This window comes from Lontra canadensis, unplaced genomic scaffold (assembly GCF_010015895.1).
Source record: "Lontra canadensis isolate GAN:19392208 unplaced genomic scaffold, GSC_riverotter_1.0 scaffold245, whole genome shotgun sequence".
In the NCBI taxonomy this organism is placed as follows: Eukaryota; Metazoa; Chordata; class Mammalia; order Carnivora; family Mustelidae; genus Lontra; species Lontra canadensis.
Genome location: NW_022631239.1, coordinates 31,203 through 103,291, shown reverse-complemented (window position 1 = coordinate 103,291; position 72,089 = coordinate 31,203). Strand labels below are relative to the sequence as shown.

At 41.0% G+C, this 72,089-nt stretch overlaps 2 protein-coding genes across 4 annotated transcripts in view; one reads left to right on the top strand and one right to left on the bottom strand.

Moving 5' to 3' along the window:
* The first annotated feature begins 23,021 nt into the window (after nucleotides 1–23,021).
* PLP1 (proteolipid protein 1) lies at nucleotides 23,022–38,734 on the top strand. Of its 2 annotated transcripts, none has more exons than XM_032849740.1 (7): nucleotides 23,022–23,167; nucleotides 31,777–31,963; nucleotides 32,601–32,757; nucleotides 33,940–34,108; nucleotides 34,567–34,640; nucleotides 35,444–35,509; nucleotides 36,625–38,734. In XM_032849740.1, exons 1-7 carry the CDS (start codon nucleotides 23,164–23,166, stop codon nucleotides 36,694–36,696), a joined length of 729 nt encoding a protein of 242 aa, XP_032705631.1. In that variant the 5' UTR covers nucleotides 23,022–23,163; the 3' UTR covers nucleotides 36,697–38,734. The 2 variants fall into 2 exon arrangements, with proteins under 2 accessions (XP_032705631.1, XP_032705630.1); XM_032849739.1 differs by having other exon boundaries at nucleotides 32,601–32,862.
* A 30,935-nt stretch (nucleotides 38,735–69,669) lies between these two features.
* Nucleotides 69,670–72,089, bottom strand: part of RAB9B (RAB9B, member RAS oncogene family) — an 11,125-nt gene continuing 8,705 nt past the window's right edge. For both annotated transcript variants that reach the window (XR_004381636.1, XR_004381637.1), the window contains exon 4: nucleotides 69,670–70,950. The gene's annotated coding sequence lies outside the window, so the exon portion shown is untranslated. The remainder of the gene's footprint in view (nucleotides 70,951–72,089) is intronic.

The following is a 72,089-nucleotide window of genomic DNA, read 5'->3' as shown; positions in this document are numbered from 1 at the left end:
CACAAAGTTTTGCTTACAGATCCTTTAATAAGCCAGTCCTGTAAGACAGCCCTTGTGTTTGCCCTTGCTAGGAGTGCTCTCTGAGCCCCAGGAGCACGGCATGTTCCCCAGTCCTCTGGCCTCTTTCAAAGGCAGAGCTGGAGGGCATGTTTGCCAAGCTCCTTAACTAACAAGCTATCTCTTTGGCAGCCCTGTTCTGCCCTTCTGCTGGAATAATTGAGCACAGAAGTATGTGCATGTGAGAGAGAGAGAGAGAGAGAGAGAGAGAGAGAGTATGTGTGTGTGTTGTGTGTAAGGGGAGCTGGGGGAGTAGTTGTATTGCCTGTGGAGGGGATTCTTTCCCATTTTCCAGTTATTTTACTAGCTACCTCCTTCTCCAGATATCCAGTTTAGCTAAGCTTCCTTTCTTTTCTTTGGCCTTTCTCAGAGTCCTAAGAGGGGCTCCCTGCTCTGTGCCCTAAGGCCACACCAGCCCAGGACCTTACTAAAGCAATACACTAAGATTTTTTTTCTGTGGCCCCAGGCATGGGGAACCAGATCCTGAGTGGAGAAGGACTAAATCAGGAGGTAGAGGGCAGGGGAGCTGACTTATCTACATACACATAAGCGCACTAGCCAGGCAGTGTGCATAGTGTTTAGGAACATGGGATTTGGAGGCAGATCGTTTAGGTTCAAACCATGGTTTTTTATCATACCAGCTGTATAACAGTGTCTCTGTTGCCTTGCCTGTACAAAGAGGATAATAATAATACCTTCCTTATAGGGCTGTTTTTTTTTAAAGATTTTATTTATTTATTTGACAGACAGAGATCACAAGTAGGCAGAGAGGCAGGCGGAGAGAGAGAGAGAGAGAGAGAGAGAGAGAGAGAGGAGGAAGCAGGCTCCCTTCAGAGCAGAGAGCCCGATGTGGGGCTCGATCCCAGGACCCTGGGATCATGACCTGAGCCGAAGGCAGAGGCTTTAACCCAATGAGTCACCCAGGAGCCCCTTATAGGGGTATTTTATAGATTCAATGCATTATTGTCTATAAAGCAGTTAGAATAGTGCTGAGCACATACTAAACACTCAGTAACTATTAGCTGTAGTTGCTTTCCCTTCTCCTTCCTCCACGCATTGTCAAGGCAGGATGAGGTGGATCATGGCCCCTTGCTTGACCAGTCTTGCCCTTCCAGTGTTGGGGCTTGTCTGACCTTTGAGAATGTGTTATTCCTTACCCACCCCCACTCCAATACAATTGCTATTGATGTTGTTTCAGTTTGTCTTGTAGGAATAGACTCAGGAGGATTTGTTTCCAACTCCCAGGCCACCAGGGATTCTTACTAGATACTTGCACTGATGAGGTGCCATGGCACCTTCTAAAGGTTTCTTTCCAGGGATCCTTGGCTCAGCCTCAGCCCAGTGTAATCAGCTATCAAGCCTTAAACACCTCTAGAAGTGCTGTCTGTGTGAGTTCCAACATTGTCATTCCTTGAGGTGTAAGGACCAGTGATCTACCTCACACGGAGGACAGGATGGTCTAGATCAGGACTGGTAGTACATGCCCCAAGCCTCCTTAGTTAAGAAGAGCAGGAAATGCCAGAGGGAGCTGAGAAGGAGGTCATGGCCTATAGGAGCAAAGAGAAGGCCATCCATACCCCTAGCAAGAACATGCTCTTCACTGGCACCTACCAGTGCAACCCTCCAAAGAGGTTACCTCAGGAACTTGATGAGCCTAAGGGAATAAGAGAGTCTCAAATCAATGAAAATTCCAGCACAGAGCAAAGAGGAAAAACGGTTGAGAGAGCCAGGCCAACTTTGAAGAAGCAGAGAATTATAAATAGCTGAGCTTTTCAGTTTTTTTTTTTCCTTTTGGTGGGGGGAGGTGAGAATTAAGAAGGTGCCAAAGCTGGACAGGATGCAAGAAACATTTGTTTTGCCTGCTCTAGGGAGAGGTGAGTGCTTGTGAATTCAATTTTCTGGATCAATGTCTAGAGTGGTCACATATCACCACAGATCAAGGATCACCTTGGTGTTAGAATTCTCTTTTGCAGCAGGAAAGCAGCAGGAACACCCTGCCTGCCTCACCACCCGCACCCCCCACAAGTGCTATTACTTCTAATCTTCCCGGGGCCTTGGCATGACCCTTCACAGGATTTGTTGGCACCATGGTGGCAGACACTTGAATTTACATTTGCTCCATACACACTGAAGGAAGGTTTAGATTGAACACTGGGAGGAGGGTGGCAGCACAGCCCTGCCCTTTGCCCCCAGCTACTGAAGTCAACTTAGAGGACTCAAGAGGATGTTGGAGCTGAGGACTTGAGTCTGAAAGAAAAACATTATTCATCCCACAGAGTCCTTTAAAGAGGCAGGTCCTCAGTAGAGAGTCATTTCACTTGGGGCTTTGGTGTTTGGGGTAGGATGAAGCTGCAGCATGGTCCTGCTCCTGAGAGTTAGGTAAGAGGGTCCTGCTAAGAAGACACTGGTTAGGAGGGAGCTGGTAGGGTAGAAATCTAGACAAGGTGCTTGTCAAGTCAAGCCAGCCCTTAGGATATGGGGATGTGGAAGGAATTAAAGAAAGAGAACTGTTATTTATTAGGTCTCTATGATTATGTGTCAGGCAGAGTGCCAGGACTTTCCTACAATGATAATAGTTGCCTTTTAATAAACACCTATTTTGTGTCACACATTTCCTGTACATGATTTCACTTAATTTTCACAACTGTTCTCTGAGTTTGGCATTATTATCTTCACTTTTAAGTTAGGCAACAGGAGCTCAGAAAAATTAAGTGACTTGCCCGAAGTTGCACGACATGTACAGAACTGAGAATTGACTCTACTTCTGACTGACTTTGAAGCTGGTGTTCATTATATTACACAGGCATTCCTCAATGTAAAATCCTCAGAATCTTTGTCCCAGGAAATGCTCTAGAAAAAAAAGAATTTCTTTATTATATTAGGATGGGATTGGATAAATATTGTAATGAATAGCCCCCCAAAATCAGTGGTTTAATGCACTCACCAAATATTTTTATCCAAGTTACAGTCCAGTGTTGCTTGGAGAGAGTGATGAAGGGCTGGGCTGGTGGGCACTGATCTACATAGTCATTCAGGGACCCAAGCGCTTTTCATAGTATGGCTTGGCCACCTTTATGTTCCTGAAGCACTTTACTGGATCTTCTGAATTCTGCCAACAAGTGAGGGAAAAGAGGGAAGGTAGAGGAAGCACACACATTCTTAACTGCCACCTCCTGGAGGGGACACACATCATTTCTGCTCATATTCAAAGTAAGGATGACCGCCTCATTCCAAGGAATCCTGGGAAATGTAACTTGGTGGTGGGCCCTGTAAGAAGAGGAAATCAGTTCAGTGAGATCTGAGTCTCTCACACACTGATCCGATACTCTAGTGCAATCCCCTGAAGTACCAGCTGTGCTGATTACTAGCTTGTGACCTTGGACCTTTCTCTGCCTCAGTTTCCTCATTTACAGCATTAAGAGAACAGTAGTATCTATTATGTGATGAAGATTACATAAGGATTAATACATGAAAAGCACTTCTCTCAGAGCCTAGTGCATAGCAAATGCTTAATAAATGGCTTCTAGCTGCAAACTTCATTCTCTTCATCTTTTGGAAACCATGTATGCATATTACTGTATTGGAGATTCTGAGGAATCTTGAAGTAGAAACACTATTTTCAACTTTGGTTAACCCGGCCTTTCCCCAAGCTGTGACTCATACCCACAGAGCGTTGCAGAGCTCCCCTCCCCCTTTTTTTTAAACATTACACCTTGCAATATCCAGTGGAACTAACTGGCATCCTTGAGAACATGTTTTGGGAAACTGCACTCTCCTTCCACCAGGAGACACCAATAAAATGTGTCAGGGCTTTGGAGATGTTTTCATTTGATGTTATTGATACATTTTTTCCTATTCATCATCTCCTCTTTGGAGGGGGGATGAGAGGTGGTTCTTTTTTAAAAATGCCTTCCTGTATCAGCTGGGCTGCTGGGGACAGGGAAAGAGGCAGGGTGTCTTTGTTTGGGTTGGGGCTTTCTAAGAGGAGAAGCAGAAATTCACCGAGTGGCTTTGGTGACCGTAGGATAAACAAGAGGACGGAAGTCCAGATGGACCAAGTCAGCCCTCCATTCTACCCTTCCAGATCAAAGCTTGGAGATTCAAATCTCAAGAATGCCATGGATTATTCCATTGTTCCTAGTCCCCGCTTAAATCTATGAGGGAAGACGGGAAAAAGTTCTCTGATATTTAATGAAGACCAGCCATGAATAAGGCAACATACTAGGCCTAGGGCTTTGTGGGGAGAGGATAGCTAGTCCCTAGAGCCTTAGGTGGGCTATATGCAGCACACACTCTGCCCCTACTAGCCACAGTGCCTTTATGGAAAGGCCCTGAACATGGGCTTGGTTAGTTCATAAGCAGCTATTGTCCTAGCCGATTCTCAGGAAGGACCCACTGTTATTTGAAATAGTTTGCTTCTACTGCCCCTTTCTCAAGATGCCAGACCCGCCTCCTTGGTCCCATCTCTCTGGCTTCCTCTGTTGCCTGTGGCCCAGAGAAGGAGCCCCTCTCATCACACCTGAAACCAGGGATGGCTGACAGCAGCTTTAGCCCTATTCTTCCTGCTGCAGACAGCCACCTGCTCACTAAGACACCCCAAATGAGTATAATCCAAATAAAATACTGTTAGTCAGATAAAATACTTTAAAATAAATAATGCTTTAAAATAAAATAATAAAATACCTTTAGTCAGCCTCCAGGTAAACTTCCCTGTTCTCCTAACACACAATTAGAGATTGCGGTCCCTAAATGGCAACTTACATAAAACCGGCAGGAACTCTGTTCTTCGTCTCCCTCCTTTTCTTTCTCCTCACCACCTCTTGAGACATTCTTGATTGGTAGTTATCCTAGGGCAGACATGCCTAGGTCAATAAATGCTCACACTTCTTCATCTGAGGGCTCTCACAGTTGTGATTCATACCCACATCCACCAGCACATCTGCCCCATCCTCCCAAGAGTGCTTCCGTTAGCATCTCAACACATGGCACCATATGGGAGGAAGAGAAGAGGAGGCAGGAGGTAGTGTCATTTGGGGGAGGCTAAAGTAAGCTCTCCAGTGTGGAGGACTTATCTTATGCCCTTTCTGAACCCCTCCTCCACCACTCCTCCAGCACAAGGTGGGCAGGAGGCTGACAGCAGTGAGAATTCACTTCATCCTTGGTGTGTGACTGAAAGCCAATTCTCTGTTGGCAGCACTAGTCAGAGGCTCCGTAGTAGAAGCTCTGGCTCCTCCCTTTATGCTCCCTTGCAACCCCTGCGCTGAGCTAGCAACCCCACTGGGCTGGCTCTGCTGGCCTGTGAGCTGCTCAGTTCCGCAGCTTCTCAGCCTGGAAGGGGACTGAAGAAAGAGGTTTGCCTGGCTTTGTTCTGTGTCGATATGTTTGGGTGATTCAAGTAATCAGGCGCAGGCCCTGGGACATATCACAGAACACATCAACATACATCACCACCCACCCACCCACAACACACATATACACACACGGTGTGATGAGCAACTACTGTGTGCAAGCGTAACGAGAGCATTTGAAGTGGCTGGGAGCAATCATGGAGGGGAAGATATATCAATATGTCAACTAAGAGTAAAATGCAACTTATTGACAAATGGATTTCTTCTTAAGAACAATTGCTAGGAACCTAGCAGAATCTCCCTTGAAACACTCTTAAAAGCCTCATGACATAATGCAAAGAACAAGCCCTGGGTTCTTGTGGGGGTTTCTCTGCTTACTAACTGGCTCATCTTGGAAAAGTTATTTAAATTCTCAGAGTCTCTGGATACCTGGGTGACTCAGTCGGTTAAATGTCTGCCTTTGGCTCAGGACATGATCCCAGGTTCCTGGCATCGAGTCCTGCATGGGGCTTCCTGCTCAGTGGGGAGCCTGCTTCTCCCTCTCCTCTGCCTGCTGCCCCCCGCCCGCTTGTGACTGCTCTGTCTCTCTCTCTGACAAAAAATTAAACTATTAAAAAAATGATCAGAGTCTCAGTTTCATTATCTGCAAAATGGTGATGATAATAATTTCTTCTTTGTGGTATAAAAGTGGGATAATATATGTATTACTCATTATAGCAAGAGAGAATGCATTCTGTGGGGAATTCATGGGGTGTTTCAGGATTTGGACATAAGTGATTTGGGAGAGGGTTTGAAGAAGTAGGGTTTACTCTGATTTGTATATTGTCGGGAAGCAGAAGTAATTCTATAATTGTTTATCTCAAAGAATGTTATCTAAAAAGAAGGGAGATTAGAGTTAGATGAAGATGTAATTTAAGAAGTATGAGTCATTCATATTAGCCAGAATTGGAAGAAGTTTGGCCATGTCTGTGGCTTAGATAATGTTCATATTCTGTCTGTGTTCAAATTTGATGACGCAGCGGTTTTTCCATTCCAGTCCTTTCCCACCTGACCTATTTCAGCCCCTGCAGTGGTCTTTTTTGGTCTTGATCCATCATGGCCACAGCATGGCCTGTTTGATGTCGATGTTCTATGACATTGTCAAGAGAATATTAAGGCCCATCTGATACTACCAGACCAGGTCCTTATTGTCAGGAGCTACCTGTTTCTTTCTTGGTGACTCCTTTATAGCCAAGGGCAAATGAAGTCGGGCTGTAAGAAAATTAATCAGTGATATCCCAATTTCCACCATTACCAAGATTTTGCTGACCAGGAGGTTGCTTAGAGAATGTAGTCTGTGGTAACACTAGGGTTAATCTCTTCTCCTCCTTAGGCTGCACGGTGAGTTGTTGAATCCTGTAATGTGACAATGGTTGTGCAGTAGCATTTGAATCTCTGAATAGGGTATATCAGCCAACTGTAAATACTGACAATTATCAGAAACAAAATGATACTTAGTCAAGGAAACAAATGGCTTTCCCCCTGCTCCCTGGTTATTTTATTATCTTACGGTATAGAGGCATAGTAAAAAGTATGTACTATGACGTAAAATTCCTCTTGACTAGTTAAGAGGAAATAAAAGGTGATTTGATGTCCATAATAGCCCTGACTACTGAATGTAGAATAGTTTGTTGGGCTTTCGGAGTAGAGGTTATGTTATTTATGACTTTTTCTAGAGTCAGAAATAAATTCTGGACCATCTTTTCTAGTTGTATTATTCCTAATGTGGGAACTACAGCTTGAATAGTATCCATGAAGAGGCAGTTATCCCTTATAGGGAATTCTCTAGAGTATCTTCTAGAGAAATTTAGAGAAACCTAATTGTTCTTATTGCCCTTTCTTTTATAAGGTGAATCGGCATATCTTTGTGTTATTTAATGGCCATCCTAGAAGCTAGCTTGTGTGTGCCTCATTTTGGAGGTAACTGGGTAATTTGGGGGTGATTTAAAAATTATTTCTAGAGAAACACTATCCTATAAAAAAGTGGTAAATTTAAACATCTGAAGGTCTCTCAGAATTATCCTGAATACACTGTATAAGTTAGTGTGATGTCTGATATCCACATATGAAGTTGTACCTTAGTGGGGCATAGACTATATTGGGAGCAAAAGTATCATTTATGAAAACAACAGTGAGCCTGTTTTTATGTCCTTCTAAGTCAACAGAGTTTTTTGAGTCAAGTTGAACAGTTCTTGCAAAGCAGGCCGAAGGGTCTCTGAAGGTCTGTGTAGGATGTGGAGAATTCTCTAAGAGAAGTAAGCAGAAAGTTGTTCTTTCTTTAAGTAAATGAAGAAGCGTAATTGGGTTTTGAGTGTCATAGCAGCCTACAGTGTGAAGGGGAAAGCAATATTTCCTAGGAGCTCAGGCCACCAGCTGAAAATTGGCAAATGTTTTTTGTCCATAAAAGAGTTTGCATAGCATAGGGAACCACTGGGTTTAGTGGAGATCTAGAACTAAGCTAATTGAAGTTTTTATGTTTTGCTATTATTGTTATAGCTCTTGGACAAGGTGCTTTGTCTCAGCTACTGGACCCAATGAAGGACTGAAATAAGCAATATACCTTTGACAGTTCCCATGTAATTAAGTTAGTACCCCAGTGCCTATCTAGAAACTTTATAACAAAAAGGAAAAGAGACGTTGTAGATCTAAAATCCTGGAAAAATCTATTTCCAGGTATTATAAAGGTATTATATCAGTCTTTGTGCTTAAATATGAGTATTTCTTTTAACTTGAAAATGATTAAACACAGAAAGATATCTGTATTTGCATGTTTTACTTATATCTGGAAGATAAACTCCATTTTTCATATGTCAGATTACTTTAATACTGTTTGGTAAATAAAGTTCTTACGACAGTTTGACCTAAAAGTTGGAGAAATTTAGAGAAACCTAATTGTTCTTATTGCCCTTTCTTTTATGAGGTGAATAGGCATATCTTTGTGTTATTTAATGGCCATTTTAGAAAACGCAAAGATTGCTTAGGCATATAAGTCATCTTAATAGTTTTGTTATTCTGCATTTGGGAAAGGCAAAATTAAGAATATTTGTTAGGGGCACCTGGGTGGCTTGGTGGGTGGACTGGCCATCTGACTCCTGATTTTGGCTGGGGTCATGATCTCCTGGGTTGTGGGGTGGAGCACCAAATTGGGCGGGGAGTCTATTTGAGAATTTTCTCTTGCCCCTCCCTCCACTAGAGTGCATGTACACACCTCTCTCTCAAATACAGAAATACATCTTTAAAAAAAAAGAATAGCTGTTAGTTGGACAAGGTAAATCATACATATCTAAAGGAAGAAATAGGTATCGTTATTACTGTAAAATTACCTAGCAATAAACAACATCTATTAGGAAATCAACTTTTTTTTTTAAAGCAAGGAATAGTTTAAAACACAATTTCAGAATATGTCACAAAGCTCTGAGAGTTAACAATAATTTGGTGACAAAAAGGAACCTCTACCAATCTGATCATAAACTTAGTTGTTCTACATAAAAAAGACCTATATTCTAATTTTACTCCTTTGGGACATTTTTCATATATTAATTTGTGGTAAAGGATTTATTAATGTATCTTTATATATGTATTTATGCATATACAGATATATAAATATGAAAATAGGTAATAATCTCAAGCTTTTAATTATATTTTAAATATAACTAACTTGGGGCACCTGGGTGTCTCAGTGGGTTAAGCCTCTGCCTTCAGCTCAGGTCATGATCTCAGGGTCCTGGGATGGAGCCCCGCATCGGGCTGTCTGCTCAGTGGGGAGCCTGCTTCCCCCCTCTCTTTCTCTGTGCCTGCCTCTCTGCCCACTTGTGATCTCTCTGTCATAAATAAAATCTTAAAAAAATAACATACCAGTGTATTAAATGAAATATATATTTAATAACTGTGGTGACTTTTTAATGGTCAAAATGAATATAATATCCATTATTTTATATACATTTTCTATTTTCTGTAATTATTGTACCAAGTACAACTAACTATTTATATTAATTCTTATCTCTAATCAAAAGAACCAACTTTTCTTTCTTTATACATAAGAGAAAACTAAAAGAACAGAAAGTAAAGAATTATTTTGCTACTTTTTCTCTATGAATAATTATTTCTTATCATTTTAACAGTTTCAAGAAGCAAAATATATATAAAATATCATCCAAAAGTGTTTGCATATTCTGTTAGTTGATTGCCATTAAAAAAACAAGAATAAATATGCTTATATCTGGATTGTTTTTTCTTCTTGGATGTATCCAGACATCCAAAGATTATTTGTAATTAACTTCCCAGGTCTCGGATCTTAAAGTTTTTTAATGATTTTTTAAAAGTTATTTGAGAGGGAGAGAGAGGGATAGCACAGAGGGACAAGACTCCCCGCTGAGCAGAGAGCCAGACACAGGGCCCCATCCCAGGACCCTGAGATCATGACCTGAGCCAAAGGCAGACACTTAACCGACTTAGGCACCCAGGTGCCCTAAGATCTTAACATCATCTAAGAATCTGGAAATTATAATTAAGCTAGCACAGTGAATTCTTATGATTTATAGCATCTTAAGAATGTCATATTAACTATGGTGAGTGCTGTGAAGTGTGTAAACCTGGCGATTCACAGACCTGTACCCCTGGGGATGAAAATATATTATATGTTTATAGAAAATAAAATTAAAAAAAAGAATGTCATATTAAACTTTTGAAAAGATACCATTATTACTATTCTATTTAGTTGAATACAATTTTCTACACCTAATTTCAATTTAAACACATTTTGGAAACAGTGGTGATGTAGTTTTGGAATGTTGGTGAGGCCTGGAGCTGACAGCCAAGAAAGAGTTCTTGAGAGGTCTCTGGTGCAAAAAAAAAAAAAAAAAAAAGGTGATTTTATTAAAGCACAGAGACAGATGGGGCAGAAAGTGCTGCTGCACTGTGGTAGTGAGGAATAGCTGATTATATACTTGGGTGTTGGGGAAGGTAAGGGAAATGGGAGGTGTCCAAAAGGACTTTCACAGGCTAAAAATTACCCTCAGCATACTGGAGGCCTTGCTGTTGTGAAGCTAAGGTTGTTTTTCCATCTAGCAAAGCATTAACTTTAAGACAGTTGGGAGTTTCCTGGAGCAATGTCACACTTATCCCACCTTGGAGGGGGCGGGGGGGGGGGGGGGGGGCAGGGGGGGACAGGGGGTGGTGTGCAGGATCAGCTTGTGCTTTGACCTCAGCTTGCCTTCTGCTCCCACATCAGTGGTAAATTATTTAATTCATAAAAGCAATGTATGAGGGGTGCCTGAGTAGCTCAGTGGGTTAAGCCTCTGCCTTCTGCTCAGGTCATAATCTCAGGGTCCTGGGATTGAGCCCCAGTTGGCTCTCTGCTCAGCAGGGAGCCTGCTTCTCCCTCCCTCTCTCTGCCTGCCTCTCTGCCTACTTGTGATCTCTGTCTGTCAAATAAATAAACTCTTTAAAAAACAACAACCACCAAACCAGTGTAGGAAATTTAGGAAGTTTGAATTACAAACAATTTAAATCTAGTCTTAAATAAACCAAAATAGTATATTAAAGATATTGAATCAAAGCAAAATTCTTTCTCTTACCTCTTCTCCTCCCCCTCCTCCTTCTCCCCCTCCCCCTCCTCCACACCGCTGCCACCAGCTGCAGCCGTCACAGCCCAAGTGCCCCCTTAATTCTTCCTTTATCCTGAAACTAAAGCCTCTTCTTATTTTTTTACAGCTATAGTAACAAGCCTATTACGTAAATATACTTCTCAGTGCACACAAAAAGTAACGTGGTTTAGTAATCTTTAAAATTTTCTTTTAGACAAATTTGACTTTATTTGAACTAGATATTCCTAGGGTGTATGCAAGACACCTAAATTATTTTTTGAAGAGTTAATATTTAAAGTTTTACAAGAGAGGAAAAAGAAAGTAGAATAGAACAAAATGAAAAGGAAAGAGAGCCAGCTACAGTCAAATATGTAATTATCACAAAAAGGGGTCATTATGTTTCCTCTACAGGGTAAAGAAAGAAAATAAACTTGTAGAAATATAGATTTTGAGGTATGCACACACAAAAAAGAGTGGCATATAGTTGGTTTTGATATAAAATGGACCCTTGACAAGTTTGCCAAGCTGTATAGTTAAAAAAGCAGCATTTATTAATCTCCCAAATATAGAGACCAAGGAGATGCTATCTCCTAACTTAAAAAAAAACTGATCTCTCTTTTAGACAAAAAAGATAATCTCTTCATGAGGGTTTCTTTTGCTTTTTGTTCTAAAGTATCTCTCGTTCATGTCCAAAGCTCCTCAAAGGGTACACTGCAATTTTAAAATATCCCTCATGAAACTGTGCCAGTTGGAGGGATAAGCATATAACTTAGCATCATAGGGAGCAAACATGAGGGAAGCAGGTGTTTAGCCTGGAAGAGGTGCATTTTTAGACTGAGAACATCCTGTGAGAACTCAACAATTTTTTAAAAAGGTGGTGGTGAACTTTGCCTTCAGAGTTTGGTCAAAGGCAAATCGCCACCAATCCAAGGCCAGACAAAACCCTGTGATTCTGGATAGATGAAGCTAAAGAAAGCAGGTCTCAGGGACACAAAGACAAGATTGAGAAGTCATTATCAGATTTTGAAATGATAAACTAAGCTAAAGTTTGTCTAAACGACACTAGTCTGAGGGACCTTCTGAGTGTCTCAGTGCCAGCGGCCAGTGCAAGGAAATGTTCATTAAATCTATGTCATCCTGTAGACTTTTCCTCTTATAGGCAACATTAAAGACACTGCACAGACAGACTATAAGAGCATGTGTAAGAAGGCTAGAAGACAATTTCATCAAGGAACAATACAAATCTGATCAGATAATCAAAAACACCACCAAGGGATCTCATTTCTAAAAAAGCAAAATAAACCCAACGCTGAAGAACTTGTATGAAATAGCAGAGCTCAATTCAGCGTGAATCTACCTCCCAGATATGGGCAGGTTGGCACCTCAAATGGGTAGACCCAAGAAGTCTTAAGATGTGGTCACTGTTACTAAGTGGAAAAGCTGGGTCCAAGGCAGTGAGTGTTTCAAGTAAATCTCAGTGACCCTTTATTTCTGTCAATGCCCTCCAGCCCAAGACCGCAAGGAGCACACCTGGGGTGAAACAAGTTGAGCTTACTGCTTTGTGCCATGAAGGCAAACACAAGGGAGATAGTGGGGATGTTGAGGTGCCTCTCTTTGTTGCAATGAACAATAATCCCAATTTGATCAACCCCTGGCATGTCCTGGTGGTCTTTGGCTGAAGGACATTGACAGTGCCTGAAGTCAGAGAGTCTACCTTTTAGCGTCTGCCATTTACTAATGGTGCGCCCTTAGGCAAATCACTTAAGTTCTCTGATACTCTGTTTGCTTATCTGCAAATTGTACCTAGAAGAGCGTCTGTGTTTTTTTTTGTTTGTTTGTTTTGTTTTGTTTTGGGTTTTTTTTGGCTGTTGTCAGACCTAGATGTAAAATTTGAAAGTGATAGCTAGGTAGATTCTCAATTGGTACCTAAAGGAAATGGCTCAGGAATCCAGTGGCCTCCTAAATCTGAGTATCTGTGATTTTGCTGAGGAATACTGCTCCACTGGCTCTGGAGTTGGCCTCAGAGAGAGGCTTGTAGCCTGCAGTATGCACTAATTCCCCGGTTAGGGAACCCTTCACCTGAGACCAAATTTCTCCAAGCCTTATTTTGGACATATTTGTTCTCTAATGTAGTGTACTGGGTAGTGGGAAGAAGACTAGACTCAGAGTGAGAAAAACTGGGTTTCAATCCTAACTCTTCCAGTGCTAGCTCTGGGCTTCAGAGGCCTCAGTTTACTTGTGTGTAAAATGGGTATAACAACCTTACTTTATGTGTTGTACAATTAATAGAGATTATGTTTGTGCAAGAGGAGAGGGGTGATAAAATAATTCTTTCATTAGTTGACATCAGGGTTTCTGTTAAGAAGAGGACACTCTTTTTTTAAGGAAAATACTCTGATATGCCAATTGCGAGGAAGAAGGAGAAGCTCTGATGGAAAGGACTGGACGATAACACATATGTAGCTAAATTGCCCTTCATAAGAAACAAACATGAATTTGGGACTGGACAAAGAAGGAAAAAAGGAATGGCAGAAGGGAGAAAGAAGAAGAGGGGATGGCAGGAGAATGGTTTGCAGAGAAGTCCCAAGTAGTAATGTAACCTAGGATTTTTAAATGCAGGAATGTTTAGCGATCAATTTTAATTGTTTGTATTGCTATAACATATGCCCCTTCATCTACTCAAACTTTGATAAATTCTTTTACTTGCATAAATGCTTCATGTGAGAGGTTTTCACGGAAATCCAGGAAGGAAAGCAGCATTCCCCATCTGGTGTGACGAAAAATAGAAGAGAGTGTCCGTGGAGATAAACTGAATGTGAATCAGAAGCTCATTAGGAGCCTAAAATCAGAACCACATCGGCCATGGGATTCTGAGCTTCCTCAGAATTCTCAAAAACCTTTTATCTGCCTGCGAAAGGACAGTTGCCCCTCTGCTGATGCCAGGCTTACATGTGCACTTTTAGGGCTGGCCAAGCACAGGTAGGTGTTCCATGCTAACTGAATCTCCATTTGGTTAATGTCTCTAATACGTTTTCCAGATGTGGTTGTAGGTTCCCTCAGTCTAGGTGTGTGTCCAGAAATCCTCCCATTTTTTTGGTATCCCCCTCAAAGCCTGGTAAAGTACTGGATACAGAATAAGAACAGAAGAGAGAAGACAAACAGGGAGAAGGTCAGGCCCTAAGTATTAACAACTTAACCAACACTTACTGTGTGCTATGACCTAGACTGGGGTGGGACATGAACCCAGTTTGGCTTGCTACAAAACCCAAACTCTTAACCATTGCATTATGCAACCTGCCCCAGGGCTTATCTCAACTTGCCTGGCCTCAATCTTACCTAAAGCTAGGTGTGGCTGACCTCCCCTCCCCTCCCAAGACTCCTCTGGCCCCTAAGGCTCACAAAATGAAGGAATTTGGGGATCCAAAATGCAGAGAACAATGTGTGTCTATAAGGAACCATGATTTCTTGTTTGCAGTTTCTCTAGCAACCCTCCCACTCCCAACCCCAGAAACCAGTTTGGCTGGCCACAGAAACTGTCTTTGTTGGTAGGGTTGCCAGAATTAGCAAATAAAAATACAGGATGCCCAGTTAAATTTACCTTTCAGATAAACAGTAAATACTTTTATAGTGTAAGTATATCCCATACAGTATTAGTGACATACTCATCCCAAACAATTATTTGTTGTTTATCCGAAAGTCAGATTTAATTGGGCATTGTGTATTTTATCTGGCAAGCATATTTGCCTGGGCACGGTATTTCAGAGAGTGGAGAAATAGGGGGTTTTGGAATTTCCTGTTCAGTGGCTTCAGCAAGGAACCTAACACCTGCTATTTTGGGCAGCCCTTAAGGAAACTGCTTAAAGCTCAGTGCTTATGACCAGCTTGAGTGCTGGGGTAGGCTGACCAACTTGTCCTGGCTTTCCTGAGACTCTCCCAGTTTGAGCAGTGAAATCCTACATCTCAGGAAATCTTTTCGTTTTTGGCAAACCTAGATTTTTTTTTTTTTACCTTAATGAGGGACATACCTAGAGGAGCTGGTGATGTTGGAAGATAACACATTTGGCTAAACTGCCAGGCAAGATTCAGAAAATCTCAATACCACTTCTAAGCACATTTCCTCAAGTCCATTTGAAAGATGGACAGATTCTGGGGAAGGCTAAGAATCCTAGGTCTGAAAGGTGTTAGTTCTAGAGATCATTAAATTTCAACCTCTGCTTGTTAAATGTTTATTAAACACTTCCAGAGATACTCTGTCACCTCACCTGGTTGTTATTATTGTTATTGTACCTCAGTATAGACACTGTGCTAAATATTTTATGTTGTCATCTCAATAACCTTGTGAGGTTACTACTATTATTATAATTTTCTAGGAATTAAAATAATAGAGACCTACAGAGTTTGAATTTGTCCAAAGTCACAGAGCTGCTCTTTGGTAGAGCTGGTATTCAAGCCCAGGGGTATCTGACTTCAGAGTCTGTTCTTTTTTTTTAAAGATTTTATTTATTTGTCAGAGAGAGAGGGAGAGAGAGCGAGCACAGGCAGACAGAATGGCAGGCAGAGGCAGAGGGAGAAGCAGGCTCCCTGCCGAGCAAGGAGCCCGATGTGGAACTCGATCCCAGGATGCTGGGATCATGACCTGAGCCGAAGGCAGCTGCTTAACCAACTGAGCCACCCAGGCATCCCCAGAGTCTGTTCTTAATAAAAACTTTTTTTTGAGAGAGAGAGCACGCACATGAGTGCGTGAACATTGAGGCAAAATGTGGAGAGGCAGAAGGAGAGGGAGAGAAAATCCCAAGTAGGCTCCACACCCAGCATGGAGGCTGATGCAGGGCTCAATATCATGACCCTGAGATCAAGACCTGAGCTGAAATCAAGAGTTGGTTGCTGAACCAACTGAGCCATCCAGACAACCCTGGACTCTATTTTTCTTAATCACCATATTCCATTACTCATAGAAAGCCCTGGTCATCTGGAAGGCCTATCTAATATCTAGCTAAAATCCTTCATGCTCCATGTCTAATAACTTCCTTCTTGCTTAGTTATCAACAGAGAGAAGATGGCTACTCCCAGGAAACCCAGGACTAGCTACGATATCCAAACCAACTTTAATTGGGATAGCCAGCCCCACCCCAGCATCCACGAGGCACTCTCATGTCCCCCTTTTTGAGGAAATCTGAGGACAGCTGGGCAGCTCATGCCCAGAATGGAGATTCCTATTGGCTCTTTAAGCTTGTAGTTTAGGCTCAGCAGCTCTGTCTAAGGCCAGGTCCTTGGAGGAGCTCTCAGTAGGCTGAGACTTGAATAGATCTTCTTTGGCTGGGCAACCCAGGTATAGCCAGGTATTTGTTTCTCTTTCTGAAGGCCCCTGCTGTGGAGAGGGAGCAGAGGCTAAGGGGAGCTGCTGCCACTCTCCCCTTTGAAACCCTTCCAAGAACTGCTGGATTCAGCCTGCGGAAATAATTGCAATGCTTTAGAAATTTTGAAGGACTTTTCAAGGATAACCCAAGGAGCATATAAAACCTTCTTTGGAGGGTCCTCTGGGGGATTCACTTCTTAGACTTTATGATTTGGAACTAATTGTGCTTAAAAAGAGAACCCATTTTCCTCTGGGGCCAAGGTATCTACTGCCTAGGAAGGGGCAGGCCAGGATGGAGGAGTGCATTAACCTCTCCTTGCTTTAGGGGCTGAGGTAGGCAGCAGCTCCAGAATCTGCCCACAGTCTTAGCTCCAGGGCTCAGTGTCTCTCATACCCTCCTGGCTATCACAGAGAAAGTCCCATAGGAATGGAGTTCCCAGGGATAGAATAGTTGGAGAGGAGGAATAGTTGGAGGGTAGGGGTGCCTGCCTCATCTTACTAGGTGGCAAGAGGAGCGCATACTCGTAGGAGAGTAGCTGCCCAGGCCTCCTCCTGGACTTGGCCAGGGTGGGGGAAAAGGAGGGGGAAATCAGGCCACAGAGCCCTAAGAGGCTAGGGCAGGGCTGTCTCCCTGTGTGGGTCATTTGTTCTAATCTCTCGCACCATGATCTTAGTATCATGTGCTTACCTGGAGTGCCCCACCCACAGCAGGGAGAACTGAGAATCATTTTCTTCTCCATCCTGGCTGCTGGCACAGTTTCCCAAGAAAGGCACTCCAGTCCCAAGGGAAAGCAATCTGTCCCATAGGGGATGTCATCCATAGCCCAGAGTGACTTTTACCTGGACAAGCAACCAGAGCTGACGGGCTTGGCCTGACTTCTCTGAAAGGGACAGCCCACTTACAAATATTATATAATAATATTGTTATTATATATGTATATAAAATAATAATTACTACTTTTGGAGAGGGTAGAATCATATCTCTAAAAAGGCATTCCTGGGCAGCACCGCTGAAAGAAAGAGGTCTGAACAATTGCTTGCAAGTTTGTTGGTCGTAGCCCTCATTGTTTGTGGGGCCAACAGAGGGGCAAGAGAGGGCCCTTGTTTCCCTGGAAGGCAGAGGGAGTAGGCTGAAAACCTTTCTTGCTTTCAAGGGCTTATGTTTTCTCCTCCCATGGGTAGCAGGGCAAGAGGGACCCCTCTTGCCCATCCAGCTGTGCCTTGGGAGGGGTTCCTCAGAGTCCTTTCCTATCACTGGGGGCAGCCCTTGTTTGGGAAGGACACACTTTGTGTTCAGAGACACAAGCAAAGAAGGGTATGGGCAGTGTTGGTGATGTGGGGGGAGTGGCGACTGGCCAACCTGCCACAGTGAGGGCTTCACTTTCAACATTGTCCTGCTACTGTGGAGCAGATTCAAGGGGCCTGCACACTGCTGTCCCTCAATCTGCCTGAAAGACTTTTCAAATGAGATTTCTCAATAGAAGAAGTAATTAATGCATGTAATTACAAATTCCCACCATACTAAAAGGCATAGATAAAGTGAAAAGTCTCCCTCCCACTCCATGCCCCCATCCCTTCCCCAGAAACCACCACTCTTACCAGGCTATGTGCCTCTTCCCAGAAAGATCAGAGATTTCCCTTGAAAATGTTCTGTTTTTCTTTTGGATTAGCTTGAATCTTAACTTTAATGACTCTTCTTTTCCTCATCTCAAGTTTAACCATACACAAAGTAGAGAAAATAGTATAATGGGCCTCCATGTACCCACCAAGCAGCTTCAATAATTTTCAACATTTGGCCAATGTTATTTCATCTAACCTTTTCGTTATAATTTTCTGTAGGAGGAAAAATCCGAGGCATCATGACATTTCACTTATAAATATTTCTCATGCATCTTTGATAAAGACCTTTTTTAAAAAAAGATTTTATATATTCATTTGAAGGGGGGAAAGCACAGGGGTAGAGTGAGAGAGAGAAGCAGACTTCCAGCTGAGCAGAGAGCCTGACATGGGGCTTGATCCCAGGACCCGTGACCTGAGCTGATGGCAGATGCTTAACTGACTGAGCCACCCCGGTGCCTCTAAAGACCATTTGAAAAAACATAATCACCATGCTATTATCACACATAACAAATCCAACAAAGTTCTTAGTATCATCTAATCCCCACTGGCTTATTTTGAATCCCACTGATCTACAAACTGAGTGCAATTTGCCCTGCCTAGATTTCTACCATGGACATCTGGGTTAGTCTGAGAAGTACAGAGGGTTGGAGACTTGGGCCACAACAGCCTAAAGCCTGTCCATCCTCCCCCTGGCTGTTCTTGTTGTTTGAACATTCTTTTGGAACAAAGCAATATTCTGGGCAACTTCCAAGAAATGAGAGTCTGGAGAGAAGCATTCTCTAGAGCTGGCTCTGTCTTTTACTTACTGAGTGGCATTGGGAAAGGTGTCTCTGTTCCCCATAAGTAACAGGGAACAAATAACATTGGTTCTCGGGAATTAGGTGAGTATTTGACAGCCAAGGATAGTATTAGTATTTTTATTTTATTTTATTTATTTTATTTTATTTTATTTTGTGGTTTTTTTTTTTCAGTGTTCCAACATTCATTGTTTATGCACCACACCTGGTGCTCCATGCAATACATGCCCTCCATAATACCCACCACCAGGCTCACCCAACCCCCTACCCCCCTCCAAAACCCTCAGTTTGTTTCTCAGAGTCCACAGTCTCTCATGGTTTGTCTCCCCCTCTGATTTCCTCTAACTCACTTCTCCCCTCCATCTCCCAATGTTTTCTGTGTTATTCCTTATTCTCCACAAGTAAGTGAAACCATATGATAATTGACTCTCTCTGCTTAGTATTTTTGCTGTGCTTAGAGATCATATCAAACATGCAGCCTCTTTGCAGGCACCACTGTGCCAAGGCTGGCTGAGTTTTCATGTTGGTGGAGGTGGGTTATGTGGACAATTGATTTCTCCATTTGCTAGTAGCTATTTGGCACCCCCAGACACTCCCAAGTTTATTCATCTGATTATTTTGGCTTCCAAGTTACTGTTCACTCGATCCCCAAGCCATGGGCATCTTCACAATCCACACTCCACATTCAATACATCCCCTGCTCCCGTTCATTCTTGCACTGCTCCCTGAATCTTTGGGAGGGGAAAAAGAGTACTCTTCTTTCCCCTCCACCCTATGCCAGCCCAAAGTATGTGACATCTCTGGCCCTCAGCCCTCAGTTCTGTTGGCCAGAAAGGCATTGCCAAGCCAATCAGCATGAAGTAGGGTGTAGAAAGTTCTAGTCACAAGTACATAGGACATAATATATTGCCTACCAACCAGCCAGACTTCTGTGCAGGGCTAGAAAAGCTGTAAGAAGCAGCCACTTGGCATTCTTCAGTTTGGTCTGGAAAGACATTATCTTGGGGAGGAGAATCAGAGCCTCAGTTCCAGAAGCCTAAATGCTAGCAAGTGATCCCAGGTTTTCACTGGAATCATGCCTTCTCTGTTCAACTTTACAGTCTTCTCTGTGGACATGGTGGGAGATATGGACTGCCAGATTGGGCACTTGAGCCCTTGCTTAGTTTCCTGGAAGAAATTCACTGGACTTTGCTTTCACTAGAATGTTTTTCAGCATTCAGTTTATATGATGTATCAAAGAGAACCCACTTGCCCAGTGGCCTTCAGGAATCTGGTACTATGGATCACACCACAAAGAGTGGAAGTAGTATCAAATTGTTTTGGAATTATTTGCAAGAAAGCTGCACAACCAAAGCAACTTATGATAGAGGGGGCCCAGATCCTCTGAGGTACCATAAGAATTTCATGAAGCAAACTGTTTACTAATTTCACACAATCCTGCATTGTTCCCACAAGCACCCAGTGCAGATAGCAGGCTGCCACCCAGAAGGCTGGCAGTGCCCTCTTGAGGAGTCCCTGGGCACTGCTGGGGACCCAGCTAGACTTTGGAGAACTTTTGCCGAGGGCACCCAGCAGAACCATTAGAAGTAGAATTGCAGCAGCAATAGGTGAGGGGAACTTGGGGTCCTGGAAAGAAACCCCTATCCTGTGGGGAAGGTTCAAGAGATGGGTGGTGAGTGGGTGCAGAGTGTCAGGACATACAGAGTGACTACAACATACTAGATCCTGGGGATCTGGAACCTTAAGACATTGGGGACTGTGAGCATGACCTGGCTGAGCCCTTTTCCCATCCCTGGGTGTAAAAGCAAGGTGGAGCCAGGAAGACATGATCCATCAAAGAGTGTGGAGAGAGAAGAAGAGAGAGGGACACAGTAACACAGAGAGAAACAGACAGACAGACAGAATAGAGACAAAAAGACTGAGAACTGGGGAGAAGACAGAATGAATAGTAAGGCTATAGAGATGAAGGAAAGGAGAAGAGAAATGTGTATTTGGGGAATGTGGTTGAAAAATTGGTGTCTGTGAGTTTATTGGGAACACATATTTTCTTCCAAGTAGACTAAAGATTCCAGAGCTGCTGCTGAGAATCCAGGGGCAGATTTGTGAGGAGGCTCAGACTGAGTGATTTCCCCTGCGTGCACAGCTGTCTCATCTCACCATCTCTCTAATCCCCTAAATCAGTACCCCCAATGTTTGGGCTCAGTTCCTTCTGCCACCTGAGGAGCTGAGGGCATACATTTGGTGACTTATTCCTTTTGGTCCTCCCTCTCCTCCAAGGCCATTCTGACAGTGATTATCCAGAAGTTAATTGTTGGCAAAATCCTACACCCCAGCTTCCTCAATAGGCAGTCTATGGCTGGAGAGCAGGGTTAGTGAGGACCTTCTACCATCAGTCATATGGTCTTATTATAGCTCTGTAAAACTACCACTATCCGGTTCCAGAGATCCTTTCTCCTTGGGGCTGGTATAAGAGCGAAGGATCTAGAGTTCTAGGACCGTGGACAAGCCTCAAATACTGCAGGATTCAGGACCTGGGTGAAGCCACAGGGGCATCTGTAAAAGACTCAACCATTTCCTCCCATCCAAGTACTAACCAGGCCCGACCCTGCTTAGCTTCCGAGATCAGACGAGATCGGGCGCGTTCAGGGTGGTATGGCCGTAGACAAGACTCAACCATTTCCTTTTTTTTTTTTTTAATTATTTTTATTTTTTTTAATAAACATATAATGTATTGGGACTCAACCATTTCCTAATGGCAGAGCCCAAGCCAGAAACGTGTCCAAGGTCACAGCCCAAAGAGAAAACTGTAAGGCACAATCTTGTCACTGTCCCCCCACAGGAAGGTTCGAGATTCTGTTCAGTACCTCCTTCTTCACCTCTCTGTCCCCAAGGCAAAGCCATAGGAAAAATTTGGTGGTGGTAGTGGCGGGGGTTGGGGGGGGTCAAACCTTTTCCTGGAGTCTTCTAACAAGTATTCCTTAAGTTATATGCCAGCCCACTTCCTTATAGGCCATCCATGGGAGAATATGACCCTCAAGGTCAAGAGAGCAGTGTCTCTCTGAGGCCCCTGAAGGGAAAGAGGACACTAACAAGGAGCCTAGATAGACACTGGTTAAGATTCACCTCTTCTAGAAAACCTTCCCAGGCTAATTCCACCTAATATTAGGCACTCAAATACCTTCACAGTCTTTAGAAACAAGTATGATTTGTAAGGCAGATTTCATATACTGTTCCCCTGTTTTTCCTACTTGGTCATTTCTTTCTTCGTGTTTTTTTTTTCTCTGAGGCAAGGACTATATTTCATTTCCCCTTCTCTCTACTTTCACTGGCAGCTGCTGCTTCACCCCAACCTGCTCCCTGCCTCTCACCAGCCTGGCCTTAGCTCTTTGATGATACTATGGTCTCACATTGGGATACTGACTACCTGATCGTGTTACTGATTTGTCTTGAAGTCAATTACGGTCCTTGGAAATCACCATCATCCCTAACTTGGACCTTCTCTTTACCTCATTCTGTGAACATGCACTGGTTTTGTTCCCTCTCTGGTTCTCTGTTATACTATCTATAAAATTTTTACAGTGGTAGCCTCCCCTAGCTTGGTCAAAATCTGTTTGTGGAATCAACAGCTTGTGTTTTGTCTTCATTCAGTTGAAACCAGTTTGGAAGGAATTATTTTAAAAGACAAATTTTTCTTCTCTATTGTGATTCTAGAGCTGGGTAGGGGGAGGGATGCTTATTTGCCAAGGAGTGGGGGGAAGGGGAAGGGTGGACAGGGCCAAGAGCAGCTAGGGGTGAGGGGAGGGATTGGGTCAGAGTTGGAAGGACCCTGGGAATAGCATCTAGGTTTCTGACCTTGACCACCTGTCCAGGGCTACAATTTCCATGGCTTCTGACACTTGTGCTGCCACATCCCACACCAAATAGACCCAAGCATCAGTTGGAGGCTTCCAGGACCTTTTCTTTTTATTTCTACCCCAAACCACATTTCCAGATGTCTCTGCAGCAAAGTGAAATTCCACACAGACAAGGCTTAGAGAAAAACAGAAAATGAAACAATTGGCAGTGAAAAGCAGAAAGAGAAGATGGAGCCCTTAGAGAAGGGAGTATCCCTAAGGAGGTGGGGACAAGGGGAGGAGAAGGGGAGGAGGAGAGGAGGAGGAAAGCGGGCCTGTCTCTTTAAGGGGGTTGGCTGTCAATCAGAAAGCCCTTTTCATTGCAGGAGAAGAGGACAAAGATACTCAGAGAGAAAAAGTAAAGGACCGAAGAAGGAGACTGGAGAGACCAGGATCCTTCCAGCTGAACAAAGTCAGCCGCAAGCCGACTAGCCAGCCGGCTACAATTGGAGTCAGAGTTCCAAAGACATGGGTGAGTTTCAGAAACTTTAGCATGGAAGATTCAAGCAGGCACAGAAATTTGCAAGAGAATTTCCAACTCTAGGGTTCTGGGTTTCCAATGGTTTCAATGAGTTGTGTTTTGGCACTTGTTTTAATTCCTTAGCATTCAATTAGTTTAACTCCTTCTCTGCTGTACTGAGAATGATGCTTTATTGACAAGGAACTACAGCAGCATGTGGAGAGTATCACAGGTTTTTGGAAAGAGTGCCCAGAGGGTTGGATATGGTCATGTGTCCTCCTACCCCCTCACTTCCCTCTACCTTCTCTTTTCCTCTGTTCTCGGGCCCTGGTAGTGGCTGGGTCAGCTGACATCCCTGATTCTTCTGGAGACAAATGAGTGTTGGCTAGCCCTCATGTATAAAATAACTGCTTGCTTGATATAAATTTGGACCTTGTTTGGCATCAGAAGGAAATTGGGGAATTGGGTAAGATGGAACTCAGGCTTGGCTATGGCTAAGAAGGCCAATCTCAGGTTCAGGAAATGAAAATAAAAGCCTCAGTGGATTTTCCGTGGGGAGTGGATATGGATAGTGTGTGTGCGCGCGTGCGCGTGCGTGCACACATGCATGCATGCACACATATATGGGTGACCATATCTAGCAAATATTACAGATTCAGCCTTTCTGAGGGTATGATTCAGACTGTAAATCCCTCCTATGACAAGGAGGCTGCTGGAATCCTAGGGCTCTTACTGACTTAGCTGAGTACTGAAGGATTCTCCAGATTCTGTGACCAAAGAGAGAAACTATAAGGTCTAGTCTTTTATAGTGTCTACTTAGAGCAAGGTGTACAGAGCACAAGGGTCTTTGTCCACACAGGATACCACAGAGATGTGTAGACATCACTCACATTTGACAAAAGAAGAGTAACAGCTTGAATGCATCCTAGATGAAATGAGAATCAATTATCCTCTGTATTCACCATCAAGTGTAGTACCCAGAAGACTCTAGCAACATCCATGGAAAAAGGTTCTAGATTATATTAAGCTGGTGTCAGCCTTTAGGTTTTTTCATCCTGAGAGAGATCTTTGAACCATGTATTCAGCATGGATAAATAAGAGGGCAGGGCACTGGACTAGAGCCAGCGCAACCAGGTTCGAATCCCAGATCTGCCACTTAGAAACTTCATGACCTCGGATAGGTCACTGTGAATTATCACTTCATCTTCTGGAAAATGGGGATAACAATAACTGCTTTGTCTACTTTCAGGGTTGTGAAAATCAAGTAATAATGATGTGGATGTTCTTTGAAAATGGGCAAGCTCTATAACAACTATAAATAATGAAAATACCAATTATTATGCAATAATAATAAGCTGACTTTTACTCTTTCCAAAGTGGTTTGGGCTTTCTTTGTGTATACTTTGTGCACTTGGGTAAGAATCATTTAACCAACTGAGTGTGGCAAGGTGAGATGTGAATCTTAGGGGAACTCAGTTCCTACCCTTAGTGTAACATCAGGAATCCTATAGAGCAGCTGATGGGGTAGGTTGTGAATTAAAAAATGGAGAGGAAGTAAAGAATGATGTAGAATATTACTTCCTTAGGGGATGAAAGACTTGAAGAAAAGGCAGGAACAAATGAGGTGAGCACAGGGACAGTTAATGGTTGTGGAGGCTGGATGATTTCCTCCAGGGGAATCTCTAGGGGAAATTGCCACAGATAAGGGCACAGTTGAGGTTGTGTATTGGATCCCAGATCTTGGGGGTGGGCAATCCTTGGACAGGTGCACATGAGTGTGTAGCCATTGAATTTTGATTATTCAATAATAAAGTTTCTCAAGTACTTTGTATATAATAGACCATCTCTAAAAAGGTACTATGCTGCTATTACTTCTGACATGGAGTGTGTTACTGTTCAGTAATCATAGTAGACAAATTATATCATGGAATCTGGGATTGGAAGGAACTTTAGAAGTTGCCTGAGCCAAATCTCAAGGCAGGATTCCTTTCTACAACAGCTGATTAAATGTTCCTATAGCCTCTGTTTAATCACCCCCAGAAATGGAGAGCTCACTACCTTGACCATATACAATCTTACAGGTTGGGGAAGCAGAGAGGAATACTGAATTCAGTATTGTCTATATGAAAGGTTTATAGGGGAAATGATAGTTCATTAATCCTTGTCCTGACCTAGGAAGGGGATGTTCCAAATGAGTCTTTGGGGTAACAGTGGAACCAGAAAAGAGCTAAAGAGCGGTAGTTGATTATTCTCTGCTCAGTAACACAATGCTATTACTGAACAGAAAAACACTGGCTTCTGTAAGCCTGTTGTCTGAGAACAGTGGCTGTTACCCTGGTAACCAGACTGTGATGCTTCCCTCCAAAGGTGGCTGTTTGCCAAGCAGTGTAGTTTTGGCTGGTGCAGACTAAGTGAGGGTAGCACAGGCAAGAAAGAAATGTGGATGCAAATCAGAGTTCAGTTTTACAAAATTCCTGAAAACTAACTGAATCCCACCAGGATGGCAAGAATGCCACAAGAGTGCCAAGAGCCAAAAAGGAACTAGAACCAAACCAGCATACTCACTAACTCTTCCTAGAGACAGTGACTAAAATGATTGCGACAGCCTTCCCCACCCCATCCCTCACCTGGATCCTGCGGAGCCAGAGGAGCTCTTGAAGAGCCAGGCAAACTGAAAGGCCTGCTCTGCTTGGAGAAGCTTTTGCACTGGCTTTGTGCTATGAAAGCCGGAAATTTACTCAAGAGCTTCACAACTAGAACTAATCTCTCAAAGCTATGTTAGTAGTAATAAGGCCTAAGAAGCCCTGGGAGATGGGTCAGAGGGGACATATAGTGTTTAAACTCATCAAGGCACTGGCACCTAGCCAGTGGCATCTTTTTCCCTCATTGATTTTTTTTTTAAACCTTGAAGCCCTGAAAACCATCCCCAGGGTATAGTTCTTGGTCTTGAAAGAAAGCAACTGTAGAAATGCCCTCCTTGCCTATAGAACTTCAGATCCAGAGAAGATCTAGTTAGGGCAGTGACATGATCAGTTGAGGTCACATCAGCCTGGAAGGCAAACTGAGCTGGTTTCCCCTTCTTTCCCACTGTTAGCACCTTCCCTGTGCCAAACTTACCTCAAAAACCCTGCAATACTGATTGATTAATTCCTCCTTGGCTATTTAAAAATGGTCCTAAGGGTGATCTTGCAGCTCTGTACTTGCCTCTGAGCCCTCTGCTAGGCAGAGCTCTGGAAAAAAAAATCACTGCAACCAAGGAGAGAAGAGGAAATTGTGAGAGACTGCCCTAAGGAATAAGGTATAGAAAATGTTGTCTCTTAGCTTCTTGTCAGGTACTTCTCTTTTACCTCTGCATAAGTGGGCAAGATGAAGACAATGTGTCAGGAATAGTTTAATAATCAAGCTTCTATTCCAACCTCCAAATGTTTGGGCTATATTGACACGTGTGTGTGTGTGTGTGTGTGTGTGTGTGTGTGTGTGTGTGTTTGTGTTTGTGTCTTTGGGGAGGAGTGGGGAATATAGGAAACAAGTTGGCCCAAGTGCTCTTGCTATAGTAATAAGTAATAATAATATCCGTCCAAAGAAGAGACTGAGATTCCTTTTTATTTAACTTTGTCCATATGACTTGACAATCCATCAGGCTTAGATTCCCATGTTCCAGTGGTTGCAGGGTCCCTTTCTACCACTTGAATGCAGTATAAGTGTTGAGTTCATGTAGGGAAGCCAAAATTATAGTCAGGGCTTTGTCTGACCAGGATAAGGCCTAAAGCAAAAGTCTTTGTCTCTGGCACCTCCTGATGATTGTTGTTTTACTCCTAGAACCCACCCACTGATCTCCATCCATCCCCAGTACCAGTCACGGTTGCTCTTGCATCTTGGCCCTGTCAACACTATAGGCCCCAATCAAGGAGGCCTCTGTTCATGGAGTGAGGTTAAGGGGTGGGTTTTGGGAGGAGGGTAAGACTGTAGTGCAGATTAGAGACTTAGAGAGATGGGGCCAGTTTTTCACTCAATGAGCCTGCCTGTTGTTTAGCTCTATTGTATAGGGTTCTTCTATCTCTCCCTTTGTCAGCTGGATTCAAGGGACAGGCTAGGAATTGTGCAAGGCACAATTGGTCTCTTTCTACCATCTCTTTCGATGAAAGCCTTTCCTCTCCTCCCTTTGATGAGTTCCCAGATTCACACTGAATTTCCATCATGGAGCTGGTCCTTGAGGCGTGCCCAGGACATGGGAAAGGAAGAGCTTGGGAGATCTTGGCTCCTGCTTAAAGAGACAGCATGAGGATCAACACAGTCTTTTGGATGGGCATGGATCTGGATAATATTAACAATAGTCCTGTTGATCTTTGTCAGATTCCTGTGAAGACTATTGGTCAGAAGGGCTTGAAGTTCTATCACAGATTGATTAGACTCATTTTAGAAGTTTGCAGATAAATCTAGCCAACATCTTTGCTTACATTTTGCCCATGGGACTTGGTCATATACATTTTAACACTAAGTTATAGGTAGCTTTGATCTTTGATTCACAGACACAACTTTGTTCTCCCCAGCAAGACTGAAAAGTCATTGAAGAAAGGGGCCGGGCTTTATAATTCCCTTTTGTTTCTCATAGTGCCCAGCTTATTTCAAAAATGCTTAATAACTGTACTGAATCCACATCAAAAGAAATGAAAGGAAAACTGTGGGAAGGGTCATTATTTTTCTCTATGACCTCTCATCAAAGTCAAGCAGTTTAATCCAATTGAGTTGCATTGGGTAATATTATTATTGTAGTTCTTTTATGCCAACTCTACCATGTGACAATCTGTACTTAGCCTGAAAAACATGAGCATGACTCCTGAGAGAACCAAAGAACTCCAGAATACCTAACAGCCTTCCTGAATCAAACCAGTATCCTTTCAATCATGAAGGGTGCTGAAATGGAGAGGTTGTGGCTTTAGGCTATTGTTCACACATTCCCAAGGACACTTCTTGGGCTATGAAAAATCAAAGTGAACCCAATGGACCTTTCTCAGAATGCTTTTTTTAAAAAAAGATTTTATTTATTTATTTGACAGACAAAGATCACAAGTAGGCATAGAGGCAGGCAGAGAGAGGAGGAAGCAGGCTCCCCACCGAGCAGAGAGCCCAATGTGGGGCTCGATCCCAGGACCCTGAGATCATGATCTGAGCTGAAGGCAGAGGCTTAACCCACTGAGCCACCAGGCGCCCCTCAGAATGCTTTGAATGTCAATGACTTTGATGAAGACACAATTTTTTTTGCATGTTCTGAGTTTTTCCCAGTTGAAAACTGAAAGTTGATTTTTTGCTTGATCAGACTGACTGAGATTCCTCATTTCTGCTGAACTTAGATGTCCCCAGAACCAACATTTCATCTGTGAAGAGATGGACATGTAATGTGTATGTTAATATTGTTGAGCTATGTAGAGCTCTGGAGTGACTTACCTGGGGCCATTTATTTCCAACTCCACGTTAAAGACTCATTAAAATCTATGTCTTTCTTGTCCCTTGCTTTGAGTGGCAGTGCAGCAGAAAAGGGGTGCCAAGTTATTTGAGGTGTAAGAAAATAGAGGAAAATTTGTATATAAAAAGAAAGTATAGGGGCGCCTGGGTGGCTCAGTGGGTTAAAGCCTCTGTCTTGGGCTCAGGTCATGATCCCAGGGTCCTGGGATTGAGCCCCACATCAGGCTCTCTGCTCGGCGGTGAGTCTGCTTCCCCCTCTCTCTCTGCCTACTTGTGATCTCTGTCAAATGAATAAATAAAATCTTAATAAAAGAAAAAGAAAAAAAAAAAGAAAGTATATGAGTGGATGATCCAGAGTTGCTCCCAAGGCTTAGCCCTTTATTACCCAGTAAGGACATTACATATGACCCTCTCTGGTTATTTGGATGATGATCAAGGGATCAGATACACTAAAGAGGATTTTTCCTTATCTTTATAACCCTAGAGGGGGCATCAGCTAAAACTTAGAATATAATTCCCTGTTTGGCTTAGAAAGAGTTCAAGTTCCTTCATCCCTGATCACACCTGAGCCGTTTAGCTTTTCCCAGTGTGAAAAAGCTCGGGTAAGAGTGGGTGGCACAGGACGGTCACTTGCTAGGGTGGATGGCTGTCCTTACTCTGGGCTAAATAAACAGTTCTGTCATTGTTCCCTAGGTCTGACCCCCTCCCCACCCCCAGGCCTGCAGGCCCCTGCAGAATACCAATGAGGCTCCTGGGATCTCAGGGAAAAACAAGGCTTCTTTGTCTAGGGGAGCTATGGAGGGCTCTGTCCAAGCCCTGACCCTGTGCTGTGGAAAGAGGGAACAGAGAGGTCACTGACCTTCTCCTCCCCCCACCCTCAGGCTTCAGAGACCTTCTTTACTAGAAGAGTCTAAGAGTTTGGGGGTGGGGAAGAGTTGGATAGACAGTAGCAAAATGGCAGCACTATTTATTTCCAAGCTCTTTTTCTTAACTTACAGGATGCATCTAGTATCTTAACCTGTTGAGGAGGAGGAAGATTGATTTCTGGAATGTTTCCTGAGAAAATGATCACTGTCAACTGCTGTGTTTTTCTTTCTGGTATATACATGCGTGCATGTGTACATTTGTGCACATGCACGCTCACATCCATGTGCGGGCACACACACACACACACACACCATGGCCCGACTCTGATGAAGTGCTGTTACCAAGCACTATTGCAAAGTTCATACTAAGTAAACTCTGCCTCCCCTACAGCTACAAATTGATTGCTTCTCATAGAAGCAATCTGATGGTAGTTCTTCAGTACTTGGAAAAAAGATGAAAATTCAGTTCTGCTGCAAATATTAGCTGCTTATTCTGCTTGTCTTGGGCTTCCAAGCCTCATCTCTGATGTCACATACCAAATCTTTGAGGAAGAGGCTCTTTGAGGACCAAGGAAGGGCTTGTCATTTTAGGGGATGATGGGTAACAGAACTCACTCATTCTGTGGTTCTGAGAAAAGACAAATGCTTCTACCTCAACTTTCCCACCACAGAGATAATCTGGTCCTTCAAAATCTGTTCACATTGCATCAGCCATGCAAATCAACAGATGTTTAAGCACACAGGGCTGAAAAGAAACTGTACTAGTATTAAGAGGGTTGAGCAAAGGACTCCCCTAGTCCTTGCTACCGTGGCATAGACAAGTGAGTTTTGGATAAAAATTCAAAGCTAGATATTAGTACAACTTGCTTTCTTTTTATAAGGAGTTTCAACATGCTTTTCCAAAAGTAGTTTCTCAGCACATTAGCTGCATATAATTCATATATACATTTTATATATATATATATAATATTACATATACCATATCTATCTATATTATATGATATATGACTAGATGTATAAAATCAGCACACACACACACACACACACACACACACATATGCTTTATATATTTGGGATCTGTCCAAATGGCCAGAGGGAGCCACCCTTTCCTCATCTAGTCTGCCATCCACTTGACATTTGTTAAGTTTTGTTCCATGTGGCACTTACAGCTTGGGGCTAGTGCTTGGGGCACAGCTTTTCTTGGAGTGTATGACTTCCTGTGTGCCTTTCTTGTTTCTTAGCAACACTGGCATGGGGACTGGGGTGATGGGTCTCATTATCTCAGGGACTCCTAGTACTTGGAGATACCTGTGTTTCCAGGCTCTGGAGTGTTTTCATCATGCCAGAAAGATGTTTCATGCTTTGTTGACTTTGTATAGAGTCTTTTTGTAGCTGTTTTGACAGAACTCCAGTGTAAGCCTGAGGGTGCAGACATTGGCCAAGCTGTGATATAGGGGGACAAAACAGCCATGCAAAGTGTTCAAAAACAATTAAGCTTGCATTTTTATTACTGTGAATAATAGTCACGCTCCCATTACCATCTTCTGCTCTCTGCCAGTTTCCTCCTTCCCTTTGGACTGCTCTCCATATAATATTCTAGATGAAAAAGAAGCAAGCATTCCTAGTGGCAAATACACACAATGTTCAGGAATATCCAGGAGCATACAATTTCCAAAGTTTCCCCCACCTGGAATGCTCTCCAAGACTCAAAATACTGTCTGACAATACCAATATCTCTGGCCTGCACCCATCCCTTTTTGGAACTTTTGTCGCATTTACCTCTGTAACCACTTACTTGGCTGCCTGAAATTGTTAGTTGAAAATATTAGGTCTACATACCTCATTCTTCTCAGTAAACAAAATACTCCCATATGGCAAAGTCTATGTCTTTTATGTTTTCACCTCCCACATAACACCTGGCATAATGTTGGGCATATAGTAAGTACTCTGTAAGAGTTGATAAATGACTGAAACAAACAAATCAGGATAAGAAAGGAGAAGATGATTGCATAATCTCCCTGGCTTGCTACTTTGATGACTGATTATTTTTAAAAAAACATACATTCTGGGAATTAAAAGCAAGGACTTATCTTCAAGAATGAAACAAAGTAATGGCTTTAGCTCAATCTCACATTCCAGAAGCCTAAAGTTGGAGACTCTCCTGCTTTTGGACTCAGGATGACTACTCCATCTGTGCCTGTGAGTGCAGGGCTTCACTGGACTGGCACAGAGGTATGAGGGGCATGAGCTCCTTATGGAACATCCCTGAATTTTTCCCTCTTTCCTTCCCAGGCTTGTTAGAGTGCTGTGCAAGATGTCTTGTAGGGGCCCCATTTGCTTCCCTGGTGGCCACTGGATTATGTTTCTTTGGGGTGGCACTGTTCTGTGGCTGTGGACATGAAGCACTCACTGGCACAGAAAAACTAATTGAGACCTATTTCTCCAAAAACTACCAGGACTATGAGTATCTCATCAATGTGTAAGTACCTGTTATCCTACACAAACTGCTCTCTTTTTCTTCCTCTCTCCCTGGAGACATACAGAACTCATTAGTTCCTCAGTGATTAGTAGGGGGTTAGTATGGATCCAGACAGGATTCCTGAGTCTTTCCTCTGTTCGCAGATTCCACCTACGCCTCATCTGAGGTCCTGAATGAGGGGGATGTGCCAAATATAGAAGGGGGAGTTCTGTCTGCCTGCCAGCCCACTTTTTACTGCCCACCCTCCACTATGCTGGCTTTGTCCCACATGTTCTAACTTCTGCCCATGGGGTTAACATTGATTGAGTTGGAGCCTCTGCAGTAACAGGTATGGAGAACTCAGGGAAGGTACAATGACTGGACAGATTGGGGCCTTCATCCCTCTTCTTCCTGGTCTAGGTCCTCTCTGCTTTCTCCTCTGAGCGAACATCTCTAAAGGGTCAGGCCAAGGAGAATAGGGCCCCAGTTCTTCAGGTCCGAGGGTAAACAAAGGATGGAGGAACCTAGTGATTCCTCTAAAAAGAATCCCTAGCCTTGTTTAGGAGCTCACTCAAGTGTCCACCTTACTTATGCAGGAAGGGAACTGGTCCTCAGTTAATAAGATTTCCTGATATCTTCTCTTTATCTTTTCATGCAGGATCCATGCCTTCCAGTATGTCATCTATGGAACTGCCTCTTTCTTCTTCCTTTATGGGGCCCTCCTGCTGGCTGAGGGCTTCTACACCACCGGCGCAGTCAGGCAGATCTTTGGCGACTACAAGACCACCATCTGCGGCAAGGGCCTGAGCGCAACGGTAACAGGGGGCCAGAAGGGGAGGGGTTCCAGAGGCCAACATCAAGCTCATTCTTTGGAGCGGGTGTGTCATTGTTTGGGAAAATGGCTAGGACATCCCGACAAGGTGATCATCCTCAGGATTTTGTGGCAATAACAAGGGGTGGGGGACAATTGGGCGTGAGTCTGTGGCCTCATCCCCACCCAAGGCTGGGTCCTCTCTAGGGGCCTGGCTTTTGAGTGAGGAAGTGATGGCTACAGCCGAACGAGAAGGTCAGGAAGAACGTGGTGCCCAGCTGGCTTAGCCTCACCTTTCAAAAGTTCCCTAGAAAATTTCATCTAAAAAAAATAATAAAAGCGTGAGTTTTGTGGTTACTTCATAAAATCAGACCATTTCTAGGCCATCTGTTGGTATTCCTTTACTCTCCTCTTAGCAGGGACTACAAAAAAAAAAATAGATTCGACCACCTAAGAGCCTAAGTGCTACCCACGGATTGAGATGCAAACACCTGATCTGAGAGGGAGGGTTGATCATGGAAATTAAATAATTCCACTCCAAGGTGGAATTCTTAATATTCTGGGATTCTACACTGTTGGAGGTCCCAAAGGAAACTAGCATGGATCTACATATTTAATGCTTCATCTTTGTCTGAGGGTTATCCATGTTTCTAGGGAGGCACACATTGGTTTTCAGACTCTAGAGTTAAGATCTTTGGGGGGTTGAATATATGTGGGTTATGGTCATAACTTTCGTGGCCAACAGTTGGCTTAAAAAGGTTTTTGGATCCAAAATTTAAACCTCCTATTGGTTTGTTCAGTGACTAAGGATGAAAAGTCCTATGACAAGGAACATTTTCTAAGCTCAGCATAAGGTGAGAAATGGCACGACTTTCTTTCAAGATCTGTTTTGATTTCTTTACACCTTATCTGCCCAAAAAAATCTCCTGAAGCCTCTCTAACCCAGGGATCCTCCTCACTCCATCCCTCACCCATTCCCCCCACCCTCCATCACACTTGGGGCCAGTTCTCTAGTAGATATTGCCAATGACATTTGGCAGAGGTGCCCTGATTACTAATTTCTTTGGTGGAGATCCCTGGAATCTGGTTTCCTATCTGGCTCATGCCAATCCAGGATCTCCCAGTTTGTGTTTCAATGTCTGTAGGCCGATGCTGATTTCTAACCATCCCCTGTCAATTGTTTTAGTTTGTGGGCATCACCTATGCCCTGACCGTTGTGTGGCTCCTGGTGTTTGCCTGCTCTGCTGTGCCTGTGTACATTTACTTCAACACCTGGACCACCTGCCAGTCTATTGCCTTCCCCAGCAAGACTTCTGCCAGTATAGGCAGTCTCTGTGCTGATGCCAGAATGTATGGTAAGTTAGGGTATTGGTGCCTTGGCTCCCCTACCCCCTGTGAAAGCACTATATATTTGGTTCTTTACTTGGGATGACAAGTGTGGTAATTATAGGGAAAGATATTATGGATGCCTGGATCTTAGTTTGTTATTCTGTCCCCACTGAAACTGGAGAAATTTCTTCCCTTGGAAGGGAACTTTTGTTGGAAGTGGTAGGAGTTTTCTTGGCTGTTTACTCTGCTCTATCCTGGTTGAGAAGCAGTACATTTCAATAACAAACAAGAGATTACACAACTGTTCAGTACCACCTTCTATTTTTTTTCCACATCTTTACAAAAGAGGATCCTGATTGTTATTGGGATTCAACTTTTCAACCAGGATGATTAAAGATGTAAGAAGGGCTCTGAAATAAAATCTCCATGGAGCTCCACAACTCCATGAAGCTTTCACCCTGGTTGACCTGTGTGTCTTACTCAGGTGTTCTCCCATGGAATGCTTTCCCTGGCAAGGTGTGTGGCTCCAATCTTCTGTCCATCTGCAAAACAGCTGAGGTGAGTGGACCATTTGAGTTCTTTTAAGTGGAATGGCTAGTACCATACAAATTTCTACCCATGCCTTCAATTTTTTAAAAAGCCACAGGTTTTTGTTTGTTTGTTTGTTTTTGTTTGTTTGTTTTTTGCTGGATTTTGAGCATAGATGTTAAAACATCTCTTTTCCCTAGAGCTGCATAGAAAGACTTCATTCCAAGTCTTCCTTCCTTAAAGGAGAAATTTATAGTTTTAAGTAAAGATGGAGATTAATGACAAAACCTCCAAATGAACAAAAATTATTCTTTTAGCTAAAAACCTTATCAAGAAAATGATTTAGGCATAGAGACACTCATAGCTTTCACAAAAACACTTTCAGTTTGGAACCCCTCCATCTCTAATGAGAAGTAAAAACAAAAGGTACATTTGAAAGAGGAAAACACAGTATTGCAATAGATATCATCTACGAATGAGACAGGGGAATATAAGTAAATCCTGAGGAAGAAGGCAGTAGCTTTGAACGTTTAAAACTTTAAACCATGACTTTAAATTTGGGGATCCTGAGTAAAACTGGAGGGAAACAGTTGATTAAAATATTTTATGAGTGTTTTATGAGTATTCTGTGTTCTGAGTACTAATGGGCTAGGTGCTGTGATGTACATTAAAGAACAGGAGGCCTACACTCAGGGAAGTGACAGTTTAGTTACAGATGCAGAATTAATAAACAGGAAGATATCAATGTTTTAAGAAAGCTGCATGCATGATCTAGAGCAAAGCATATTTTTACAGTTGCAAGAAACTCTTCTCCATTTTGCATTTTCTTGCAGTTTCAAATGACCTTCCACCTGTTTATTGCTGCATTTGTGGGGGCTGCAGCCACACTGGTTTCCCTGGTGAGTTGTCTGAATGTGATCTTGGCAAATAAATGGTCCTGGGATAGCTTGGGTACAGCTATGCTGAAGGGCAAAAAGATAGATTGCTAACCTTGCAACACTGGAGAGAAACGCCTGGGAAGAGACAACAAAGTGTAGACTGTGAACTTCTACTTTGGGTTGGCAAGGCAGAAAGACTTCAGAAATCAGACAGGAACAGGAAAAGTGGTGTGAGGAAAGAGAGGGTAAGAGATTAATAGTCAAAAATGATAATATTTAGCATTTACAGAGCATATAATATTGCCAAGTGCTTTGCAGTCAAAGATAGCAGTTAATTTTCAACACATGCTGGTCAGATGAGTGATAAGAACAAGGAAACATTACTGAACATGATTTTCCAGAGCCAGGAATTCTATATGTTGTGAATATGAATCCATCTTGGGCACTCTCCAAGGGATTTACTCTCCTGAAAACACTGGGAGGACCTTCTAACATTATTAGAACTGTTATTACTACAATGTGATTCTATGCTCCAGGTCCTGCTGATGATGTTACAGTGCAGTGTCAGTGGGGTGCATTCGTTGTTCAGATTAAAAACCTAGGGCACTAAATGGTGAAGGAATTTATCTGTAGTCATTAAATAAGTAGTGATAAGGGTAAGCTTGCAGAACTCCTGGCCCCTGCTGCTGAGGCTTTTATACAAACTGGAGTTGTTCCTCATTCCAGAAAATGAGTTGATGCATGAAGCAGGGAGGGCTGTACTGCACGTGTGGCTGTGTGTTTGCAGCAAAGAACCTGTGACCACAGGTCACTCAGATATGTGGATGGGATGATGTCAGAGCCCAGTGCATTGTTCACTTTCCTGAGGAAAAACCCAGTGCCAGGACTTAGCACAGGTGTGGAATAAATCCTTGTCAAATTGGTTCTCTGGACTTGAGCCATTAGAAGGAAATATCTCAGAGAGGACTTCTAGTCAAGTACATAGGATGAAAGCCTGACATGCTGTTTTTTGCAGATCAGGGTTTTTTTCTTCATTTAACTGATTTTATTTGTACCCTTCCTCATTCGCAAAAGCTTTGGAGGAGGGAGGGCTTCCTTTTCTACTCTCACTCATATTTTCTCTTCTCTTTCTACAGCTTACCTTCATGATTGCTGCCACTTACAACTTTGCCGTCCTTAAACTCATGGGCCGGGGCACCAAGTTCTGATCTCCTGTAGAAATTTCCCTTTCTCTAATAGCGAGGCTCTAACCACACAGCCTACAGTGCTGCGTCTCCCATGTTAACTCTTTGCCTTTGCCGCTGACTGGTCCTCTTCTTACTTGACGAGTGTAACAAGAAAGGAGAGTCTTGTGGTGATTAATGTCTTTTTGTGGACTCTCCCCTCTTATGTACCTCTTTTAGTCATTTTGCTTCACAGCTGGTTCCTGCTAGAAATGGGAAATTCTTCAGATGGTGACTCCCCAACTGCAAGTCACAAAGGAATGGAGGCTCTAATTCAATTTTCAAACTTCTCCTGAGGATCAGGAAGTGTTTTCTCCTCAAAGAGCACTTCCAGTGATGGAAACAAAGTGAAAAGAAAGATGCTCAGGTAGAGAGAAGGGATGTACCTGGTCCTCTTGACATCTCAAATATATTCTCCTTGATGTACAAAGCAGAGAACCCACTCCTGTCTCCCTCTTACCACTGAAGATAGAGGGGGAAAAAAGGGAATGTTAACAAAACAACAAGAGCATTTGCCCAAATCTACCTATTGCAGCTGGGAGAAGGGGGTCAAAGCAAGGATCTTTCACCCATAGAAAGAGAGCACTGACCCTGATGGCGATGGACTATTTAAGCCCTAACTCAGCCAATCTCACTTACAGCATAAGGGAGAGTAGTGTCTGTGTAGACCATGTGGGCCCCTGGCCTTACACCTTATTAGAGAAGAGAAGCAGGGTATTGTCAGCATCTTCTCACTCCCTTCTCCTTGATAACAGCTACCATGACAACCCTTTGGTTTCCAAGGAGCTGAGAACAGAAAGAAACTAGCTCATAAAAAAAAAAAAAAAAGACTGGCCTAAGGAGCAGCAGTTGTTAGTGGCTAATGGTGTAAACTGAGCCAGCCCTCTGGTAGACACAGGATAGATAACTCTATGGATAGTGTGTCTTCTTTCTGTTAATTAGTTGTATACTCTGGCCTCTGTCATATCTTCACAATGGTGCTCTTTTCATGGGGTATTATCCATTCAGTCATAGTAGATGATTTGAAGATCTTGATTTGTTTCAGAATGATGCATAGTTCACATTTGCCAGTTCATTTATCACTTGTCTGGGGTTGTACCAGAAAGGTCTAGAGAACGATTCTTTGATTATGATTCTTTAACAAATGGACATTGAACATTAAACATTGCAAATAATATTGAAAATTGGCTAGTTCCATACATCTACTGGATTTTCTCTAAATTATTCCACTTTTTGCAGAAATGGATTGGTGAACTTGAGCCTCAATTGGAAAAACCTATTTGACTGTTCTTTTTAAGCTAGTGGGGGGTGATTTGATTTAGGAAGGTTAACTCGGTGTGCTTAAGAGTCAGGTTTAACATACAGGTTATTCTCTCCTAGTATAGATCACATAATAGAATGCCCCAGCCATCAGCTATTCAGTTGGTAAGCTTCCATGGAAACAGAAAGGTGGAAAGAGTTGGAAACCTGAATAACTCCGAGGTTTCAGGCTTCTCTTTCTGTGTTTGTTAACTTTGGGTTAAAAAGGAAAGGCTGATTGGTCTTTATGGAAAGAAAGATTTTACGGATATGACTGTAGGTGGCTCTTTTGTTGTAAAAAGTTGTGTTTTTCTTCCCCCCCGAAGTGGTTTCAGCAATGTTCAAGGAGATGTAAGATGTTTGCAAAAAGATACTTAATATTTGTTTTCAGACCAGTATACCAGATAAGCTTCCAGGCTGCATAGAGGGAGGAGACGGAAAAGGTTCTGTAAGAAACCAATCAAGATCAAGGAAAGTGAAGTAATCCATATTCTGTGTTTTGTTTTGATTTAATAATATAACAAATAACCAACCCTTCCCTGAAAACCTCCCATGCATACATACACACATATACACACACAAAGAGAGTTAACTGAAAGTGTTTCCTTCATTTCTGATACAGAATTTCAATTTTAACACACATAAAGGATAAACTTTTAGGAACTTATCTTACAAAAATGAATTTTATAAAATTAAAGAAAAATAAAATTAAGAATGTTCTCAAACATCGTGTCCTTTGAGTGAATTGTTTTGTTTAACCCCACAATAGAAGCTTGAATATTTAGACCCTTATTGTGCTTTGTTAAAGGACCTTTTTTATTTTTCAGGTCATCCAAGTTATTCTCACAACAATTCTCTGAAATAAAAAATAGATAAATCACTTATATTTTTATAGCTTGGGACACTAAGAAACAGTCAAAGTAAATTACCCAAAGAAACCCAATAATCACATACCTGAGCTTGGACTAGAACTCATGTGGGGTTTTGTTGTTGTTGTTGTTGTTCATAGAACTCAGGTCTTAATACCTGAGGACTTCTAGTCAAGCATATACAGTGAAAGTCTGTACACCTGGACATACCTGTTTTAAGGTTTTTTTTTTCTTTTAGAAGTTATGTTTCAGTGTTCAGCTCATTCAGATTCAAATATAATTGCTTCTTTAACATGATAATGGTGCCGCTGCCCTGGTGTTTTGAGGATTACTTATTGCTATGTTCTCTTTCAATCGTTTGGATGTTCCAATAATGAGCCCTCAGTGCTTCATACATGAATAATGCTTGGTTTTATCTGAAAAGTACTGGATGAAAGGTTTAAGGCAGGGGCAGAGCAGATATGGTAAGGACAATGTAAATTTAAAGTCTGTGGCAGGACACTATTAAAGTAAATTAGTGACACCTGTTACCTTGGATGGCCCACCCACTAGCCCACTTGTGACAAGGCATTTAATCTCCTTTCCAACCCAAGACTAAATGCGGCACTCTTGGACAGCACTCTAGTGACCAGCCCAAAGAAATCTGCCTTAAAATTAGGAATAGATTCATTGTCCCATAGTTGCAACTGGCAAGGCTATGATTGTGAGAAAAGAGACTAGCTGGGGGCAACAAGTCAGTCATCAGTTAAGGAGCTCCACTGAAAAGTAGTTTCAATTTAATCTGATTTCTGCTTCACCACAATTAATATTCTGCAAACAAGTCTGGTTGGTTGACTTTAAGACAAAAAGCATAAAAATACAACAAGGACTTACTTTTAGACACTGGCAAACAAGGACACAGCACCATATTTTGGAGAATTGATTCGGGGTGCTATAGAGTGAATGTATTTTTGCCTCAGAATAACAGAAAGCCAGTTCCCAAGAAAGCCGTGTTCTCCATCTGCCCTTATTTGGCTCTGCCCTCTGGGATTGATCTATAGATGGAGTTTCCAGGCTCTCAGAAGCTAAGAGCGTCTCCAGTCTATCAATTGAGCTCATTGTTCTTAGCTCTCCCACACACCATAAACCTCCTTTCTCTCAACTGAAAGAGCTCTCTTTGTGCTTAGATCAGCCAAAGATCAAGAAGCAGCAGTATAAACAAGAAACATTTTCTTACAGTGTCAGTTGTATTGCTTTTTCTATCTTCAGGGCCAGTACTGAGTGTAGTTATGCAGGGTGTGGATGCTGTTGGCCAGAGCAACATTTGCTCATTCATTAATTCAGTCTACAAACATTTATTGAGCACCTACTAAGCTTTGTGAGAAACACTGGGGATTTCTTTTTTTTTTTAATTTTATTTATTTGTCAGAGAAAGAGAGAGAGAGAGCGCGCACAAGCAGGGAGAACTATAGGCAGAAGGAGAAGCAGGCTCCTCGCTGAACGAGGAGCCCTAGTGGGACTCGATCCCAGGACCCTGGGATCATGACCTGAGCTGAAAGCAGACACTTAACTGACTGAGCCACCCAGGCATCCCAACCCTGGGAATTTCATGTTTGGGGCTGGTGTGGGTAGAAAGGTGATAAAGATATGATCTTACATTCAAGGATCTCATTCAGCCTTAACAGCACAGAAGAAAGGTCTTTCAGGGTAAAGCACAGTGGAGGTAGGGAATATGCAAGAAGCAGTCTGGCTGACTGCAATGGGCATCTGAATTCTCCCTTCAGTATGTGGGAGAGGTGGTGGTTAAGCGCCATGACTTCACGTGGCTCTGGTCTTCTAGGGCCCTGATAAAAACAAAACATCAATTTAGAGTCCTAACAACTTGTGACTGGCTCTCTCTGTGTCAGCCTGCTTCTGACCTTACATGTGACAATATTTACGCATACATTGTCACAATGCATGTGCATGCTTCCACCCACTCAGTCATCTGGGGAGTCAGAGGGCACATGGATCTGGATTTATATAAACACAGGCTATTCAGCATAGCTTTTCCTTTTCATCCAGGCTAAGTCTGAGAAACCATGTAAGGGTAGTATAAAGTACAAGGCACTTCTTTCTGGATTTCTTTACCATAAGCACAGATAATGTGTCTATTTTAACATTAACAGTTAGCTTGGTGAAAGTTCAGAAACAGATGGAAGAAATATTCATTATTACATTAAAAATTTAATACTAATTAGTACTTGGCCTTTTTCTACATTAATAAGCAGGTGAGGAATTCAAGTCAATACCTATAAGCAGGGAAAATTTTCCTTGTTCACGTTGAAACAAGCAACCATGTTCTTTATAATTGTTGCTGTCCTCCAAAGTTTGGTGTCTGCATGTTCCTGCTTAGTACTCCTTGAATCGATCTATTTTATTCCAAAGGAAAGAAAGATGAGATAAAGAACTGAGTATTTTCCAGATTATGACATAGCCAAAAGAAATACAACATTAAAATTTTATTCAAACCTTCAACAAATATCTCTTTAACAAATTCTTTGTGCCAAGTATTATGCTAGGTACTGGTAATACATCAGTGAATAAAATGGGTAGACTTTGCCCTCATAGAACTCAAATTAAAGACAAAAGGGTTGGAGAGGGAACTAGGATTTGTGGTAAAGAATGAACCTAACATCCTTTGACAAAAAAGGTGGAAAAGACAGAATCAGGGAGAAACTTGTACAGTCCCCTTAGAAACAAAGGGCCAAGTAAAAGAAGGTGTAGGCAGGCAAGTCTGTATCTAGAGAAAGAGGGCTAACATGCTACGATATTTAAGGTCGAAAAATGTTAAATGGCCTTGTACTATTTTGCTCACCAACATGCACAGTAAGCCAGCTCTGGGCTCCAAAGAACTAGCTTCATGAATACTCCATGTGTTATATGAAACTCTACTTTCCAAACATGAAAAGGAAAAACCACAAAGCTGGATTCTGAGGGTTATATATTAAAACCAAACAAACCAGTTGATATTTGAAAATGTGTAGATGGCTCTAATCCTATTTGATGACTTGGAATCATATGTAGAGTGGCTTAAAAAAAAAAGGAGGGAAATATGGCTCTTGCAAACAAAGTTCCCTTCCATGACCTCAGATGTACCAGAAATTAATTTGTCAAAATCTCATTTGATTTAAAATTTTCTATCAGCCTTCATTAACAAAAAAAGAAGTGTGAATGGAAACATAAGTATTCTCCTATATGCAGATGATATTATCACAAGCTAGGAGTGGATCAAGTAAGCAAATGGCTCAGCTAATGATCACTGGAATGAAAGATTCCATACCAAGTTTCAAATTAAAATTTTTTTAAATTTGGAGTTTTGGCGGCTTTTTTGTTTTCAGTGGTAAAGAAGACCCAGAATAACTGAAAAAAATCTTGACCCAGTCCACAAGCAGCTATACCTCCAGCAGTAATAGTGACAATTTATTGAGCTCTCCACAAAATACAGTACTTTAGACATCTCATCTCACTGAATCCTCCTATCAGTCCTCTGAGGCTCAGGTAGCCATCATCCCTCAGCTCCAGGCTGGAGCACATGCTATTATTGGTCACATTGGTTTGAATTTGAGGATGTCAATCGTATCCTACTTCAGTTGACTGCTGAAGTTGCAGAGATGAGCTGCATCCAGGTGTTTGTCAGGGAGGAGAAGCTCAGTAACTGTAGCTCATACCATACCAGAAACTCCACTGAGAGAAGTGGTAGTTCCAGAGGATAACCTGAAGGGAGAGCAGTCTATTCATTCCTTAGTCAACTCCATACATCTTTGATTGTGCAACCCTATTGGTAAAACATGTTGGAACCCAAACTTCTCCTTGTCCCACCCCATGACCTTGCTTCTCGAAGTGTGGTCTGAGGACAAGTGGCATCAGGATCACCTGGGAGCTCATTAGAAATGCATAATCCCAGGCCTTGCCCTAGAATTACTGAATCAGACACTGAACTTTAATAAGATCCCAGGATGATGTATGTACACATTAAAATTTGAGATGGTTTGGGGGCGCCTGGGTGGCTCAGTTGGTTAGGCGTCAGCCTTCGGCTCAAGTCATGATCCCAGTATCCTGGGATCGAGTCCCACACTGGGCTTCCTGCTTGGCAGGGAGCCTGCTTCTCCCTCTCCCTGCCCCCTGCTCATGCTCTCTTGCTATCTCACTCTCTCTCTCAAATAAATAAATAAAATCTTTAAAAAGTTTTTGAAATGGTTTGTATGTAACTACATAAAAATGCATTAAAATGTATAATACACTTACATTTAAAAATTAATGTTACATTCATAATATATGCAGTATAAAGCATGCAGAACAGAACACTTAAAAGTATGAGATGAGATAAAGATGAACAATATTTTTAAATAAATGTTATTTTATTTGATTATATATAAATTTATCTCTTATTTGAAACATATTGTAATAAATATTTTAGTGAGACCAATGTGACAGACTATGCCTCATTAATTTTGAAATGATGGTTTAACATTTTGGAATATGGAGTTCATTTTAAACTAATGCTTGTCTTCAATGGATGTCATAGCTGAAAACGATACCTCACAAAGACTCATAGCTCTAAATGGCTGCTATATGACCTTAGCTGTGCTCAGTAAAGCACATACTAACTTTTCGGTCTCACTCTGCAGTTATGCAAAGGTTTTTGTTAAAATTTGGCTATTAAATTTCCACTCTCCCTGACATCAATCAGTGGCTCTTGCCTGCTAAAATATTTTTACAAATGAGCTCAAGCTATTGAATGTTTTAGGCCAATTTAGATGTCCCATTACATTTTTTTTCTTACAACTGGGTAAATTGGTATCACACACAGTTCTCAGCATCAAAATCACAAGATGATGAAAACATTTTCAAATATTTATTTTCAAAATGCTCCCTGTATGGCATGTTTCTTTGAAAAGCACTTTTCTCATTCACTGTGAAAAAGTCATCATTCCTTGACAAATAAACTGAGGACACCAGAGTCAATCTTTATGTTCGATATTAATAAAATTATCTTTCTTATTTTAAGATTAAAAATTAATATAAACACTAGTGCTAATGGATCATGTTGCCAGCTCATAGAGTACACACATCCCACATGAGAGACCATACTGTGTAGCAATTTTTCCAAACTATTTTGAGTATGAAAATCTCTTTTCTTTTAAAGATTTTATTTATTTATTTGAGGGGGGGAAGACCTGAGGGGGAGGGAGAGGGACAAGCAGATTCAGCACTGAGCATGGAGCCAAAGTGGGAGTCCATCCCAGGAGCCCGGATCACGATCTGAGCTGAAAACAAGAGACAGTTGCTCAACTAACTGAGCCACCCAGGCACCCCAAAAATCTCTTTTCTCAGAGATTAGGAACTTTTCTTAAGGTAAGAACTTTTCTCAGGCCTCCACCATGATAGTAACAGTACTTTTTGTATTCATTGGTTGAGAAAACATTTAAAATCTTTTAATTCAGTAAAGTTCTTTTAAAACTTCTTCAAACATAGGGATGCCTGCATGGCTCAGTCAGTTAAACATCTGCCTTCGACTTAGGTCATGATCCCAGGGTCCTGGGATCGAGCCCCATATCGGCCTCCCTGTTCAGCAGGGAGCCTGCTTCTCCCTTTCCCTTTGCCATTCCCCCTGCTCATGTTCCCTCTCTTTCTCTCTCTGAAAAATACATAATAAAAATAAAATCTTATAAAAATAAAAAGAAAATTTCAAATACATACAAAAGTATAGAATGGTACAATCAATTCCATATACCCATTACTCCACTTCAACAATAATAAATATTCAATAACACTTTAAAACAGTTTGTATTTTATTGCTGTCCACACACATAAAGATACATCTTTCATTCATTTTACTGGTATCTTTGGTGTTCATATGGATATGGTGATTCCTTCCAGAAATATCTCCATTTTCTACCCCACCTACAAGCATACAGAGGAGCAAAGCGTTGGGAATTGCTTCACTTTAGAGTCTAAAAATTTCTTGATTTAAGCCAGTCCGACAGGCGGTAACATACTTGAATGGCTTCATATTGGTTCCCACGGAATTATTTTCAGTGAATTGCTCTGTTTTGTGATGTCAGTGATTTATATTAAGGGGGTGTTTTAAAAAAGCTATCTTATGCAACAGTGACTGTTTACTATGGGTGTGTTTTTGTGGGTGTCATTCACTATACTACATTTATCCAGAAGGCCTCAGTGGAGGCATTTCTCTGCAGTCTCAGTATCAAGAAATAGTCATGCTTTATGTGAATGGTGGAGTAAAGCAGACTGTCCTTATGACTGCTGATGTATTTTGGATGTTTTTTTCTAAAACACATCATCACTTTAATAATTTAATCTATTTCTGATTTGTTGGAGCTGTTCTAAAACAACCTCTTGCATTGTTGGGTTCTTTTCCTTTCCCTCTTTCCCCTCTTATCTCTGTGGATATGCATAGAATGGTCAGAATTGAAAGACAAAGAAAGAAAACAGTTGTAGGTCAGATTTTCCCCAGCCCTGACTTCAAACTCCAGAATTCAGAAACCTTTACAGCACTGGGCTTAGATGTGGTTTTGCCAGTGAGTTAATGTATGTATTCAAGTATGGTGAATTAATATCTCCCAACCAGATCTGGGCATATTTGATACTTCAACTCCAATAAGAACTTCAGGCTCTTTGTCATTTTAATACATCAGCCTTGAAGATAACCTGTCTGGCAAACACTTCTAGAAATAGATATAAATTTGAATAAAAATGGCTCTATGCCCAAAGCTTTTACTGTCACAGGTAAAGGAGGCTCTTTGTAAGTGTTCATTACCTCCTTCTCATAATAGAAGCTTAGGAGAGCTAACTCCCAGGGCTGTTTTCCACATCCTGGGGTTCTCCAATTATTTCAAGGAGTATCAGGAGAATGATACAAATAAGATTCTAGTGCAGTTCAATTTTTAAATGCATGTGTCATACATTTTTAGGAAAAGATAATGAGATAAACTCAAATAAAAGAAACACAAGTTTTCAATTCTAAAATATCTGGGGATTATTACTTTAAAACAAAGTTACCACAAGAGTGGATTCATTGTAAGCTTTGGTTCATTTCTTTCTCCTCTGCCTTCCTTGGCTTACAGGTAGGTACAAAGATGTCCCCAGGACTGGGTTTTACTGTGACCGTCTATGTTGGGACTCATGGCTCCTCGTCTGTAGTGTTCTTATACTCCATTATCATAGCCTGAGCACTCACCTTGTACACCATTTATAGTAGGATTGTCTTCATTTTACCTCACTACTCCAGTCACATCCTAGGAGTGTGGCTCAGACTTGCCCTTACCAGTTGGTCCCACCATCTTCTCAGGCACCTTCTTTCTGTTAATTGGTGACAACCTTCTAATGGCCACTGCCAAATCTGCCTGAACCTCTCCACAGGACTTTTTTTTATTGTTGGGCCCAGCTTCTGCTGTCTGCTTACCCTACTGGAGTATAAATAATATGTTTCACCCGAGAATCCTTAAATATGACTAATAACCTGGAAATATGATAACAGCAAACACATAACTTTCACTATATGCTGGCATTATTCTTAGTGCTTTGCAGATACTAACTCATGCAAGCCCCATAACAACCCAGAGGGAAGTACTAGTCCTATCATTCTGATTTTAAAAATGAAGAAATTGAGGCTTAGATTGTTAAATACATTGCCCAAAGTTATCTGCTAATGCAGTAGAATGAAGATTTTGTTAAATCACTTTTTTGAAGTGTGATTGACATCCAAAAAGCAGTAGACATTTAATATATTATAACTTTAGGGACACCTGAGTGGCTCAGTCGGTTAAGTGTCTGCATTCAGCTCACATCATGATCATCATGGTCCTGGGATTGAGTGCCATATTGGGCTCCCTGCTTGGTGGGGAGCCTACATATCCCTCTCCCTCTGCACGCCATCCCCCCCACTCATGCTGTCTCTCTCTCTCTCTCTCTCTCAAATAACTAAAATCTTTAAAAAATATATTACAACTAGATGTGTTTGGAAATAAGTATATATTTTGAAAGCCATCTACTATCAATACCAAAAACTTAGACACCACCTCCAGAAGTTTCCTTCTGCCCCCTTTTGTTTTTCTTTTTGTGGTAGGAACACTTAACAAAAGATCTACCTTCTTAGCTAATTTTAAGTGTACAATAGGGTATTGTTAATCATAGATCCTATGTTGTAAAGTAGATCTCTAGAATTTATTTATTCTGCATAACTGAAACTTGTACCCTTTGGCCAAAACCTCCCCATTTCCTCTTCCCCCACCCAGCTCCTGGCAAGATTTAAACCTAGGTTGTCAGATTCCAGAGTGTCTGCATTTAACTACTTCTCTATGGTCCCCCACGGGATAGAGGACACATCCTCCTATCTTAGGGGAGCAGGACTTTGAAATTAAGAAAAACATTTCTATAACAAATCTGTTCTGTTTGTCCTAGGAAGAGGTATATTAAGGACAAAATAAGATTAGCGAGAACAGGATGCCAAGGGCCGGGAACAAGCTAATCAAGCTAATCAGAACTTGGGACACCTAGTCCCAATGTCTTCTCACAATGCAGAAGAGTCCCACAGCATAAATGCCACTGTACAAATTATGTAGCCACAAAGGACAGAACAAGTTTTATAAATAAATAAACAGCTAAAAAAATACATTCTATATAAAACACTGGCACATAATTCATGGGGATAATAGCATGTTTACAAAGTATATTAAATACACTAGAGTGGGTACTTGGAGTGGAAGAGGGGAATTAGAATAGAATCATGGAAGAAGGAAAAACAGAGTGACAAGAAGAGAGAGAGAGAGAGAGAGAGAGAAGCCTTGCCCGGAATGACAATGAACATTTACTAAGAACTGAGGAGTATGATTAATTCAATTCTCAGCTACCTGAGGTCCAAATTAAACAAATAAACAGGTTTTTTTTCCTTCAGTGGAATCCTTTGCTCTTGAAGTTGCTCATAAATTTCCAGGATGGATGTATAGAGTTTCTGCAGGACTAAAATCTAGGAGGTAGCCCTGTAGGAATGAAGCTTTTTATGGTTTTTGCTTTATTAGGAAATGACTAGGCTATTCTTTGCCTCTTCTTTGCAGTTAGCTGTGAAAATAAACTCATACCTCATGCCATCAGTGTGTGTTAGTATCAGTTTGTGATAGATTACTTTTTAATAATTTCATGGAGATAAAATTCACACACAAACAACTGACCCATTTAAAGTATACAATTCTTTGGGTTCACAGAATTGTGTGACCATCACCATGATCAATTTAGAACATTTTCATCACCCTAAAAAGAAACCCTGTACCCATTAGTAGTCACTACCCATTCACTCACCCCCTCCCTCTCAGCTCCAGGCAACAACTAATCTACTTTCTGTCTCTAGGAATTTGTCTCTTCTGGACAGTTCATATAAGTAGCATCATATAAAATGTCATGTTTTGTCACTGACCTCTTTCCCTTAGCATAATCTATATATATTTTTTATACTTGTAGCGTTCTTTTTTACAAATTTTATTTTAATTTTCAGTGTTCCAAATTTCATTGTTTATGCACCACACCCAGTGCTCCATGAAATACTTGCCCTCCATAATACCCACCATCAGGCTCACCCCACCCCCTATTCCCCCTCCAAAACTCTCAGTTTGTTTCTCAGAGTCCATAGTCTCTCATGGTTCGTCTCTCCCTCCGATTTCCCCCAACTCACTTCTCTTCCTCATCTCTCAATGTTTTCCGTGTTATTCCTTATGCTCCACAAGTAAGTGAGACCATATGATAATTGACTCTCTCTGCTTGATTTATTTCACTCAACATAATCTCCTCCAGTCCCATCCATGTTGATACAAAAGTTGGGTATACATCCTTCCTGATGAAGGCATAATACTCCATTGTATATATGGAACATATCTTCTTTATCCATTCGTCCATTGAGGGGAATCTTGGTTCTTTCCACAGTTTGGTGACTGTGGCCATTGCTGCTATGAACATTGCCATACAGATGGCCCTTCTTTTCACTACATCTGTATCTTTGGGGTAAATACCCAGTAATGTAATTGCAGGGTCATAAGGTAGCTCTATTTTTAATTTCTTAAGGAATCTCCACACTTTTTTCCAAAGTGGCTGCACCAACTTGCATTTTCACCAACAGTGTAAGAGGGTTCCCCTTTCTCCACATCCTCTCCAACACTTGTTGTTTACTGTCTTGTTAATTTTGGCCATTCTAATTGGTGTAAGGTGGTATTTTAATGTGGTTTTGATTTGAATCTCCCTGATGGCTAATGATGATGAACATTTTTTCATGTGTCTGTTAGCCATTTGTATGTCTTCTTTGGAGAAATGTTGGTTCATGTCTTCTGTCCATTTTTTGATGTGCTTATCTGTTTTGTGTGTGTTGAGTTTGAGGAGTTCTTTATAGATCTTGGATATCAGCCCTTTGTCTGTAGTGTCATTTGTGAATGTCTTCTCCCATTCCATGGGTTCCCTCTTTGTTCTGTTGATGATTTCCTTTGCGGTGCAGAAGCTTTTGGTCTTGATGAAGTCCCAAAAGTTCATTTTTGCTTTTGTTTCCTTTGCCTATGGAGACATATCTTGAAAGAAGTTTCTGTGGCCGATGTTGAAGAGATTACTGCCCATGTTCTCCTCTAGGATTTTGATAGATTCCTGCCTCACATTGAGGTCTTTTTATCCATTTTGAGTTTATCTTTTTGTATGGTGTAAGAGAATGGTCGAGTTTCATTCTTCTACACATAGCTGTCCAATTTTCCCAGCACCATTTATTGAAAAGACTGTCTTTTTTCCACTGTATATTTTTCCTGCTTTGTCAAAGATTAGTTGACCATGGACTTGCTGGTCCATATCTAGGCTCTCTACTCTGTTCCACTGGTCTCTGTGTCTGTTTTTGTCCCAGTACCATGCTGTCTTGGTGATTACAGCTTTGTAGTAAAGCTTGAAATCAGGCAATGTTATGCCCCCAGTTTTGTTTTTCAATATTTCCTTAGCCATTTGGGGTCTCTTCTGATTCCATACAAATTTTAGAATTGGTTGTTCCAGCTCTTTGAAAAATGCTGGTGGAATTTTGATCAGGATGGCATTGAAAGTATAGATGGCTCTAGGCGGTATAGACATTTTAACAATGTTTATATTTCCGATCCATGAACATGGATTGCTCTTCCATCTTTTTGTGTCTTCTTCAATTTCTTTCACGAGTGTTCTGTAGTTCTTCGAGTACAGATCCTTTACTTCTTTGGTTAGGTTTATTCCCAGGTATCTTATGGCTCTTGGTGCTATAGTAAGTGGAATCGATTCTCTCATTTCCCTTTCTATTTTTTCATTGTTAGTATATAAGAAAGCAACTGATTTCTGTACATTGATTTGAATCCTGTGACATTACTGAATTGCTGTATGAGTTCTAGTAGTTTGGGGGTAGAGTCTTTTGGGTTTTCCATATAAAGTATCATGTGATCTGCAAAGAGAGAGAGTTTGACTTCTTCATTGCCAATTTGAATACCTTTTATTTCTTTTAGTTGTCTGATTGCTGTTGTTAGGACTTCTGGTGCGATGTTAGTAGTACAACAGTGGGGAGAGTGGACATCCTTGTCGTGTTCCTGATCTCAAAGGGAAGGCTGTCAGTTTTTCCCCATTGAGAATGACATTTGCTAAGTGTTTTGCATGAATAGATTTTATGAAGTTGAGGAATGTTCCTTCTATCCCTATACTTTGAATCATTTTAATCAGGAATGGATGCTGTATCTTGTCAAAGGCTTTTTCTGCATCAATTGAGAAGATCATGTGTTTCTTGTCTCTTCCCTTATTGATTTGTTCTATCACATTGATTGATTTGCAAATGTTGAACCACCCTTGCATACCATGAATAAGTCACATCTAGTCATGGTGGATAACCTTTTTAATGTACTATTGGATCCTGTTAGCTAGGATCTTGTTAAGAATCCTAGCATCCATATTCATCAGGGATATTGGTCTGAAATTCTCCTTTTTGGTGGGGTCTTTGCCTGGTTTTGGGATCAGGGTAATGCTAGCTTTACAAAAAGAGTCTGGAAGTTTTCCTTCCACTTCAATTTTTTGAAACAGCTTCAGGAGAATAGGTATTATTTCTTCTTTGAATGTTTGGTAGAATTCTCCAGGGAATCCATCAGGTCCTTGGGCTCTTGTTTTTTGGGAAGTTTTTGATCACTGCTTCAATCTCGTTACTAGATATTGGTCTATTCAGGTTGTCTATATCTTCCTGATTCAGTTTTGGAAGTTTATACATTTCCAGGAATGCATCCATTTTGTCTAGGTTGCTTAACTTATTGGCATATAACTGTTGATAATAATTTCTTATTATTGTTTCTATTTTCTTGGTATTAGTCGTGATCTCTCCCTTTTCATTCATAATTTTGTTAATTTGGGTCCTCTCTCTTTTCTTTTGGATTAGTTTGGCCACTGGTTTATCAATCTTACTGATTCTTTCAAAAAAACAGCTTCTACTTTTGTTGATGTGTTCTACTGCATCGCTAGTTTCTACCTCATTGATCTCTGCTCTAATCTTAATTATTTCGCTTCTTGTGTGTGGGGTTAGCTTAATTTGTTGTTGATTCTCCAGTTCTTTAAGGTGTAAAGACAGCTGGCATATTCTGGATTTTTCCGTTTTTTTGAGGGAGGCTTAGATGGCTATGTATTTCCCCCTTAAGACCACCTTTGCTGTATTCCATGGGTTTTGGACTACAGTGTCTTCATTCTTATTGGTTTCCATGAATTGTTTATGTTCTTCTTTGATTTCCTGGTTAATCCAAACATTCTTAAGCAGGGTGGTCTTTAGCTTCCAAGTGGGAGGAGAAAGAAAGAAGACCAGAAGATATAGTTGAAAAAATTCTCCATGAAAATTTTCCCAGTCTGGGGAATGGAACCAGTGTTTGTGTCCTAGAGGCAGAAAGATCACCCCTCAAGATCAACGAATATAGAAAGACCTCGAGACACTTGATTGTGAGACTGACAAATCATAATTTTAGACAGGAGATCCTGAGAGCAGCTATGGGGGAGAAGTTCCTTAGGTACAGAGGAAGGCCCATCAGAATAACGTCAGACCTGTCCACAGAAACCTGGCAAGCCAGAAAGGGCTGGCAAGACATATTCAGGGCACTAAATGAGAAGAACATGTAGCCAAGAATACTTTGTCCAGCAAGGCTGACATTCAAAATGGATGGAGAGATAAAGAGCTTCCAAGACTGGCAAGGTTTAAGAGTATATGACCACCAAGCTGGCACTACAAGAAATATTAAGGGGGGGGGTTTCTATAAAAGAAGAAAGAACCCTAGAGTGTCATAGAACAGAAATTTATAGAGACAATATATAGAAACAAGGACTTCACAGGCAACATGATATCAATTAAAACATATCTTTCAATAATCACTCTCAATGTGAACAACCTAAACACTCCCATAAAATGGCACAGGGTTGCAGATTGAATAAAATGACAGGAACCGTCCATATGTTGTCTACAACAAACCCATTTGAAACCTAAGGATACACCCAGACTGAAAGTGAAGGGTTGGAGAAGAATATTTCATGCCTATGGGCCTCAAAAGAAAGCTGGGGTTCTGATTCTCATATCATAAACACTAGATTTTAAACTAAAGACTGTAGTCAGAGATACAGAAGGACACTAGATCATTCTTAAAGGGTCTATCCACCAAGAAGATCTAACAATTATAAATATTTATGCCCCCAATACGGGAGCAGCCAACTACCTAAGACAACTGTTAATCAAGATAAAGAGTCATATTGATATGAATACATTAATAGTAGGGGATCTTAACATGCCACTCTCAGTAATAGACAGATCATGCAAGCAGAAAAACAATAAGGAAACAAGAGCATTGAATGACACATTGGACCAGATGGACCTCATAGATATATACAGAACATTCCACCCTTACACAAAAGAATACTCATTCTTCTCAAGTGCACATGGAACTTTCCCCAGAATAGACCACAAACTGGATCACAAATCAGGGCTCAACCAATACCAAAAGATTGAGATTATTCCCTGCATATTCTCAGACCACAATGCTTTGAAACTCTTAGCATAATGTTTTTGAGGTTCTTCTATGTTGTAGCATATATTAGTACTTTGTACTTACTTATTGGCAATAATATATCTTTCAATTGTTGAATATATCCAATTATCAAATAATATTTATTTCACTGTATAGATATACTGCATTTGATCTATTCTTAAGTTAATGGACATTTTTTTCCCACTTTTTGGCTATTATGAATAATGCTGCAATAAACATTCCTGTACAATTTTTTTGTGAGAAAGTGTTTTTACAGTTCTTTTAGGTATATACCTGCAAGTAGAATTGCTGAGTCATTTAGTAATTCTATGTTTAATGTTATGAAGAACAATCATACTGTTTATTACAGTGACCGCAACATTCTGTTTTTTCCAGCAGCAGTGTATGAAGGCTCTGATTTCTCTACCTCTTCACCAGCACATGTTATTATCTGATTTTTTCATTATAGCTATCTTACTGGGTGTGAAATAATATCACATTATGGTTTTGATTTTGCATTTCCTTGAATACTAATGGTGTTGAGTATCTTCTTTTGTGCTTATTACCTATTTGGATATGTTAGGGAGGAAAAATTCCCCTCTATCCCTCAATAATTTTTCTGGGTGGTCTAAGAATTAAATTGGAATGAGACAGATTAACAGGAAAAAGTAAAATTTAATTTTTTACCTATGGGAACCCAACATACATGACAGTTTCAAAGATAGAAAGGTAAAATGAGGTATATATGCCATTCTAAGCTAACAAATAGGATAGATGCCTGGAGCCTCAAAGGGGAGGAGGGCATTTCACATGACAATAGAAGAAGAGCAGATGTTTGCTAATTAGATGTTTGCCCTGCCATACAAATGGATCACTCTGATAAAATTTATCTCTGGTAATAACTCTTACTCTGAGAAAAACCCCAGTTTAAATTCTTTTAGATAGTGAAGGAAGTGGTAAATTTTCCCTTGAGCGTAAAGGATCTCCATTGCCTTCAGCTCAGAATAGTCTACATGCCAAAGTGGCATGTTCTGAGGAGACTTGTTCTGAACCCCTTCATGTCTTTGGAGACATATCTATTCAGATATTTTGCTCATTTTTAAATTGGGTTCTTTTTCATTTATTATTGCATTGTAAGAGTATTTTATATATTCTAGCTGTAAGTCACTTATCAGGTACACTATTTTCAAATATTTTCTCCCATTCTGTGGGTTACCTTTTCACTTTCTTGATGATAACTTAGTAGCAAACAAGTCTTTAATTTTGAAGAAGTCTAATTTATCTATTTTTTCTTTTGTTTCTCTTGCTTTTGTTATCGTATCTAAGAAACCATTGCATAACCAAGGTCACAATTTCTTACCTTTTCTCCTAAGACTCTTTATGGTTTTAACTCTTATATTTAGATCTATGATCCATTTTGAGTTAATTTTTGTATTTTTTTTGTTAGGTATACAACTTCATTTTTTCCATGTGGATATCCAGTTGTCACAGGACCATTTGTTGGAAAGACTATTCTTTCCTCATTAAATTATCCTGGCACCACTATTAAAAATCAGTTGACTATGAGTGTAAGGATTTATTTCTAGGTTCTCAATTCTATTCCATTGACCTACATGTCCATTCTTATGCCACTACCACCCTGTCTCGATAGTCATACACTAGCTTTGTGATAAGTTTTGAAATTGGTAAGTATGTCATTCAAATCTGCTCTTCAGTTTCAAGATTTTTTTTTTTTAGCTCTTTTGGGTCCTTTGCACTCCCATATCAATTGTAGCATCAGCTGGCCAATTTTTGCAAAGAAGCCAGGTGGAATTTTGCCAGGGACAGTATTGATTTTGTAGATCAATTTTAACAATATTAAGCTTTCCAATTCATGGATCTCCTTCCATTTATTTCTTTCAGTGAAATTTTGTAACTTTTTTGTGGAATTTGGTTTTTTTTTTCTATTCAATGTTTATTAAAGGTTTCAGTCATTGTATCAAGGCAAGAAAATAAAAATTTTTGAAAAGGTACAAACATTAGAAATAAAGGAATAAAAATGCCATTTTTTGAACTTTTTTTAAAAAAAGATTTTTGTTTATTTATTTGACAGCAGGATCACAAGTAGGCAGAGAGGCAGGCACAGAGAGAGGGAAGCAGGCTTCCTGACGAGCAGCAAGCCCGATGTTGGGCTTGATCCCAGGACCCTGGGATCAGGACTTGAGCCAATGGCAGAGGCTTTAACCCACTGAGCCACCCAGGTGCCCCTAAAAATGCCATTATTAACAAGTGACCTAATAATGCTCATAGAAAACCCAGAACAATTGCAGGTAAATTTTAAATTTGTTTCTAAGAATTTTACTCTTTTTGATACTATTTTAAATGGAATTATCTTCTTAATTTCCTTTTTGGGTTTTTCATTGCTAGTGTATAGAAATAAAACTAGTTTCTGTGTGTTGATCTTGTAGCCTGTAAGTTTGTTGACCTTTTTTATTGGGAAAGGTTTCCTTAAATTTTTAAATATACAATATTATGTCATCTGTGAATAGAGATCATCTTAATTCTTCATTTCAAATGTGGATGCTTTTGTTTCTTGTTCTTGCCTAACTTGCCTAATTTCCCTGGTCAGAACTTCCATTACAAAAATAAACAGAAGTGGAGAAAGTGCATATCTTGTCTTGCTCCCAATCTAGGGAGAGAGCATTCAGCCTTTCCCCATTATGTATGAAGTTAGATGCACATTTTTCGTAGATGTCCTTTACCAGATTGAGGAAATTCCCTTGTATCCTTACTTTGCTGAATTATTTTTTTAATCATGAAAAGGTTTTCAATCTTATCTGTTAAGATGATAGTGTGTTTTTTTCCCATTTTTTTCTCTTAATATAGTATGTTTCACTGATTGATTTGTATATGTTTAGCCTTATATACCTGGGATAAATCCCACTTGGTCATGGTATATAATCCTTTTTATATGTTGCCTGACTCAGTTGGCTAGTAGTTTGTTGAGAATGTTTGCATATATATTTATAAGGATCATTAGTCTGTATTTTTCTTTTCTCATGTCAAGCAGACTTTGGTACCTGGATAGTAATACTGGCTTTATAGAATGAATTGCGAAGTGTTTCTTGTTCCTCTACTCTTGAAGAATTTGTAAAGAATTGGTCTTAATCTTTTTTTGAAAGTTTCATGGAATTAATTAGTGAAGCCATCTAGTTCTGGGCTTCTCTTTCTTTCTTTCTTTCTTTTAAAGCTCCCATGTAGTCTTTTTTTTTTAAGATTTTATTTATTTATTTGGGGGTGAATGAGCAAGGGGAGAGGCAGAGGGAGAGGGAGAAGTAGACTCCCCGCTGAGCAGGGAGCCCCAGATGGGGCTCCAACCCAGGACCCTGAGATCATGAGATCATGACCCAAGCTGAAGACAGATGCTCAACCAACTGAGCCACCCAGGCACTTTTCTTTTGGGCCTTTCTTTGTGGGAAGTTTTTTGGTTACTAATTTAATCTCTTTACCTAGTATAAACCTACTCAGATTTTCTGTTTCTTCTTGAATCAGTTTCAGTAGTGTGTGCCTCTCTAGGAATGTGTCTGTTACATCTAAATTATCTTTTCTTTTCTTTTCTCTTTTGAATGGTGACTAGCTCCATGGGCTTGGCTAGCCTGTGGGAGTTAAAGCTGTGTTCTCAGGGTGTGGAACTCAGACTGCATCTTTTGGAGAGAAGCTTGGACTCCAGCTGGCTTTGTCCACTGAGTCCCGGCCCCTGACTGTGCTGGAGCACATTTTCAGTGGCTGCAGCTACAAGGTTTCTTAAAGGTTTAGTCTTAGCTTTGGTCTTCCTATCTCTACCTCCAATCCACTGTGCCTAGACAGATCCATCTTGCCAAAGCATGGCTGGGCTGGCACCATGACATTGTCCTGCTCAGACGCCTTCATTGGCTGCCATCTACCCATACCATAAAATCCAACCCCATTTGTTGGGGTCCATTTCCCGCTAGTCCATTCTGGGAACCGCTCCCTCCACCAGGTATGGCTTTTAACTCTTCCTAGCTCCTATCCTATCTTTTGCACTGTGAACTTGTGGTTTCCAGAGCCTGTGTTGTTCTTCCTCCTCTTTGCTTAGCCAATCATGTCCCTCTCCCGAGGCTTCAGCCCCATCACCTGCAAAAGCCCCAGCCTCCTAGGAATGCGAGCACTTCTCTCAGGGCTAGTCATTTGGCACAGGGCAGAGAGCGAGTGTCTGGTCACAGCACTTATATTCTTGGCTTTGACTGTGATTTGGCCTTTTGTGGGCAGAGCTTTGTCTCCCCATCTTTGTGGGCATAGACCAAGCCTTGTGCTCCTTTTGAGCTCTCAGAGGGCCTGACCCCATGCTGGATGATGACTAGAAGGGAGATGGGCCCAGGCTGCCTGCCCTTCTTCTCTTAGCTCCGCACAGCTCTGCAGCCTCTGATGATTGCTTTGTTTTCAGCCTTGGGCCTCCCGCTTTCCATCCCTTTTTCTTGTCCTTCACTAGAAGCTCCTAGCACCATCCAGTAGCTTGCTTTTTTAAATCATTTTGATGGTTCTTCCTTGGACCCTCTTCAGTTTCTCTGAAATTAGTCAATACAGAGGCAGCCAAGAAAAAAAAAACTAGGAAGTCAGAGAATTTTGTCTTTCATAGGACCCTCCCTCAAATGGGTTTTCAGTGTGTGCTGTTGAGTCAGACAGCCATTGTTTTCGCTAACTCTCCCCTGAGATTAAACTTGACCAAAAGAGGTTTGTAAATGTCCTTCTCCAAATTAAAAAAAACCAAAAAACAAAAAAAAACAACTCTTGATTGCCTAGCGAGATCCTCTGAGTTCCAGACTCTTGTAGCTGGAAGCTAGGACAAAGCGATTGTTCTAAGACAGAAGTACATTTCCTGGGGATCAAACAGGGGTGGTGGGAACTCATCTTTAGAGAAAGAAGTCTCTTTCTTTGTCCTGGTACTAGAAACACAACTAAAATAACACATTTTAAGAGAGAAACTAACAAATTAGAGTTTGCTCGGAAATCAGTGCTCAGATACCAAAGAATCATGCTAGACTCTTCCGTCATGACCCACATCTAGTCCTGTCCATTTTTCTCTCCTCCCTCTCCTTATAATTGAAACATGAATGTTTGTGATAGACTCCTCTCTATTGTCCCTGCCTCTCTATTCTAGCCCCCAAACCAATAACCCTACTCAACAGAGTCAGGACTCTTTACAAAAGCAATTCTGATCTATAGTAATGTTTCTGTTTTTAATTCTTTACTGAAAACCTACACTGTTAGAGACACCATGCTCCTCCTCTCTAGTATCATTGTGACCCCACCCCTATTCCTCCCATAATAAAATGCAGTCCTTTGCTCTTCCCACAGTCAAGGAGCTCTTCTGTGAAAGAATAACATTTCCTGGGCTTCCTTCACTGAATTATTCATCTTTGCTGCCTGGGCATGACAAAACTTCTCATTAAAAGCCCTGGGTGGAAGGGACCTGTCTGGCCCCAGCTCCCACAGCTAGCTGGAGACAGAGCCAAGCAGAGGAAGAGGTGCAGTGACAAGGGTGGGAGCCTTCTCGAGAGGGCCTGTGACAGGGAGTCTCTGAGACCCAGGGAGCAGGAGGGTGATGGGACTCATGGAGGCTCTTCACTGTGGGGTGACCACTGTGCTGGTCTGCTGTGTCATCCTTCTCAGAAGCTTTGGAGAAACACAGAAGCCTGATTCCACCATGCTTTCCAGCCTTAGAATCTTGCAGTGCTGAGAGTCAAAGAAAATCCAGGCATGGGATTGAAGAGAACTCAGCCTCTGTATTGGCTGTTGTACTCTGCTTGGCTGGGTAAAGTAGGGCAAGTTATCCCTGTTGTACCTAGAGGGATGAGGCCATGTGGGGAAGAGAACCAGAGTGGAGGAGAGGAGACCCAATTTCTGGTTCCAGGTCTGGCATTATCTGGCTGTGTGACCCTGGGCACATGGCTTGACTTCTCTGTGTCTGAGTCTTCACTTGTACAAAGGAGGAAGTATATACAGTGTAGTGATTCAGGGAGTGGGCTCCGGAGCCAGACTACCCCGGTTCACCCCAAGTCAGCCTCTCCAGAGGTACATGACCATGAAAACCTGTGTAGCCCCACAAAGCCTCAGTCTCCTCATCCGCAAACTAGGGACAACAATAGTGCCTGCCTTCAAAGATTGCTGAAATGCATGTACAGCAGACAGCACACATCCTTAAGAAACACCCAGTAAACGGTAGCTATGTGTCTCTCAGCAGAGATCCTCATTCTCCAGAGTCTGATCTGTTGAATGGTGACCTTTCAGGTCTTTCATTTGTCCCTGTGTTCAAGTCACTGGGGCTGGCTTTTCATTCTGGTGATGAGAAGATGTGGTTTGCAGATTACCTGAGCCACCCCTTCAGAAAATATGCAGATTGACACAAATTGCATGTGATTGCATACAAACTCACATGTGAACCTCCTCATTTTCCAGGTGTCCTTGGAAATCCTGCTGTGGAGAACCATGCTCTCGGGCTTCACAGACACATGCCCATGACTCTACATATGGCAGGGTAAGGACTGTGGGGAAGGAAAAATAATTTCCCTCTACCCTTCTAGGTTCCTGGCTGAGAACTGCCCCCCACCCCCAATAGAAGACAGATTGTTGGGTCGGTGGCTCCAGGAATGCAGGAGGAGCAATAGAAATGACCGCTGGGCCGTCATCTTCCAGCCCCCTCCCCCCCTTCCTTAACCCTTGACTCTCCTGCCAAAAGGATGTATGCCCAGGTCACGTCTCCATAGGTAACCCGATACCTATGCAGGAAACAGGAGCATCAGGACTCCCCCGACCCTCCGAACACCAAATACCTTACCATGTATGGATGTGAACCCATGCCCTGCCTTAGCCCGATAAAAGAGTCCCCTAACCCACTCCCGGTGCGACTTCCCCGACTCTCCTCTCCGGAGTCCAGGAACCTTGCCTGACAGTGCCGACCTCCTCCCGGTGCGACTTTCCTGGCTCCCCTTCTCCTGAGCCCTGAAACTTCGCTGGAGAGTGCCTTTAATAAACCTTGCCTTGCGCCTACCTCGCCTGGTGCTGTGTTTACCTCGCCTGTAAAACCTTACACAGATAACCAAGAGAAAACTAAACAGACACTTAAAAACATGTATACTTCCTGCATACGTAGGACAGACCGAGGAAAATTGAGTCACTCCCCAAAATGGTCCAAGCCACCACCTTAAAAATACCATCTTCAGCTGAAGATGGAGGAAGATGCTGTTTGGGGGGAGGGGAGTCAGTTATGGTAGGTTACCAGGCAAAGCACAGTCAACAAGGGTATGGTTGTTACGCAGATGGAGGTTGTTGTCTTCCCCATGGATAAGAGTTTCTAGAGATTTAGTCATCCTTCTCTTCCTGGTACAGAGAGGGAGACACCCCTACAAATGGAGGTTTCCCTTGTAATGTAAATATCTCTCACAAAAGGGTAACTGGTACTCAGTTTCAGAGCTTCTCCTGTCTGCTCTTTCTTAAAAGGAACCAGCTAAGATAATCCTCATGCCAAAGGGACATGTTTTGGGGTGGCAAATTCTCCTCCTCTTCAATGCCCACCCTCAGGGAGCTAGAGGCTGGGTAGGCCAGGCATAAGGACAACAAGTCCCAGGGCCTGTCCTCCCCGGGCCTCCAGGTACCCAGCCAAGCAGCTGGAAATGTGGCACTCCCCCTGGCTTCTTGCCCCAAACCTGGCTGCCTTGGCTTCTCTGTTTGCTTTCCATTGGCAGAGTGACCTAGGATTCTGCTAAGAGATTGAAACCTAGAGCAAGGGGCCCAGGCCCTGCTTTGTCACCTTTCAACCCCATTAATGGTGTTGCGAGCAGTTCTGCCAACAGAGCATCTAGGCCTGGCCCCAGAGAGGATGGCCACTCAGCAGTGTTCTCCGGGCTGGGGCTGTCACCAGTGCCTCCCCATCCATACCTTCATTTATTCATTCATTCATGCATTCAACTCCAAAATATGTAGCTGTCACTTATCCTGTGCCTGGCCCTGCCTTAGGTGTTGTGGGTACTCAGCAATGAGGAAAAATAAGCAGGGGCCTGGACTTCATGGGGCTTACAGTCTAGTGAGGGGGGCAGGGAGGGCTTATGAAGAACCACACACATGGATGTGAGATTACAACTTGTAATCAACAGAAGAAAATAAAGAGCAGGATGTTGTACATGCCTATACGATCCAGTAGTAGGCCAGGAAAGGACTCCAAGGAAGGTGGTGTGTAGGTCTGACCCTGAGAGAGAGAAGGCACCGGCAGGCAAAGAGAGCGAGGGAGATGGGTGCAGGAGGGCGGAGGTGTGCCCCTGCCCCAGGCCCGGGCCCGGGCCATTTCCAAACCCTTTGCCTTGGAGGAGTCTGGCTCTCTGAGGTCTAAATGCTTGCTAGCTTTCACTTGTCAAACAGACTCTCTGACTACTGCCATTGAATCTTCTCAACACCAACTCTCAGACCACGTGCATCAGAGCTGGCCAGAAAAATTCAGTAAAATGTAGATGCCTGTGCCGCACCACCCCACCAGAGACCTCGATTTAGTGGGTCGGGTTGGAGCCTGAGAATTTGCATTTTTAACAAGAAACATCTTTAAGAAGATGTTTCTGCCATAGGTGGCCTGTTGCTCTGTGGATGATTCTTAGAAAATGTTGGCCGGGTACAGTCTAGGTGCCTTGAATAATTGGCATGTCTGTTGTTATAGTCACTGGTCACTTGCCTCTAGGCTGCTCATTTTCACTCTTGCCACAACCCGTACTGTGCATCATTGGAGTAATCATACTACAACAGAAATCTGAGCTTCCTGCCTCTTTGCCTAAACCTCTTCTCTAATTGTATATTATTTTCAAAATACATCCACCTTCCTTAGCTGGTATTAAATTGTTTTTTGTGCTTTTGCTTCTGCCTCAAGGTTTGCTCCTGCTGCTTCCATTTACTCTTTTCTTTTTTTCCCCTCTTTTATTAACATATATTGTATTATTTGCCCTAGGAGTACAGGTCTGTGAATCAACAGGCTTACACATTTCACAGCACTCACCATAGCACATAACCTCCCCACTGTCCATAACTCAGCCATCCTATCCCTACCCACCCACCCCCCAGCAACCCTCATTTTTTTTCATGAGATTAAGAATCTCCTATGGTTTGTTTCCCTCAGGATCCCATCTTGTTTCATTTTTTCCTTCCCTACCCTCCATGACCCCCTGCCCTGCCTCTCCATTTTCTCTTTTCATCTCCATACCTCAGATAGTGTTTGGTGCAGGGTAGACCCTGGATGAATATTTATTTACGACTATGAAAATGATGGGCTTAAACATACCTTATTTTACTTAGGGACCTGGGAAATTTCAAGTCATGAAAATAATACCTTTGAGAGATAAAACTGTCTTCAAATATTGGAAGATGTATGTCATGTGAAACACTAGTTTTGAATGGCCCTAGGGCCAATCAGTGGAATTCATAAGAAGTCAAAATTTGATTCCATATAAGGAAGGGTATGCCATCTTTGCAAAGATGTAGTCATCTGCATTGTAAAATATGAAGTTCCCTGTCACCTGCAGTATTCCAACATTGATTCAATGATCATCTGTCAGGTATTTGGTCAAAGTACTCAGGCATGGAATGGAATTTGGAAGAAATAACCTACGATTCTTGAAATAAGATTCTGTAGGGAAAATAAATATAAAGGGGAAAAGGGAAGAAAATGAACTCTCCATTCCAGGGAAGTAGAGTATTGGGATTTATGTTATCATGCACATTATATCTATATATGTCATGTATGGAATCTTTATACTAGAGAATGGACTAAAAGGTAAATCCCTTATTTTTCTTCTTTTATGATCCAGTAAGTAATTTAGCCTCTTATGATGTCTATGGGTTATCATTATAAACATTACTTCTCAGTATAACATTGAAATGTGCAAATGCCAGTTATGAAACATCTGCCAGAATTTTAGATAAATCGGCTTTTACTACTGTAACTAGAGAAGTGTTCTAGAAGAAAAACAGTAAAAAGTGTGTCATGCAGAGAGATAATGATCCTCCAGCTCAATTTAGTAGTTTATAAAAAAATTTCTCGGGCGCCTGGGTGGCTCAGTGGGTTGGGCCGCTGCCTTCGGCTTAGGTCATGATCTCAGGGTCCTGGGATCGAGTCCCGCATTGGGCTCTCTGCTCAGCAGGGAGCCTGCTTCCCTTCCTCTCTCTCTGCCTGCCTCTCTGCCTACTTGTGATCTCTGTCTGTCAAATAAACAAACAAACAAACAAACAAAAAAACAAAACTGTCCTTTTGTCTCCATTTAAAAAAAAAAAAAATTTCTCTGGGACAAAGAGCCATGACCATACAAAGAATAACACTGTAGATCAGGAAACTCACTTGCCTGACATTTAGCTAATAACAAAAGCTAACGACTCCTATATAATTTAACAACAATTTTCACATTTTATTGCTAATGACTATTTTTCTTTTTCGATCTCCACATAAAAGGAACAAGGAGAATATGGGATTGAAGAACAGAATTTTAAAAATGTTTCTGTCAGGTATTTCTTTCATTGTTCTTTTTATTAGGGACACTTACATTTTAGTTATTTGAGTAATTTTTAATCAGACTTTTTAAAGACTTGGGATGCTGACAATAACTAACCCCTTTGATTTCAATGATTTTCAGTAGACTTTGTTTATTCAGTAAGGCAAAATCTATTCAGGGAGGTATACCTACTCAGTAGTTCCTTCCTTGGGAGGAATAATAAGGGAATGACTGACTCTAAAGAAATCTACCCAGGCAAGAGCTGCTTGCTACTCTTTACTTCTCTCCCTACCACTATCTAAAGCTTAAACCCTGCTTTGTTTAGAACCTTTCCTTTCCTTACCCTTCTAGTTTCATTCCCCAACCCCCATCCCTATCTCTTCTGCATCTTTCAAACAACATAAGATGAGTAAGTGCTGATGATCTATTGTACAGCATGGTTACTATAGTTAAGAATAGTGTATTTTAAAGATTTTATTTATTTATTTTAGAGAGAGAGGGAGCATGATCACACAAGAGTGGAGTGAGCAGAGGGAGAGGAAGAATCTCAAGCAGACTCTCTGCTGAGCACAGAGCCCAGTGTGGGGTTCAATCTCAGGACCATGAGATCATGACCTGAGCTAAAGCAAGTATTTGTAAGTTTAATCCACTGAGCCACCCAGGGACCCAACAATACTGTATTTTATACTTAAAAATTGCTAAAAAGGTAGAGCTTTCATGTTCTCACCATAGCAACAGCAGCAACAGCAAAATGGTAATTATGTGAGGTGGAGGAGTAAACTAATCTTATTATACTAAGCCTTTTGCAATATATACATTATTGTATCAAGTCATCCCATTGTACACCTTAAACTTGCACAATGTAGTATGTCAGTTATAACTCAATAAAGCTGGGGGAGAAATGAAAAAAAAAATCCTCATCCCAGACAGTGAGGCATCCTGAAAACAGCACCGGACTGAGAAGTAGGAGATGAGTGTTCTAAAGCCTGATCTGTCACTTCAGGAATTTGTCTAACTTCTCTGGTCCTCATTTTTGTTATCTATAAAAGAGGGGACTGGTTTACCTTATGTTAAAGTTGGTTCCAAAATTTGACCTAAAATAGAACACATACCATCATGCTTTCTGCACCTCACTGGAATCATCTTCCATCTTCCAAAATTCCGATAAGACTCTTGTTCGTTTTAAAGGGGGCCTATGCATTTATTAAACATCATAATCCTTTGCCAACTATGTCACAATAACCTGTGCTGTGAAGTTATTTTTGATAATTTTTAATTACTAAACTCTGAGCCCATTTAAAATTCAGTGTAGGGGTGCCTGGGTGGCTCAATGGGTTAAAACCTCTGCCTTCAGCTCAGGTCATGATACCAGGGTCCTGGGATTGAGCCCCGCATCAGGCTCTCTGCTCAGCAGGGAGCATATTCCCTTCCTCTCTCTCTCTCTTTCTCTCTGACTACTTGTGATCTCTGTCAAAAAATAAAAAATAAAAAAATAAAATTCAATGTAAACAATGCAGTAATAGTCATGAAAAGAGAAAAAAATCTACTCTGGAATCTATTTTTATTCATAATGTGAAATAAATATACTAATATTTGATGGGGAGCAATGGATTAATATCTTGAAGAAAATAATTTTTTATGTACTCTGTGCCAAGCACAGATTATTTCTGCTGATCCTCACAAAAACCTGTTACAGAAGACAGTTTCTTCCTACACAGCTGAAGAAACTGAAGCTCAGCAAGTTTATGTAACTAGCCTAAGGTAACACACCTATTTCATGGTAGGACTGGGATTTGAATCTTGGAGATTAAAGTGTACATGTTTACAACACTGTCAATATACTAAATGCCACTAAATTACATACTTTAGAATGCTTAATGTTGTTATGTAACTCTTACTTTAAAAGACAAAAAAGTTTTCAAAAATCAGAAAAAAAATGTACGGATCTCCCTCCACTGATACTGAGGTTATGTCCTGATAAACCCAACATAAATAGAAAATATCATAAGAAAATGCATTTACAACACCTAACCTACAGAACATCATAGCCTAGCCTAACCTACCTTAAACGTTCTCAGAACACTTAACATCAACCTACAATTGGGCAAAATCATCTCACACTAAGCATATTATAAACTAAGTGTAGATTACCTCATGTAATTTATTGAATACAGTACTGAACATGAAAACCAGAATGGTTGTAGGGTACAGAATGGTCGTCAATGTATGGGTTGTTCACCATCATGATCTCATGGCTGACTGAAAGTCCTGGTTGCTGTCACTGCCCAGCTCATGAGAGTATCTATCACCTATTGCTAGCTTGGGAAAAGATTAAAATTCAAAGAATGGCTTCTGCTGAATGTGTCTCTTTTGCACTAGTGTAAAGTTGAAAAATCCTAAGTCAAAGCAATTTAAAGTCAGGATCATCTGTATGTGTTTACAGATTGTGTCAAAGTAACTAACAATATAGTAAATCACAGTATGGTAAACTGGAAAATGCCTAGGACTCAGCTCTTGACTAGCCAACTCTGTGCCCTGGGACAAGTCATTTCACCTCCCCAGAATTCAGTTTTCTAGTCTATAAAATAAGGGAGAGGGAAACTACAGGGATGATTTCTAGGCACCCCTTCAGCTCTTCCAGTCTGTCCTCTACTTATTTTCTAAGGCAGAATATTATCTGGTTTTCATTGCCCTCTTGTGGGTGAAAGATGAACTGTAACTATCACTGTATTAGCACAAGATTTTGGAATAATCACCTCATTAAATCCAAATCAAACCAGGCATTTGGCATCATGCAGATAAAAAAACTGGATGAATGAATATTCTGCTTTCTATAATTTTTTCTGTCATGGTGACACAAGCTTAGACTCATAACCTTTCGAAATAAAAATAAGTACATAGTTTCATGTGGTCAGGAACAAAGGACAAAAATCAAGTAGACATTTTTCTCTCCCCTACCCACCCTAGTTTTCTGTTTTATTAGAACATGACCTTTTCAATAATCTGTCCGTGTTTTTAAATACTGTAAACAAAATTAAAAAGGAAGACATATGGGAGAGGATTGCAGAAAATCTACAGTATGGATAAGATCAAATGTTAATACCAACAATATATAAAAAAAGAGCTTCTAATAATCAATAAGAAACAAAAATGATTGTTTCCCACCCCAAATGTGCTAAGGACCAGAATGGATTATTCACTCAAGAAAAAACGAAAATGGTCAATAAATGCTTGAACAACTATTTACTCTCAAAGGATGAAAAAGATGCAAATCAAAACATGAGATCATTTTTCATCCATCAAATTAGGCAAATGTGGTTTGAAAGGAAGATAATATTCAATGAATGATGGGGTGTTCAGAAAACTAGGCCTCTTATGATACTGGTGTTTATGTAATTTGGGACAACTTTCTAGATGGTAATTTGTCAATGTATATTAAAAGCCACACAAATAGTCATAATCTTTGACCTGGAAATTTTACTTACAGAAAATAAAGATAGATGTGAAGTAAGATGAGTGTTAGGGACATTCACTGTTGTTTTATAAAAGGAAACAGTTGGAAAACAATCTAAGTGTCTAGGAATAAGTGTTTGATTACATTTATTATGGCAAATTCTTCAATAGAATATTTTGCAAGCATTAAATATAGTATCTAGAAGAATATGCAATGACTTAGATGAAAGTCCAGTATATGTTAAGTATATGTTAATATTACAATTGGTATATGTAGAATTATATAACTTTTATTATATAAATATATTCAAATTAAAATCAGGTTACCTCATTTTAATATGATTACAGAAAACTTATTTTCTTTATCTCACTTTTCTGTTTCTTTTGGCCTTAGTTTTTTGTTTTATTTATTTTTTTTTTTTAAAGATTTTATTTATTTATTTGACAGACAGAGATCACAAGTAGGCAGAGAGGCAGGCAGAGAGAGAGAGAGAGAGAGAGAGAGGAGGAAGCAGGCTCCCTGCAGAGCAGAGAGCCTGATGTGGGACTCGATCCCAGGACCCTGAGATCATGACCTGAGCTGAAGGCAGAGGCTTAACCCACTGAGCCACCCAGGCGCCCAGTTTTTTGTTTTATTATTATTATTATTATTATTATTATTATCACCATGAATGTATATAACTTCTGTACTCAGAAAAAAAACCCCTAAAGACAAAGTTTTAAAATTCTTACTGCTGACACTGTTTTCTCATTGGGAGCAAATGGAAAAAGAGATGATTCAAAATTTATACCAACACTTATTCATCTATAAGAAGACTCTATAATGAGCAATATATTACAGAACACACCCTTGGCTATGTTGATTTTAAGGCAGCCAGGAACAAAAAATTAAGAGAGAAAAAAGAAGAGATGAGCCTATCTCTTGATTCCTCACAAATTCACCACAAGAAGGCATGATTTGTACTTTTACTCTAATCAATACAGCTAATATTGAATTAAGAGCTATTTCTTTCGTTAAGGAAACATTTCTTTATCCATTTGATCAATCAATTAAGAAGCACAGCTTGGCTTGTCAGGCTAAAATTCAGAGGGGCTAGAGTGAGAACCATTACACATTTACCCATAATTCATAAAACATGAAAGGAATTGACGGATTACTAAAAAATACACATACTCGCACTCACAAAACCCACCATTTGAAAAAGCACTTAAATATGGCTGAATCAAGATTCTCTATATTGCTTTGAAAAAGACAAAAGCTATTTATAAAGACACATAGATCACTGCAGCAGTTCCTATATGACTAAAGATGACAATTCCTTCACACCTTGAGCTGTGAAGATGCTTGCTTATTCTTACTGAAAGCACTTTAGTAACTTTTCACCCCCTCAAAAAAACCTCACACAAACATCACCACCTCTACCAGCAATATAAAAGTCAGATCCTTGTTCAACATTTTTGGAAACATATCAGTGAAGGGACATTTAAACATTTCTTTCATTCTTGAAATATACCTAGCTTCTATCATTATTTCTTCCTTCTCTTAAAGAGAAAGGAGTAAAGAATGAGGACTTCATTGGTGAAGGTAACCTGAAATAATTAAAAAGACAGCAAAAAACAAAAAAAACAAACAAAAAACCTCACCTGATGTGATGGATATGTTGATTAGCTTGATTGTGGTGATGATTTCACAGTGAGTGTGTGTGTGTGTGTGTGTGTATATATATATATATATATATATATAAAATTGTCAAATTGATAGATATATATCAAATTGTATATATCAAAATGTTACACACATATATATGTGATATATATCTAATTGATATATATCAAATTGATCAAATATATCAAATTTGATATATATATCAAATTGAACACCTTAAATATATACAATGTTTTTAAAATTTAAAAATAAATTTAATTAGCATATAGTATATTATTAGTTTCAGAGATAGAGTTTAGTGATTCATCAGTTCCACATGATACCCAGTACTCATTACATCAAGTGACCTCCTTAATATCCATCACCCAGTTATGCCGTCTCCGCTACCTCCCCTCCAGCAACCCCCAAGTTTGTTTCCTAGAGGATGAGTCTCTTATGGTGTGTCTCCCTCTCTGATTTCATCTTACTTTATTTTTCCTTCTGTTCCCCTATGATCATCTGCTTTGTTTCTTAAGTTCCACATATGCGTGAAATCATATGATATTTATCTTTCTCTGGCTGATTTATTTTGCTTAGTATAATACCCTCTAGTTCCATCCACATTGTTGCAAATGGCAAGATTTCATTCTTTTTGATGGCTGAGTAATATTCCATTATATATATATACACACACACCACATCTTCTTTATCCACTCATCTGTCGATGGACATTAGGGCTCTTCCCATATTTTGGCTATTGTGGACATTGCTGCTATAAACTTTGGTGTGCAGGTGCCCATTTGAATCACTATGTTTGTATCCTCTGGATAAATAGATATATACAATTTTTATTGGTCAATTATACTTCAATAAAAGCAGGAGGAAAAAAAGACCTTTTTGGTAAGGTTTTATTTATTTATTTGACAGAGAGAGAGAAAGCACGTGTGAGTGGGGGGGAAGGAGCAGAGGTAGAGGGAGAGCAGGCTCCCTGTTGAGCATGGAGCCCAACTGGGGTGTGGGGGACTTGACTCCAGGACCCCAAGATCATGACCTGAGCCAAAGGCAAACACTTAACTGACTGAGCCACCCAGGAGCCCCAAAAAGACCAATTTTGAAAAAATAAATTAACATTTCATCAAAAGATATATCAGAGTTTATCTGACCTTAAATGAAGTGTAAGAAAAGCACTCCACTGTAATGAATTCTATATCTCTGTAACAGGGAGAGAAAAAAAGTGAAATGCCTATCGGGATTACTGAGGCAAAAAAAATTTACTGCAATTAGAATTACTGCAGGTAATTAAATGAAAGTAGAGATGCCCATCCCAGCTCCCATCTTGACCTTACTCAAATCACTGCCTTGATTTTCCAGTGTGTTTTTAAATTCAATTATAAAATTGAAAAGAAACTCATCTATTCCACACCTTCCACTTCCTGGAAGGATCATAGCCAAACTATTTCCAAAAAAATGAAAAGCTATACTATTTAAGATATCCAGAGAAGGAGATTTCCCAGTGGATTATGAATCAAGCAGAAAAACAGCAAAGACAGAAAGCTAGTTTTCTGCTTTGAAAATATCAGTTTAGGATAAGCAAATCCTTTTTAAGAGGCTTATAAATCTCTGATCTATTATAGCCTAAAAGCTGTATCATTATAGCCTGATCAAAAGGATTCCAGGTTCTGTATTTGAAGCATGGTCTGATAATTTATTAAATATTTATCCTCAGAGATGGGAAAAATATATGTGGCAAAAAAAAAAATCTGCTTTTCCCTCCTGTGATTTCAATTGCCCAGAGTCCCGATAGGCAAAAGTAGAGGAATGGGAGAAGAAGTCTAAGTCTGTGACAGATGGAACCAATGTAATGAAATTATGTGCTGCAGAGAGACATATGCCCATAATTTAAAAGTCACCATTATGGCTATTCAAGCCATTTGATGGTAATGCAAGTATCTTTAAAGTCCAGTATGTGAGAAGCAAGAGAACAGTTATTTAACAAAATTATCCTTTGTTTCCTGATTTGTTTCACCCATATTTTCATGTTTTCCTAAGATCTGGACAGTATATCAGCCAAGAAGATAAAAGGAATATGTATACTCTGTTATATTTTGTGATGGTTTAACATTTGTTTTAAATTACAATGAAGAAGTAAATTGGAAAGTCAAGATCCAATTTCCAGTCTCAGTGTTCTTCATGCATTAAAAAGTGACATAAAATAAAAGGCACCTCCCCACCTTAATCTTTTGAGCTTGTTTCCCAATCAGTGGAACCTATCTCTCTGATCACTGGGTTGCAGCTGCTTGGGGTACCACGGTGAAAACATGATCCAGAGGCCACATGCAGTGTAGTCTCGAAGAGCGATTTGATTGGTAAGTACTGTCTGTCATGCCCACCAGTTGCTCAAAAAGAGAAAGGGAGAGAAGAAGCACAAACATTGTATACTGGTTATTCAAAATGCACTTTTTATTCACTTTAACACAGATGATTTTTTTTTTACAGCTGAAACAAAATATCTGATACACAATTTCGAGTTTTTAGCAGCACCTGCAACAAGAGGATTGTGGAACACCTCAAGGTAAAGTAGAGATGGCTGAGGCAGGCACAAATTAACCTGAAATTCATCAATCCACTGAAGACATATGGAATCTGAGGCCCCTTAAATTTAGCTCAATACATGACAATAAACTAAATAAATATTCTTTATGATGTTTTAATGGACTGTTGAAAAACAGTATAGCTCCAGTTAGAAATATCTTATTCAAAAAATCCAGTGTGTTCATTAAAAAAAAACTTTCGAAAATATTGCACTGCACATTCTAGTGTATATAATTTCTAAGCCTATAAGCACAGTTCCTGGTACTCACAGATTTCAGCCTTTGGTGTTTTATAATCTTACCCAAACTTATGTCAGCACCCCACTGAGTGTTACTCACCAAAAATGCCACTGTTTTTTGTCATGTAATGTTAACTGTTTTCATTGGGATATTGTGTAGTGATTTGGCAGAGAAAACTGGTATGGCTCAGAGGAAAGGGGCTTCAGATGACCTGTCATTAAAATTAACACTTGCCTTGGTTAGACAGGAGGTCTATGAATAGGATACCCATGTAATTTTTTTACTTAAATGACCACATGCCATTCTAATAGTGACAAGTACTTTTGTGAGTGGATGGAGGTCTTCATGTAAGCCTGAGATCTACAAATAGAACTATTATAAGCAGAATGCAAGTAGAAAGAGAAGGCCCCAGGTCTCATGCACTTAAAAACAATTAACTTTTAACAGTTCTGATGTCCAGATTTTTACCCTAACATGATTGTAGCAAAACAGTCATAGAACTTGGAAACGAGTGTGGCTGGCTATAGGCATAGGCAGGATAGGGACCAATACTTAAGAGCTGTGGGGTCCCAGTTCTGGCTTTGACTTCTGGCATTGAAATTACTTTGACAATGGGGTCAGGACTATATTTAAATGGGAAATATTGAGGATGACTGGGATGAGATACTGTCTTCCACTTGTCTATGTAGCCAAAAAGTCCCAGA

Bases quoted from the DNA above. Each gene is read 5' to 3' on its own strand.
- PLP1 (XM_032849739.1), top strand. The intron at 34,109-34,566 runs GTAAGTTAGGGT...TGTCTTACTCAG, and splicing joins TGCTGATGCCAGAATGTATG to GTGTTCTCCCATGGAATGCT. The intron at 34,641-35,443 runs GTGAGTGGACCA...ATTTTCTTGCAG, and splicing joins CCATCTGCAAAACAGCTGAG to TTTCAAATGACCTTCCACCT.